Raw genomic sequence first — 53,204 nt, 5'->3', positions numbered from 1 at the left:
TAAATATGAATATATATTAGTTTTAATATTATCAAATTTTAGTATGATAGTTGATTATAAAGATGTGGTTACAATAATTTTCATTAATAGAAAATCTAAAATTTAAATTTGAATCAGAAATAAATAAAAATATGAATTAAAGAAGATATAACTTCACCAAAAGTGAGAATGACTCTAATGTAAATATCAAATTTTAGCAGGGGCAAAATAGTTATTTTCAAGTGAGGAGTTTTTTGACAAAATTATTAAGGCGTCCTTGAACATGTGTATTGAATTTGAGCCAATGGTTTTACTCGATGAATACGGAATTAATATTGGCATTTAAATTAAGATAATTATATTTTTTAAAATATGGAATTTTGGCAATATATTAATTATTGGATTTTGATGAAAATTGAGATGAAATTACGGTGTTGGGATATTTTTATTATTATTTTAAATATTCAATATTATATAAATATTAAAAAGAGTGTGAAGAATTTTCTTCATATTTCCCATACAAGAAATGTCCCATGCATGGAGAATGAAAAAAAATCTCCACTAAAAACCTTTGATTTTTAAGTAAATTTCTAAGTGAAATCAAGTGGCTAGCAACGTCAAAAGCTTAGTTTTCATGAGTAAATGGATGGAGGTGAGAGAAAGTTAAGAAAATAATAAAATTTTTGGTAAAAGTGTCATGGAGGTTTCTGTACTAAGAGTCAGATTGCATTTTGGCCCCTCTACTCAAAAAATAGGTAAATTAGTCCCTTTATGTTAGATCAAAGAGCAAACTGATCATTCGGTTAAAATCTTCATCTATCTCTACTATTAAAAATTGATCCATGTGCGTCAACATGAAGTACACGTGGCACGTCATATGCCATTGTCTGATTATTCTGTCAGTCACACTAATTTTTACCAATACAAAGGGATGAATTTTTTAACAAAAATGACTAATTTGCTTTTTGATCTAACATACTAATTTACCATTTTTTAGTAGAAGGGGTAAAATGTAATCTAACTCGTAGTACAAAAACCTTTATGATACTTTTACCGATTCTTTTTCACTTTAGTGCAATGCAAGGATTTAATTATATTTAATAATTAAAATATATTAAATTACTTCACATAATTTTTTTAATTTAAAAGGATTTGCAAATGATATAAGTAAAAAATTTTAAAAATATATTAAATAACTTTATAATATATACACACAAATACATACACAAATCAAAATTTTGGTCAAGCTTCTTCAAGTCGTCAAACAACTTGGATTTATCTCCTAGGCTAACAAGATTCATTCTGTATCATTTGGTATAAAATTTGGGTGTTTTTAGTTGTTTTTCTTTATGCTAAAAATGTTATATGGGTGAAATTTTGTGCCGAAACTTTCTATATATGTTTTTTATAATATTAGAAGGCTCCAAACTAAATTTGGTGATTTTAGTACATCGAGAGCACCTTGAAGAAAAAATTCAAGTTGTTTTTAAAATTGTTTCGGTTTCTTCCAGGTAGTTTATTTTTATTGACCCTAGTCATATGTTTTTCATTTGTTTTAGCTTATTTTTGTCATATTACGCATTCTAACACATTCTTGTTTCTTGTGTTAGTTGGTGCGAAAAGAGTTGCCTTTCCTTCCTCCGTGCAACTCAGTTTCTATTAGAGTCGAGCTTTTCTTTGGCTTCTTAGACGAATTCTATAAGAATACTAAGTTTGATTACTCTTTAAAATTTACAAGCGAGGTTATCTTATTTTATTCTTTGCCTCATAGAATTTTTTATTGCGAGTGCTAACGGCGAGGTTTGTTTTTACTTAAAATAGTTTTTTATTTAGTTTTTGTGATTTCATATTCTCATAACGATACACACATAGTATTGAAGAAGAGAATGATAAAACAACACTTACCTTTGAGACTCTTGCGAGAATGAATCACTAAAGTTCAAAGAGATGTTAGTGAGTGGAACTACAAGTTGAAAAATGATGTTGATGGTGATTATGAGCCAAGACAATCATCTGATCGTAGTAAACAAGGTTCTCGTTCTCGAATTGAGAATTCAATTTCAATGGCAAAGTAAAAATGTCAAATTTGCTCCAAACTTGCATGAACATGTTTTCAATGTAGCTTAACCTATTATTGTTTATGGAGATGTCAAGAAAGACATGGGTAAAATAGTCATAGCAAGTTCTAGGAGCTTGAATGACTTCTAGCGGAGCAAAGAGAACATCAAACAAAGTGCATGTTTTGTGATGCAAGGGATCACAAAGACACTACATGTCAAACAGTCTCAAAGATCTCTCGTTGGTTTTGAAATGCCATTAGTGTGGTTCAAAAGATCACAAGGGTTACCAATGTCCAATTCATTACCCACCCAACAATGAAAGTTGTGATGAAGAACATACGTATGACATTGAGCTTTTGAAGAGACTTTTTCTAATGCTTTCGTTGAAGATGCAGTAGATATGTGTAAACAAGAGACTTCTAGTGCAACAATTTGTGAAGACAGTTTGTGTGACCCTATGCCTATTGTTGAGACTTCTTCCTTTACTATTGATATTTTTGAAGAAGAAAGTTGTGATAGTAACCTTAACAACTGAGAAGACATTGATAATGAGGAAAGTTCACATTTAACCATGCCTTTGGAAGAGCTTGCCACGTTGAATCGTACCACAAGTTTGTCCCCTAACACATGCTATATTTAAGGGCTAGTTTATACCTTCTTCAATGACACACAAGATTTGAGGATGAATCCTTTTGAGGAAAGAGGGGGTAAGATACGAGTCTAGGGCCTAAATTCCAACCCAAGAACATGTTTGACTTAACTTTTTACAAGGCCCATTTTAGAAGCCTAAAAGATCATGAAAATTGAAGCCCAATTTTGGATGTGATAAATGCGTGGATGGAGTAAATTTTATTAACTTAAATTCACCAAAGTTGTTGTTTTTCAAGCCCAAAAGATTAATTGATTTGCAAAGAGTTTTTGGATGGGATCCAGATATTTTTGGGTTGAAATGTCTTCATATAGATCAAAGAGCTATCTATTAGCTTCAAAATGCACTTCGAATAACTCGATTTAGAGTCCGAAAGCTCAAGTTATGACCGTTTCAGTGAAGATTGAGCGAGCAGGATTTCTAGACGAGATTATTACGGATAGGGCTGTAAATGAACTGAGCTTGAATGAATGGACCTCTATTCGTGTTTGTTCGTTTATTATTAAGCTTGTTCGTGTCTGGTGTATGTTCACTAAGAATTTCAAAATTTTTGTTCATGTTTGCTTATTTAAAATTATGTGTGTTCAAATTCGTTTGATTAAGTTAAACGAACATGCTCGTCAAACATGTTCATAAACATATAATTGAACATGTGAACATGTTCACATACAATATTCATGAATAATAATAAACAAACAAGCAATAAATAAACATATATAATTTTTTAGATGTAAAATAATAATATTAATAATTATGTTATAATTACTAAAAAAATAAGCACACAACCCACAATAAATTTATTAATTTATACCAATGGAACAATAAACGAGCTTTAAATGATTTATTAAACGAGTTTGCTCATGAACATAAAAGAGTTCGCGTTCAGTTTGTTTAATAAACGAGCCTCAAAATCTTGTTCATATTCATTTATTTAGCTTTAATAAACGAACATAAACAAACAAAACTAAACTATTCATTAATCGTTCATCGGACACTCTATTCATTTACACCCCTAATTATGGGGAATTACAAGTTCTGAACATTAATTCAAGTTTAAATTATACTTGGTTTGTTTTTAAGCCTTAATTTTGACTATACATGAGCTTAGGCTTTATATTTTGGTTGATTTTTTTATTCCGAATTTTAGGATATTTTTTTAGCATTTCCAATTGTGTAGAACTTCTATATTTCTTAGTCAACAATAAAGTTTAGTTCCACTAGAACTACTTGTTGTTTAGATTAATTAGAGTTTCACCATGCTTAGGAGATTTATTTTGATTAATGAACTAACATATATAAATACGATGTATTTCTTGTGATATTTTTTTTAAAACTTGTTTTCTTCTTGGTTTCTTCAAGAATCTTCACCTTCCAATTTACTAGGGTTGGTTAGAACTACTTGTGAAGCTTGTCGAAGATTTGTCTTCAAAGATTTCATAGGGAATCACGTTTTTAACATAATTTCTTATTTTCTATTCTTTTATTTAATTTAATTGGTTTATTTTATTACTTCATTCGTTTTCACTCTAATTTAATTCGTTAATATAAAAAAATTTGGTCAAACTTTTTTTATTCTCGAAACAACTTGGATTCATCTTCTGGTCAAGCTCTTAAAAAAATTCGTTCTCGCATTTGGCATTTTAGTATTTATTTGTCTTCCTAAAATTCCATGTATAATAAAAAACTATTACAATATTAAATCCACTTAATTAACTAATTAATTGCAAATCTAAGTTCTAATAGAAAAATTATTTTAAATCCACTTAGATTTTGATTTAATAATAAAGTTAATACACTGAGTTGTTTTTTTTTTTTTGATTTCTCAAGCATCCGATGTGAGCCCGATAATTAATCCTCTGCATTTTATAGATCTATTAAGAGGGTAGATGTGTTAGGAGAAACTCTTGTCATTACCGAGAATTTTGATGTTCCAAGTTCAAGTTGTAAATTTGGGAGGTTCTTATTTTTATTTTTATGAATAATTAATTTGGTAGTTGCTTGGAAATTCCTTATTTAGTTGTTTGGTGATTTGTGGTTGAGTTAATAAATTCCTTTAAAGAAAAATAGTGGAAGACTTGAATAATGAAGAATAGACTCGAACTTCTTTGTATCTTCCCATTAAAGAGGTATAGGAAGTTTTGTTTGTAGAAATTCAGAGACTGGAAAAAGGAGACTATTGGTTCATGGAATTGAAAATCATCTTATGACTTTGTTGCTCTTAGATGGAAAATGTCATTACTTTTCTCCAAATGATTTAATTTTCTTATGTAATAATGAAAAAACTTGTTTTTGATTAAAATGTTATTAATTATATATTATATAATAAAATATATATTTATATATTACAATATTATCAATAGCTACATACATATTACTAATAATATCATGTTATTTTGCTTATAACGAAATACATGATATAACCACATATTTTAATCATATGGTAGATTATAATGAACAATATTAATAATTGTATAATATTTATTATATATTATTATATATTATGTTTATTAAAATTTAATTATGGCTAAGTTTAGTTAAATTATTAATGACTCATATTATATTATATTAATTATGTCTATAACATTAATTTTGGTATCATTAATAATAAGCAATACATATATTATATAATTTTCATCAGCTATATATTATAATGAGATCCACTATATAATATCTTAGTTATCAAGAAAACTCTTCTAATCCATCTATAAATTCTTACTAGACAGATTCAATGTCAAGCTCCTTGTTTTCAAGAAGATTCTACTTCAATCTCAATTCACAAAGCATGGACTTTACTTCTCTGCTCATCTTGAATGTCTTCGTAATCCTATCGGCTTGCTCCTTCCAATATGCAACCAACTTTTCCAATCGAGCCACTTCTTTTGAGTTAATGTCTCCATTACCCGTGATCAGTTCACAACTCAAAAAGTGAAGTTACGTTTGAGGCTGGAGTTTTTATCCTTTTGGTTCAATCTACTTGTATTTTGAATTTTTATATTATGTTTTACATTTATTTCGGTTTTATTTGTATAGTTTCGTTATATTTTAAACTTATTTATTTATTTATTTATGCAGGTTTACACAAGTCTTGAGCACAAAATTATTCACGACGCATCCATAGTTCTTTACTATGAATTTAAATTTTATTTTAGACATTTTAGTGGATTCGGCACTCATCCGTAAATCTTGAAATAGACAATTTTGTGAAGGGAGAGATTTTGGTTTGCTTGTCTCTTGTTTTTTTCGCATCTTAGAGGAGATTCTTTGACGTCACATTTATTATTTATAGCGAAGGATTATTACATGGTGAAAATCAACGGCAAGTGTTGATAAGTATACAATAATCATGGAGTTGAGTACCGTATATGAGACAGAAAGTAGGAACACAGAAGTTGGGTTTGAAGACAAATCCAGCGCGTCAACCTTATTCTTCAACATTTGAGCGTAACAAGTTACGCTTGCTTTTCCAAAACACTAATGGTGAAACCGTCGGCAAATCCCAGAGTGGGTGCACGAACCACATCTCCCCCCTTCATCTTTTTCCACCTAACCCAAATTTACATACTCTTTTATTCTCAATTTTATCATCTATATATGTACATATAGTTTCTTGCATAACATATTAATCAATATACCTGTACTTGGTTACCAAAACGTGTAAAAATATAGCCATCAGGACCTTGCTGAACTCTGCTCCCGCACATGTTCTATTGCCTCCTCCAAATGCCATGAAATTCTTTGCCGTCGCATTGCTTCCAATGTTCTTAAAAAAAGTAGAGGTTAATTGCTTATCAAACTCTTTTTTTATTTACATATAGTTACACATGTTGTTCCAATAGGGTCGGAAGCGTGTAAATTATTGTACTAAAAAATCACACAAAGTTCAATTCCCAGGGAAGAGAGGTGGATCACAAGGATCTCTTAAATACCAAGTCTTTCCTTAGTCAGAATATTCCTTCTAACGTAATTTAATAGCACAATTAAATACTACTATTATACCCTCAAACATTGAAAGAAAAATAGGACAAAAAGAACATAAGAGTTTTAACGAGGTTCGGTAAATTATACCTACGTCCTCGGGCACTAACACCAGATGATAACTTTACTATCTCCAAAATATTACAAACAAATAGAATTCCTTAAGAATTCTCAAATGGGAGAAGAGAGAAAACTAAGAGAGAAAGATTGGTTGGGATAGTGTAAATGAGAAATGGTTAGGCCTATTTATAGTTGAGGTTCAGGGACTAACTTGCAAATGGCCTAAAAAATTAGGGACCAAAATTGCAATTATCCCATTCAACTTTAAACAACTTGCCTACCATTTTTTTCTTTCGGTGCCACTTGCACCTCCCATTTTTTTGACTTTTCAACACCCCTTTTAATTTGTCTTTTCAACAATCTCCACCTTGAAGATTTGATTAGGATAATCACATCTTCACATACCTCCTTCAACTCCCCAAATTCGATAAAGCTATCTTTTGTAGTGCCTCCAAATGCGCTCTCGAGCGCCATACACCTAAAGGTGCTCAAATTCTCAGGATGTTAATCAAGTTCAAACAATGATTAAACTTGATTGTTGTTACCACCTTGGTCATCATATCTGCGGGATTATCTGTTGTCGGAATCTTCTGAAGTAGAATTTTTCCTTTTTCAAAGACTTCCCGCACAAAGTGATATCTTACGTCGATATGCTTGGTTCTTGAATGATAGACTTGATTTTTCGCTAAATGAATAGCGCTCTGCCTGTCACAATATAAACTTATGTGACTTTGAACAACTCCTAAGTCTTTCAACAATCCATTAAGCCAAATAGCCTCCTTAACAGCTTCTGTAACTGCCATATATTCTGCCTCTGTAGTAGACACAGCTACTGTAGACTGTAAGGTAGACTTCCAACTCACTGGGGCTTTCGCAAGAGTAAACAGATACCCCGTAGTTGAACGACGTTTATCTAAATCACCAGCAAAGTCGGAATCAACATATCCAACTACAAACTGACCAAGTGCTTCATCCTGCTCAAAAATTAAACCAACATCTACGGTTTTTCGAAGATACCGTAGAATCCATTTCACAGCTTGCCAATGTCCTTTTCCAGGATCATGCATATACCTGCTCACAACTCCAACAGCTTGTGAAATGTCAGGCCTCGTACACACCATCGCATACATCAAACTCCCAACTGCATTAGCATATGGGACTTTTTCCATATATTCTCTTTCTTCTTCAGTTTTCGGAGATAATTGAGCATTAAGTTTCAAATGAGAAGCAAGTGGGGTACTTACATGTTTTGTGTTTTCATTTACACCAAAACATTGTAATACCTTTTTCAGTTATTGCTTCTGATTCAAACAAAGCTTGCCTCTCTGTCTATCTCTACTTATCTCCATGCCGAGAATCTTCTTGGCCTCACCTAGATCTTTCATCTCGAACTCTTGATTCAACTGAGCCTTCAGCTTATCTATCTCATTTTGGCTCTTCGAAGCGATTAACATATCATCAACATACAAGAGTAGATAAATGAAAGATCCGTCATGCAGCTTCTGCAAATATACACAATTGTCATATTTGCTTCTTGTGTACTTCTGCCTTCTCATAAAGCTATCAAATCGCTTATACCACTGCCTCGGGGATTGCTTCAATCCATATAGCGATTTGTTCAACTTACAAACCCAATTTCTACCACCAGCATCTGTGTATCCTTCGGGCTGAGTCATATAGATCTCCTCTTCTAACTCACCATGCAAGAAAGCCGTCTTAACATCAAGTTGAGCTAGCTCCAAATTCAACTGTGCTACCAAGGCCAACAAAATTCTAATGGAGGAATGCTTCACAACAGGGGAAAATACATCATTGTAGTCAATTCCCTCCATATGAGCGTAGCATTTAGCTACCAATCTTGCCTTGTAGCGAATATCCTTCTTGCTAGGAGATCCATCTTTCTTTGCGAATACCCACTTGCATCCGATTGCCCTTTTACCTTTCGATAATTGCGCCAATTCCCAAGTATTGTTCTTCAGGAGAGACTACATTTCTTCATCCATGGCGCTTTTCTATTTATCACTTTCTAAGCTTTGCATTGCTTCTTGATAAGTGATAGGAATATCATCAACAACGGGAAGGGCGTAGGCCACCATATCAGTAAATCGAGCAGGTTTACGAATTTCTCTCCGTGGCCTTGCAACTGCAACTGGTTCTGGTGTACTTAATGGTTCTTGGGTCAGAACCTCTTCAACCTCTAATTCCTCCATTGTGGCTGGAGAATTAGACTTATTAACTGGGTAAATCCCCATCTGCTCAAACTCCACCTGTTTTGGAGTACACTTCACCTGTTGTGGAGTATTGCTCGTCTGAATATCTTTATCTGCTACCTTTTTCAATGTGGCAGATTCATCAAAGGTAACATCTCTGCTACAGATCATTTTCTTTGTGCTTAAGCACCAAAGACGAAATCCCTTCACTCCAGAAGTGATTCCCATAAAGAGAGCTTTCTTTGCCCTCGGATCTAACTTTGACTCATTCACATGGTAATATGCAGTGGATCCAAACACATGTAAGGAATCATAATCTGTAGCCGGTTTTCCAGACCATACCTCCATAGGAGTTTTTCTTTCGAATGCAGATGATGGCAAACGATTAACAAGATGGCCAGCGTATGTCACAGCCTCAGCCCAAAATTGCTTGCCCAACCCAGCATTGGACAACATACATCGAACTTTCTCCAGCAATGTTCGATTCATACGCTCTGCCAATCCATTCTGCTGTGGTGTATCCCTAACTGTGAAGTGTCGAACAATACCATACTCTTGGCACACATCGAAGAACGGATCACTTTTATATTCCCCTCCATTGTCCGTCCTAAGCCGCTTGATTTTCTTGCCAGTCTGGTTTTCGATCATAGTTTTCCATTTAAGAAAAACTCTAAGCACTTCATCCTTAGTTCTCATGGTATACACCCAAACTCTTCTGGAAAAGTCATCAACAAAAGTAACAAAGTAGTGTTTTCCTCCCAATGAAGGTGTCTTGGAAGGCCCCCACACATCTGAGTGAACATATTCCAAAATACCTTTTGTATTATGGATAGCAGTACCGAATTTCACTCTCTTTTGCTTTCCCAGAACACAATGCTCGCAAAATTTTAATTTGTAAGCCATTGCACCTTTCAACAATCCTTGCTTTGCCAGAATTTGCAAGGATTTTTCGCTGGCATGTCCCAACTTCATATGCCACAACTGTATTGAGTCCAATTCTTTGTTGCCGGAAGCTGCAGCGACTGCTCCAATAACTGTACTACCTTGGTAGTAATACAAGTTATTTTTCCTGATGCCCTTCAATATCACAAGTGCGCCAGATGTCACTTTCAAAACCCCATCTCTCATAGTAACAACTGAACCATTGGATTCCAAGGCTCCCAATGAGATGAGATTTTTCTTCAAACTGGGCACGTACCGAACATCAGTCAGAACTCTGGTTGATCCATCTTGATTCTTTAATTGGATTGAACCTATCCCAACAGTTTTACAGGCATTGTCATTGCCCATATAAACAACTCCTCCATTTAGTTCTACTAAATCAGAGAACCACTCCCGGTTAGGGGACATATGAAAGGTACAACCCGAAATCAATATCCACTCATCTGAATGGAACGACGATGATGATGCAACCAGTGATAGTTCAGAGTCACTAGTATCATGCTTTGCAACACAAGCATCTACAGCAGCTTTTCCCTTATTCTTCAGCTTTGGACAATTTTTCTTCCAGTGGCCTTTCTCATGACAAAAAGCACATTCATCTTTCCCGAGTCTGGACTTTGACTTTGATCTCCCCTTTTGAGTTTTCTTCCGAGTGTATGAACGACCTCGGACTACTAAAGCTTCTGTATCTCTGATTGAGTTTTTCTGTTTGTCCTTCTTTCTCTGTTCATAACTGTATAAGGCCGCACAGACTTCGCTCAGAGATATATCACTCTTGCCATGAAGTAAAGTAGTTTCTAGGAACTCAAACTCCTCAGGAAGTGACCCCAACAGCATCAAAGCCAAATCTTCATCTTTGAATGTCTCATCCATATTCAGCAAATCAGTGACTAACTGATTAAATTTGGTGATGTGATCATTCATTGTGGTACTTGGGACGTATGTGAAGCGAAACAGTCTTTTCTTCAAGTGGAGCTTATTTTGACTGTTTTTCTTCAAAAAATTTTCTTCAAGTGCCACCCACAACTTATTTGCAGAAGTCTCCTTTGAAAAAGCATACCTCTGCTCTCGAGAAAGGCATGTCGAATTGTGCCACATGCCAACCGATTGATCGCCTTCCAATCTTTCTCCTGTACATCATCTGGTTTCTCTTCATCAATGGCAATGTCTAGACCCTGCTGAAAAAGGGCATCTAGAACCTCACTTTGCCACATACCAAAATGGCCCGTGCCATCAAAGATCTCTACGGCCAATCTTGCATTTGCAATTGTCGGTCTTGTCCACATGGACGATGTTGAAGCTCCTACACCGACCGTTTTCTCCATAATCTTTCAATATACCTAAGGAAATCTTTTCTGATGTGGAAGATCAGTTTAAACTGCAACCACAGAGCATACTACGATTAACCTTCGGCTCTGATACCACTTGTTGTTCCAATAGGGTCGGAAGCGTATAAATTATTGTACTAAAAAATCACACAAAGTTCAATTCCCAGGGAAGAGAGGTGGATCACAAGGATCTCTTAAATACCAAGTCTTTCCTTAGTCAGAATATTCCTTCTAACGTAATTTAATAGCACAATTAAATACTACTATTATACCCTCAAATATTGAAAGAAAAATAGGACAAAAAGAACATAAGAGTTTTAACGAGGTTCGGTAAATTATACCTACGTCCTCGAGCACTAACACCAGATGATAACTTTACTATCTCCAAAATATTACAAACAAATAGAATTCCTTAAGAATTCTCAAATGGGAGAAGAGAGAAAACTAAGAGAGAAAGATTGGTTGGGATAGTGTAAATGAGAAATGGTTAGGCCTATTTATAGTTGAGGTTCAGGGACTAACTTGCAAATGGCCTAAAAAATTAGGGACCAAAATTGCAATTATCCCATTCAACTTTAAACAACTTGCCTACCATTTTTTTCTTTCGGTGCCACTTGCACCTCCCATTTTTTTGACTTTTCAACACCCCTTTTAATTTGTCTTTTCAACAACACAAGTAATTAAATACCTTCCATCTTGAAGGGTTGAAGGTAAGAGGATCTTCGAAAGCCTCAGGATTAAGCTGTAGGGCTGCAGGCACAACCATGATAGCCCAACCTTGTGGTATTATGTACCCTGACAAATTAAGAAAAGTTAAATATGCACACACATATAGAGAGAGAGAGATTTAATTAAACAATGTATATATGGTTAGTAGTGTGTGTTAAAGAGATGATTACCATTGACATGAATGTCTTTTATAACCCTTCTTAAGATCCCAGGAGCAACATTTGCTAATCTAAGCGACTCATTGATGACCTTATAAGCACAAAATTACATGAATTAATTATTAAACCTCACGCTTGATTCTTGATAAAACCTAAATAAAGGGAACAGATTAAAATTAATTAAAGAATATATGTATACAAGAGAGATTCACTTTCGTATCTTTTTGTACAATTAATATTTTAAGTATTCAATTGTTGAATTTAATATTTCATTAATATAAATAATACATGTCAAATTTGATGCAAATTTAAAATTTATAACCATTTGTTTTATGAAAGAAATTCCAACGGTTGAATATATATTTTAGATCGGTACAATAGAGACATTGGATCAATTAAAAAATTTATATGCATGATATATATAATTATATCGATAGATTTAACGGTGGAATCATTATTTTTACACTAGTGTAAATGGATTCTCCTCGGCTGTATATAAAGGGAGAGAGAGATGACATATATGACTAACGTTACGAGTAAAATGCATGGATTTGTAATCCTCCCATTCAAGTCCATCTTCAAGTCCAGGATTACAATCTCTTCTTTTCTTATTAAGAATCTGCTCATGCTCCTCCTTGTCAAGAGTTAAAAAAATATATATAAATTTACAGATAATGAATTATACAAGTATATAAATATATATAAGAAAAAAGAAAGAAAATATTAAATAATTATATATCTTGATTACTTACGTACCGTAAGTTGTTGTAGTAAAGAAGGATGGTCGGATAAATACTTGATGGCTAAGGCAATAGTGGAAGAAACAGTCTCAAAGCTAGCGAGGAGGATTCCAAAGAGAACATGAGTGGCAAATTCCTTTGTCAAGAATGATTCTGTCCTCATGTCTTCCACAATTTGGTCGAGAAAATCTGTTTTGCTAATTCGTCCACCTTCTCCCGAATTCATTCTCTCTTCCACTAATTTACTTATAACTTGTATTACTTTTTGCTGCCTCTGCAATGTTTATATATAGATATTTTAATTCCGTTTTAGGAATACTAGTTTTCTTGAATGGCTTACCTTTTTACATCTGTAGAAAGCAGTACCGGGGACGCGGAAAGGAAATGCCATCAGTCCCTCCAAGAAGTTGGATAAGTTTAGGGCTATAGTATCTGACGATTTTTCTGGTTCGTAACTAAGCATGTGCTTCGCAGTAAATTCAAATATCATCTGCAAATAATTGTTTATTAGAAAACTAGTGATTCAATGAAGAGAAAAATTAGTAAATATATTGAAAGAGACTTACTGCAGCAGTTTGGTCTTTGAGTTGTACCTCCGGCTGCTTAGCCCACTCCTGCAATCTTTGATTTATGGCACATTCTAGTTGAGGCAGCAGCCTGTGTTTAAGAGTCTCAACACCAAAGTGATTCAAAACAAGGTGCCTCAGATATTTGTGTACATAGCCACTTGCTGCTGTAGTATCTTGGCGAAGCAATTTTGCGAAGGAATCCATGTACCACATCTCAACAAGTTTACCTTCTTGTTGAAACAAGAAACTATTGAAATCGGGATCCGCCGATATCACAATTGATCGACCTGCTACACTTGTTTTGAACAGTGGACCATACCTACTCATTCTTTCCTTAAAAAAAGGATGGATGTCTATGGACCTGGCTGTGACAAGTAAACTGAGGGTGTCTCCCAGGAGTGGGAGTCCCATCGAACCTGGAGGCAGTGTTCCTTTACATTTAGGGTTCCTCCACCTATAAATCCACCTAATACTTATTACAAGCAAAGGAAACAAGACAAGCCAAACAGACCTCACCATCATCTCCATCAAACTCAACTCAAGTAGCTAAAAATATTTAAGAGGAAAACTAAGATCCAAGAGTGCAGATTAGCAGCCACATTGGGTTATTCTATTTATATGCTTCAATGTTCTGAGCTTAGTCCTAATTTATGTAGACTAACTCCATTCTTATTATGCTGAATGGTGGACATCTTCATTTCCACACATTCTTCTCAAACTTAAAATATATATTTTATAAAGAGAAGAGAATATATGCAACTATGATTTCACTTCATTCCTTTCTAATGAGGAGAATGACAAATCAAATTTTTCCTTCTCAATTATAAATACATAAATAAGAGAATAAATTTGGAGATTATAAAAATTAAGTGGAAATCTATTTATGGAAATATTTACAATAATATTTTAGTTATTATAATTTTAAAATAATTGATAGTTTTTAAGAATAAATATCCATTTCTAAAAAAAACTTGAAGCTTTTGAAAATTTTTTTTTACACTAAACCAAGACTTTTTCCTACTAATATCTAAAATGATTTTTATAATTAAAATTTGACGATTAAATTGATAAATTCATTAAACTAAAACCTTTTATTTTTTGTAATGTAAAAATATAATTTGATGTAAAATAAAAAGTTTCAACTTATGATTTTTTTTTCGATACAAGAGTTTTAATCACGGCTTCATTTAAGTTTCAACTTATGTAACGTCTCTATCTTCTTGACAAAAATTATTTAAAATTACATTTTAAAGTTTTGATGTATTTTCAATTTGATATTTAATAAGTTAATTAAGAAAAAAATGTTTAGCAATTTTATTTCAATAAAAGAATTAGTCATGATTTATAAATAAAAATGGAAAAATCAATTATATAGATTTTAAAAAAGGTTAATATGTTTACAATTGTAATGTTTAAACTTTATTGTTAATATTTCGCATATATATTTCGTTAATACATTAAAAATATCTTATACAACAATAAAAAAATATTATATTTTTAGTTCTCCCTCGAATTTAAGATCCCTTTTCCATCTCTTTTTTTTTTGTTATGAGATTTTTGATAGTCTTTATTTATATTTATACACATTTTCACTACATTGCGATGCATGGATTTAATTTATATTTAATAATTAATATATATGCATATGCTCAAATACAACTAGGTATATGGCGAAATTATTTTATGAACCCTTCCCAGCATATCATTCATGGTCTTTTTCTAATTATTTAATGACATTTCAATAATTTTTTTCATATCATTAAAACATAATTTTGGTAATTATTTTATCATTGAACCCCAAATCTAGAATCATGAACCCTAACCCTAAACTCGAATTCCAAAGCTTGAACCTTGAATCCTAAACTGATTCGGGATTTGGGTTTAGGATTCAATGTAAAAATGACCAAAATTATGTATCAATTACATGGAAAAAATTGTTGAAATATTATTAAATAATTGAAAAGAGACCATGGATGATGTAGTGAGAAGAGTCCATAAAATAATTTCTCAGTATAAATATAATTATGAAAATAAGGAAAAACAAAAAAACAAAGCTAAACAGGGAAAATTTCCTGGTTATATAGTTATATATACATTTTTTTCTTCTTCTAGTTTTAATTTAATGAAAAGTGGTAAAGTGGCTTTGCATGCTTGCCTACTGAAATTTAATTTAATTAAGTGCTTTAATGAAAGTTGCTACTAAAATTTGGATGTAGTCATTAATTTGGTAGTTGCTTGGAAACTCCTTATTTAGCTGTTTGGTGACTTGTAGTTGAATCAACAAATTCCTTAGAAAAACAAAATAGTGGATGACTTTTGAATAATGAAGAATAGACTCCAACTTCTTCATGTATAGGAAGTTTTGTTTGTAGAAATTGAGAGACTGGAAAAAAGGAGAAAATGCAAAGGAAGAAAGAAGGTTGGTTCATGAAATGGAGGGAGTGGAAAAGCTTTCCAAAATCATCTTATGACTTTCTTACTCTTACATGCCAAATCTCATTACTTTTCTCCTAATAATTTAATTTTCATATGTAATAATGAAAAAAAATTGGTTTACCAAAAATTATTTTTGATTAATTATATATTATAACTAGCTTTTTTATCCGTGTGATGTATGGGAAAATCGTTGTTTTAAAATCTTTGAATTTTATATAATTGTAAATATTAATTTGCAATAGATTGTAAAGTTTAAAACATGTATTGTATAAGCTGATTGAGTCTTACCTCAGTTGGCATCGGTATTATTGCCAATGTAAGAGAATGTTGGTTCGAGTGTGTTGAGACGCATTATCCTTCCTATTTAAGGGTTGAGACAAAATTGAAATGAGGTAAATTGCTAAAGGGTTTATAAAGGTAATAATCCATTTTAATCCTAAGCTACCTATTATATAAAACTATCAAATATCATATAATAATAATTAAACATTTTAAATAATAATGAAAATCATACTCTTTTTCTGTGATGGAAAGTGATAATAACTATTACATTATTAATAAATAAATAAATTCATACATTATAGATTAGGTTACCAATATAGTGATATAATCTTTTTTATATATGCATATATATTATTAATCTCACACATTTATTTTTTATTAATTATAAAAACCAAATCTTATTTATATATAAAATATATATTTATTTAATTAAAAAACTTAGATTTTTATTATTTTTAATTTTTCCAATTATATTATTTATAACTTTATAAATTAGAAATTATTAATATATTATGTTATATTTAAGTAGTTATTTTAAAAGATATGAAGAAATTAATTAACTGTCAGTATTAATTAATATTACTTTTATTATTATCACATAATAATACTAATAAATTATTATTTTAATATCAATTTAGTAATATAATTAATCATTCTCGTCAATTCAAAAAAAGTTAAATTCGTGTTTTTATATATAAATATATAGATGATACTCGACTCCAAAATGATTTCTTTCCCAACCCACCCCGAAATTTTAAGTAGTGTTTTATAGTATATTAAATTTTAAAAAACTAAACCAAATATGTATTATAAAATATTAAAAAATTATGAAACTGTAATTAGATATGTAAAAAAAGAAAAGTATAAAATTAAAAAGATTAAATAAAAAAATTGAAAAAAAGAGAGCAATTTTAATAAATATGTCACAGACACAATTTTACCCAACTTCGAAAATTGAAACCTGATGGTTCAATTTTCTTTACAAGGGCTTCTTTTTCTACTGAACATCAATGCGAAACATGCATACAGTGTTAACAAAAATGAAGAATCCAGAGACCCAACATAATCATTTTTGGAAGAAGTAAGGCAGAACTGCACGTTAAATATGATTTGGACCAAAGTCATATGGCATGGCAGCAAGATATTGTTTTAGCTGCGCTAAAAATGAGTTAAAAGGGCTTGTTTTTTAAACAAGTTACTATAGAAGTGTCATCAAATTCAAGGTAGCTTTTCTTTTTCCCATAAACAATACCAACACAACTGCATTCATAAATCAGTAAGCACAAAAGCATAAATTCCCCAGTAGATCACCTGAGTTCCACGCGTTTTCCGCACCATCCACCGTACGATATCGGACCCATGATTTTAGGTTAGCTGCAGAAAAGCAACAAAACTTTAGACAATGGCCGGCAAGAAACCGAGATCAATGAACAGCTCATAGTGACAACAGCTACAATACCAAGAGGCTTATAAGTGACAACAGCTGCAAAACGTGCTCCTGAAAACCCGGACTTGGCATTTTCCGGTACCAAAAGGAAAATATTCCTTAAACACTAGCACGATCCACTTCACTATCACAGGTAGATAGCGACAATATATCAACAATTCAAACCGAATCACTATACTGAAATGAATAAAACAACCTAAGCTAGGAAAAAGATGAATGCATATTAGCTGGTCTTAGAACATGCCCTTGTTAAAATGCACTATAGTGGTCTTTCAGAAAAGTTTGCATGGATGAGAATGAACAATTCAAGATTCTCGTCGTTCGTTCGAGGTTTTAAGTAAAATCATGCTTAGACGGTGTTTGAATCTGCAAAATCCTATTGCATACGATCAAAAGGAAGTCTAGAATGCAATGCAAAAATGAAACTTTAACAAAAATGCAAGTGCTTAGGATGCAAAAATGACAAAAATAAGGGTAAATTGCACTAGTAGTCACTCAACTATTAGTAAATTACTTTTTTGATCACCTAACTATAAAAAGTTACAAAATAATCACCTAACTACTAGTAAAATGTCTTTTTTGGTCACCCAACTATGAAAAGTTACAAAATGATATCTAACTATTTAATTTTGTCTTTTTTTGTTACCAGCTGTTAATAGTTGTAGCTTTTAAAGTTGGCATAATAGCAATTTTAACTCTCAACATTTATATATTATGTCAATTTAGTCTTGATTCTAAAAAATCTAACCCTCAACATTTACACAAAAATAATAATTTGGCCTTTTTTTGCAATTTTTCTTTTCTTTGACCCTTTCACATAACTAAAAAAACAAAATTATCGGCTAAAAAAATGAAAACACCAAAAAATCTAGGATAATAATTTTCATCCTTTCTCATTCTTTTAAAATTAACATTAAATGTCACAAAGAAAAGCAAAATTGTAATAAAAATAAAAACAAAAAAAATCAAATTACACAATGTGTAAATGTTGAGGGTTAATTTTTTTAAAATCAATACCAAATTGACATAATTTATAAATGTTTATTATGCCAATTTTAGAAGCTGATACCATTAGCTAGCAGATAACCAAAAAAGACAATTGTATAGTTTGGTGACCATTTTGTAACTTTTCATAGTTGTGTGATAAAAAAAAGGGTTTATTAATAGTTAAGTGATCATTTTATGACTTTTCATAGTTGAGTAACTAAAAACGAAATTTATTAATAGTTGAGTGACTACTAGTATAGTTTATCTTAAAAATAAACCAAACCAATGAGATCATTAACTAGACATCCTGGTTGCTACATGGATAAGGGGAAAGATTATATGTTTACTTCAAAGGAAGCAACTATGTTACTCGAAGTCGGGTGTAAACTTTGGGCATGAATATGTGTTTTATATGAGTTTGGCCACACTCAAGCAAAATGCAGAGTCGAGCCAAACACAAGTGACGATTCGGAACAAACGGAATGGGAAAATAACCGGATAAGGAACCAACCAGCAATTCAAGGACTACATGCATACCAGCCCATTTTCATTAGGAACTAAATGACTAAAAATGGAAAATATGATGCTAGTTCCAAGCCATAACACAACATTCAATAGTGACACATGACATGCCACATGCATCTTATATTGATATACAGAGACCAGTTTTTACAAGTAGAATTAAGTAAAACTTTTAACAGACAAACTAGCTTACTCTTCAATCTAATGTACAGGGACTACTTAGCCCATTTTTTAGTCGAGGAGGCAAAATGCAATCCGATTCCTAATACAGTACCTCCATGGTTCATTACCATCACTACATAACTATCATATCACTTAAAGGCTAAGTTCAATAAGGTGGGAAAAAAATGCAGTTTTAGACTTAAATCTAGCAAATTCAATCAATAAAAATGGAACCTTCATACCATAACCATCAAACAAAATGCAAAGATGGCATTAAACCAGTACTTGGAATGGGGAAATGGTTTAGAAAAGACTAAAAGGGAACCAGCTCCTTTGACTAAAGTTCAAAGCATTGGTATCTAATTCAACACTATTCAAGCAAAATGTTCCTTATCCTACAATATTGCAAGAGTTTAAGAAAAATAACACAATTTTGAATGGAATCAATGGCTAAAAAAGGAAAGCAAAACTTTAATCAATAAACAAACCCAGAAATTGAAAATTCTTAAAGATGATAATAGAAACAATATGACAAAGAGTTCAAGGGGAAAAAAAACTAAATTTTGAGTGGAACCAATGACTAAAAGGGCAAAAACAACCAAAATTTTAATTAAAAAAATAAACCCAGAAATTGAAAGGTTAAAATATGCTATTAGTCCCTGTATTTTGATAAAAATTGAAATGTAGTCCAAATTAAGCTTCTACTTTACTTTTTATTTTACAAGTCTCAATCCAATCATATACTTGTTAATATTTTTTTGTTAAAATTTGTTAACTTGACGTATTAGTTATACTGCTTTATAATTATACATCGTGTTAAATTAACAAATTTTTTATTAAAATGATGATAATAATTGGATTAAAATTTTTAAATTGAAAAAAAGTAAGAGGATTGAAATTTTAATAAGTGACTAAGTAAACTATAGGACTAACAACATATTTTACCAAATTGAAAATTCTCAAAATTAAGGAAAAAAAGAACATACCCTTGACCGTCAAGATTCTCTTGACCACCGGTAACTCCACTTCCATACGAGCCATCATCATTTCCCGCCGTCTGCCAAACACTCTGCCAAGCCTGAGAAGGTGGCTGACCGTAAATACCTCCGGTGGGATCGACGGCAGGCCGGCCAATCATCATCCCACCAGGACCACCAGCAGCAGGTTGACCCATAGGGGGATAAAAGTAAGGTACCCCACTGGCGGTAGCCCCAACCATCGGAGTCAAACCAGTTTCATCCTTGATCTCATCCCTAGGCACAATATCTACCAAGAAATCGAAAATGTCGGTCCTCGTAATAGCCGCAGCGATGTCGTTTTTCTGAAGTGTCCGTCGCTTGTTTTCCTCGGCGTGAAGCCAAGAACGGATAGTGAGTTCCAAAATGAAAAGCTCACAAGCTTTGGCGAAGAGAATGGGAGCCTCGGCGGAGATCATACGGACGTCTTCGTCGGCTTTCATTATCTTCTTAATGCGAGCTAATGGGAGTTGGTGGTTCTTAAAATCGTTAACTTGCTCGATTTCTTGGCGTTGGTATGACCAAAACATTTGGAGCTGTTGCTGTTGTTGTTGAAGGAGGTGGTGGAAAGGAGGCGCGGTTGCTGTGGCGGATGAAGGAGGGGTAATGGCGGATGTGGGAGGCTGAGGTGGGTATGGGGTGGATTGAGTTTGCTGGTTACTGTCCATTGGCTGGTGAACAAATGGAGGGAGATGGGGATGTGGCGGTGGTGATCGTGGTGGTGGTGGCGGCGGTGGATATTTTTAAGGGTCAGATATGGATGGGATAAGGTACAGCGGCCATTGCATTTTGCGCTGGCTTTGTTTATTATTATTATTTTCCAAAATAAAAATAAAAATATTATTTATGAATTATTACTTATCTGTATAAAAAAATCTTATTTATCTAAATTTGGTACCACCATCAACCCAACAACAGTCGATAATTCTTTAAAAAATATATTTTGAAATAAATTTAGTAAAAACTAAAACAAAATTCAATTTAGTCAATATTATTTTGGGTGGAATTTTAATGAATTAATTAATAGTTTGAAGAAGTTGGTCCAACTTATTTCTCGTGCGCTTTAACTCATCTTATTAATCATTTTAATACGAATTAAGATTTAAATAAAAAAATTCACAATTCATTTTATTAATAAAAATTACTATGTAACTCTAAAATTTATTTACCAAATCTTTAATAATTAAATATCCCTAATTAATTAATTATATATCATTGTCAACTTTATAGATTTGCTTTTTGACTCATAATGCCATGTAAGTATTAGGATTCTTATTAATTGCTCAATGCCACCTCATCATCAATTAACCTCATTTTAGACCCTTTCCTTCCTTAAACCATGAATTTAATCTTTATATTTTAATTTGATTAATTTTAATTTAGGCATTAATTTTCAATTTTTATTTAACTACTAATGAAATGATTACTACTGTTTACTACTGTTTCATGCCTAAAGTTATAGATTTAATCCATATTTTTCAATTAGATTATTTATTAGTCCCTTTTAAAATTTTAATCTTAACGTAAACGAACAATCTTTAAATTCGTAGCTGTCTCTCTTTTTTTAATAATATATAAAAATAACAAGTTAATATGGTGCTATATATATGATACACTTATAATATGTTCGTCAGATCAGATTTTAAAAATTAAAAACTTTACAAATTCAACTGTTATTATCTGGTCAGTTTTAAAATTCATAAAATACAAAGATTAAAAATGACCAAATTAAAATATATAAACTAAATCTATAATTTATGCATAGTACAAGGACTAATGGCAGAAATTAACCTTTTTTAATGAGAGGCAACAGCATAATGATAACAAAAAGAAAAGAGTTAATTCCATAAAACATCATCAAACTCTTATCAAATTTTAAATTGGTCACGTTTCAATTCAACTGAAAATTCCAATACTAAAAGCCATAATGAGATTCAATTCAAGTTTTAAACTTTTCCAAGAAAAGCAAACATTTTGAAGGAAATTTTGTGGTTTTTAACTTTAGAACAAAGAAAAGGCAGCTCCTGGATGAAATTTCATCACCAGGTGTTGCAAAAAAATTAGTCCTTTCAAATAAAAAAAAAAAAGCTGTTATGATCTTTAGGACGTTTTCTTCAGATTGGTATAGATATATATATATACCTGAGTTGAACTCGGTTTTTTGAAGAAGACCCTATTAGCTTTGAACTGAGTTTCATTGTCCACTCATTTCCAGCTTCCTCAATTTCCATTGTGTATGTATATAAGACTATGAACATTGTGACTTTCTTGGACTTTCAATATCCTTCGATTTAACGAATCCGTATTCGCCAGTATCTTCTTCCCAAGGATTCGGACATAAAATTGTTGAATCCTTGTAAATTTCCACTTCGATAAATTTCTCTATTCATTCAAAATTGTTTCCTACGTTTCCCGTTTTCTTCGTTGTCGTCTACCATAAACAAGCATTTGGGGTTTCTTATTTTTGTTTTCTTCGATGAAGGCTTGTCCAGCAGATTCTACTTTCGTTTCCTGAACTGTTTCGGTCATCACCTCCATTTCTTTCACTTGAGCTTCGGTTAATACCTTAAGAAGTTCCAATGGAGTAGCTGCGGGATCGAGCTCCAAGCAACCCTTTGGAGTATTTAGAGCTTCTTGGCCGGTGAGCAAATATGAAGGGACCTGATGAGAAAACCGAAACAACTCTTCTCTTGGAATCATCCGTGTTTTACTTTGTTCAAAATGCTTCTTAAACACTGTCTTGAACCCAGGCACCTTAACAAGTGGTACAACAGCAACACCCTTTTGTTCATTGTAATCTTCGAGAACCTCAACCATGTCGTATCTGTGTATCACTTCATCAGGTGTAAGTTCATTCCAATCAGCAGACCAGTTCCTATAAAGAGCCCAAACATCTCCCTTCCTTGGATATATTTGGATTGCTCCTTTCCGGCCTTTCGACCACTTCACTTTGTGCGAAAACGAGTTAAGAGACTTATTAACTTCATATTTGCCTATCCAGAAATCCCCACTAGTTTTGTAAAAGCCCGAACCAATCCAGTTTAACGGAGCCAGTTCTGCATTGCTTTTAGAATTAAGCCAACTCATCCGTATTTTGAACGGTTTTAATGATATCACACCATGAATCATTGCATAATAACGAGGCATCCCATCATCATCATCATAAGCAGCCCAAACCTGGTTCTCACCGAATGACTTTTCAGTACGATCCTGATCAAAATCATGAAAATCGGGATCTGGAACATTCATGGACATTGGATCAGGTTCCTCTGTAGCAGGATCAAGATCGGTATCAACAGAGCAAGACATTTTGGGCTGAACACTAGACTTGATATCAACAAACTCCACGAATTTGTGTGCATCGGGTTTCATAGTCAAAGCACCTGTTTCATTTCCTTCATTGTTACCACTAAAGCCCTCGTCGAATGCCTTTGGTTTATCCGAAGCAGCTGATTGAGAAGTCAGCTTCCATGAATTTAGTTTCTTGTTGATTTCTTTCTTAGCCAATTCCATCAAAATATTCCGTATTTCCAGTGGCGAAGGCTGCTTTATGCTATTAGTTCTAGAGATTCCGGCATTATTTTCGAAACTGCTAACCCCTTCATTTCCCATGGCCGAGTGATTTCCCATCTTGGTTTCATCTATGCGCCTCTTCTTGGGTCTATGTTTCTTTCCTGCAAAACTAGAAACCGAAGCTGAAGATCCCATACCTAAACCTGCATCAGTTTTCTGGGAAGGGTGACATTTCATGTGCAAGCTTTCCTTTATCGTGATATTGGCCTTTGTTTCTTTGTGTCCACGCTTTAATGTTTCGCTAGCTGCATTAGCAACACCAGTAGCTTGAGTGGTCGAAGTCAGTTGAGACACATTTATGTTACTTCCCGAACTAGGGAACTGGCCTTTCCGGGAAATTTTTGTAGATGAACCAGAAAATCTTGCTTGTCCCTTATTATGAACCTGGCGAAACTTCATGAAGTCGGAAAATGAAGTATATTTGCTACTGCTGTTTATAGCTGGGGCTGGTGTTTCAACAGCAAAAAAGGGTGTACGACAGTTGATACAAGGAAGATTTAAGTTGATGTAAACCCGAGAGTACTCGAAATGCATCTTACAAGAGTTGCAGGTTGTCCAAAAGGTATCGATTCTCGCTGAGCGAGGAGTAGGCTTAGAATAAGTAGCACCATTCCTACCACTGGTGTTCGAAATATTCTCATTGGTGAAATTTTGGGAAAAACCGTTACGACCAGTTGTCGTTGATGACGATGGTTTCACATGTGAAACATTAGTATAACTGCCCCTTAAGTTCCGTTTCTGGTCATAAGCAATTCTCTTCACTTTATCAGACAACAAATTCCAAGCTTCAGATAGAATTTTGAAAGCCCCATCTGCACCAACGGATTTATTTTTGTCGGGATGAAGAACGAGAGCTAACTTCCTGTAATGTTTCCGAATGGTATCCTCATCAGCAAATGGTTGAACAGCAAGCACCCGGTACCAGTCAACTTCTCCATTGATCTTTTTATCTGCAGATATGTACACGTCGAGAGTTGCAAGCAACTGAGAAAGACCATCAAGCTCAGGATACAAGTTTTGAGCCTTCAAAGCAAATCTTTTGGCCCCAACAACGTCCATCTCCGCAAGTTTTTTCTCGGCAAGCTCTTTAGCTCTAATGGCCTCATCTTTGTTACATTCCATCTCTGCCAATAGCTAACGGTTGCTGTGTCCTTCTTCAGTTCATTAACTGATTTGTCATTGAACACGATATTAGAACAGATTCTAACATTAAAAGATATAATCTAAATCCTCCAATGCATTACAAGACCAAAAATGGAAAATAATGAAACCAAGATTAGGCAGTTTGCAACTCAAGGATACACAAAGCAATAACAATGAAAGCTTCTCGAGATTAATCAAACTCCATATACTCCAAAAACCCGAAAATGAGACAATAGTGACTGAAATAATAAAAATACCTGAGAAAGTGAATCCATTCAAACTCAACTCGGGCTTTACAGATTCGAAAACAACACATTGCAAGTAACAGATACAAACAAAAAGCTATACCGATATCAATCAAATTCCAGAAACTCTTTATCAGGGAATCTATTTGCTAAAGTACACGGGAAAGTAACTCATTTAAGAGTCAATGAAATCGAATATTGAACTTCCAAAAGAAGCACACAACAGATTTGGAAACAAATGTGTCTCAGAAAATGCTTTTCATCCAAGAAACTACTGAAAAAGGAAAAAAACAAGTGCGGGAAGGCAATTCATCGATAAGTCAATGAACTTCAGTACCGAATTCTTGAAATAACTAAAACAGATTCTGAAACAACGAACTGCATAACCGAAATAACAAACAAAGCACACGAAGGTCATTCACTAAAACTAAAGATACTAGAGTACTGAAATTTCAAATAAACTAATCATTTATTAGTTTTTTCGGTACTCTCCATGTCTGTTTTAGTTCCATGTTCGGGGTTTATGAAAAATGAATTGCTAAAAATGTCCTTAATCCGAGGATTCATCAACTGAACTAAGAAAAACATGAGCTGGAGGTCATTTGTTTTACATCGTAACATACTAGGAGTACTGAAACTAAGAAACAATCATAAATGCTTTCAAAAAGAACACATTGCAGAGAATGTGATCACAAATGCTATACTGTTAATACTTACTGAAAATAATCTATCAAGTTACAGATTCTAATGGATATTTGCAAATTCCTCAGAAAATTCTTCCATAAACCAAACGCCATTAAACCCAATCCACATTGAATGAACGAATACAATCTAAATACAAAATTCAACAAAAGAAATTTAAAAAAAAAAAAAAAGAATGAAGTTCATCGGTTAACTTGATTTCTGCCAAAAAAGGAAAAACAAAGAAACCGATAATTCCAATACAGTGATTGAGATTAGTTAACACATTTTGCCTTAATTCAGTAATTAATTTATTCTGATTAAAACCCAAAAAAAATTCTTTATCAGAAGTAAACAATTCAATCAATGGCTTTAATAAGAATTCGTAAAAGAGTATACTAAAAAACAAGCAAAAAAGTGGGAAATAAATTACCCATTTAACAGGGAAAATTCAATCTGAGAGACGCCATTGAAGAATCCCCAGTTTCAATTTTGATTTTCTTTGCCTACTTTTTACCTGAAAGATTAAAATACATTTAAATAAATAAAAATCCCCAAAACCTGAATTTTGAGAATTTTCTTAATAATACAAAAAAAATTTATTTAATGGGGAATTTTTAAAAAAATGATATTTTCTATTTATTTATATAGGCATAAACCTAACCTTTTTATATATGGTAAAACCCTAACTATGGTTGATTTTTAACTCTGGTTAATAGACACATTGCCAGTTAGCTAAAATGAGCAAGTAAAATTTTAATTAGTAGATATCCTCATTTATTTTTTTAATGTGGTATTTAATTATGTTATGAAAAATTATTAACTCGAATTTATCCATGAATAATTTATGATTATTTGATATATATTAAAATATTTAACTATAAAAATATAAAATAAATAAATTCTTTAATCATTTCAATGTATGTATTCAAAAAATGAAAAAAATTATTTCTTAGATTACAAGTAATGTTGTTTTTAGGGTCCATTAGCATCATTTACATGTATTTACAAACTTTCCTTGTAGGACAAATTTCTTTGGATTTTGTTCTAAAATGAAGAATCCAACTGTTATATTAGGTTAGCACTTTGTTTCCAAGTGTTAGACACATGTTTTCATCATAATTTTATTTATCTTCGTTATTTTTGGTGAAAATGTGAAATTAATCTTTTATTTGAACAACACAATTTATTTAAGTATTGTTTTTTTACTCAGATTTATGAGGCATTAATCTATTATTGCTTGAAGTAAGAAACTGACATTCTACTATGATCTCTGCAACATATTTGCTCAAGTTGACAAGGATCGGCAATGTTCTTAAATAGTCTACAATGGCTCCTCCTTGCAACTTAATTTTGGGACTTTATATAAAGTTGGCGCGTACATGCTTTTAGTCCGATAATCAATGATTAAGTTTAACGGCATCGCGATGATACAAAGTATCGGTTTCAATGTTCAAGTGTGGGAGTATCAATGAAACAAGAATCATCATCTTAGAGAGGAATAGTGAGCATTGGTTTAAAAATCGACCATCGAAGGTCAGCGTGTTTCTTGACATAATAGTCATATATATATATATACACACACATAGAACCAGGAGGGCTTGATAGGGGTGAGTAAATTATACAAAGCACCAAATGAAATAATTTAGATAATTCAGAAGTTAAAGTCGGCACAATATTTCAATGTGCAACATATCTGAATCTAGTTAACATGATGTTCACATATCTATCAGCAATATCACTGAGGAAATTAAAAACACCGACAAACTATACGATTATGCTTGTATCATTTAGTTTTTATATATATATATATTTGAAGGATTTAATGGATATCAATATGTGACAATTTGCTAAATAATTGAATATAAACAATAATTTTAAAGAAACAGTTAAATGTTGGTAACGGATAGTCTAAATTAGTTTAAATTAGCTCATTATCTTTGGCTTGGTTTTATTAACATCTTACAAAGTTAATTAAAGAATCATTATATTAGACCCCATAGATCAGAGGACAAACATTTTTAATGTTGTTTTATGATAATAATAAAAAACGGCCTCTTCGATTCCTCTCAATTTTGATATTTGGTAAATTAATCTCTCTCAAAAAAAAAAATTGGAGCAATTTAATTCATTTCTATTTCAAATGTGAGTAACTTAAGGGCAATTAATTACGACGATTATGTTTTTATATCAATTATACATTATTTTGATTGGTAAAATAACAAATTTAAATCTCAATGTTCATATATTTTGTCTAACTGTTCACAGAATGTGTAAATGTTGCTGACTAAATTTGTTAAACCAATACTAAATTGACAAAATGTGTAAATATTAAGACTAAATTTGTTATTATATCAAAATAAATTATGAACAATTGAGGAAATTTATTAACAACCTAGTGATTAATTGTTCTTAGTTACTTACTTTCGAAATTGGTGTTTTTTATAGAGATTAATTTGCTCAATATCGAAATTAAAAGAGGAGAGAGATCCTTTCACCTTGTATTTTCCTATACATTATAACGGTTAAGTAAAATAATTTCAAGCAGATAGGCAACACTTGTCGATATGTCCGAGTGGTTAAGGAGACAGACTTGAAATCTGTTGGGCTCTGCCCGCGCAGGTTCGAACCCTGCTGTCGACGTCCTTTTTTATTTTTTACAAATTTTGAGCCCCAAAAATGGCTTCAAATTTGACGTTTAGGGCTCTAACCCAGATATATTTTTCATTCATGCACTTGGGGAAATCCTCCATTTTATATTTTATCGGCTCCAAACAGAAAATCAATAGCAAAGTCAGAAACCCTTGGTTGATAAAATGGAAGAAAATCCCACAGTAAGTCCTACAACAACACCAACAAACAGCGGCAACAAAACGACGCAGGAACTTGCATCAGAGGGTCTAAAACATCTAGAAGAAACCATTGAAGCTGCTTTTCAAATCCTCTCTTCCATGAACGACGAGCTTTGCAACCCTGCCTTATGGTCCACCAATCCTACTACTAATAACACTACTACTAATACTGCTGGACCTAACGGTTCTTCTCTCTCCAACGGCGCCGTTTTAGGAAACGGTGATTCGTCGTCCGACGGTGGACATCACTTGGAGATGGGTGGAATTGGAGGTAGTGGCAATGGTGCGCTCGATGAAGCTCGCCTTAGGTATAAGAACTCCGTCGCTGCTCTTCGCACTGTGCTCACCGCCATTCCCAATTCTCAGAAGGTATTGAAAGAAAATTTTAGGGTTTTTTTGGTTAAAATTTCTGTATTTTGCGCAAGTTCTGAATTTAGTCCTTATACTTTTGTTTAATAATTTTACTCCTTATACTTTTTAAATTGGTCAATCTTAATCGAATTTTAAAATTTTAGTCTGATCTAAATAGTAATAATTAAATTCATTTATTTAAGTTCAATTACTAGAGCGTACGGATATAGATTTAGTCTATATTCTCTAATTTAATCTTTCCATGTTTATATACTTTTCAAATTTTGAAATAATTTTTTAGTGAGTAATATGTTTGCCACATCAATTTTGGAAATAGGAAAATTTAGGATTGAAATTTTAAAATTTAAAAAGTACAGGGACTAAAAATAATTAAATTAAAGTACAGCACTAAAATTCACAACTTTCGCAAAGTACGGGGACTAATAGGTAGAATTTAACCCTTAATTTTAGCTCTAATTAAGACTTGTAATTGTTATGTAGGAATCATGGGTTTGTTAAAATTTCAAATTTTTGTTATTTGAATATGAATTTGATTCTGCGGTTTTTTTAATTGGTATTTAAATAGGCAAAAGCATTTGAAACGGGTTCAACGGCGACTAGTCCTGCAGATGAAGCTGATATTGAAAAGCTGGAAGAAGAAGCCTCGAATCTCAGGAAGGTAATTTTGCAGTGAAATTTTCATAATTTTATAGTCTTTTTTAAGTTATGCATTTCATAATTTAGGGCTGTAATCGAGCTGAATTCAGCTTGAATGGTGATAAGTGATAACCTCAAACTTGTAGCTTGAGCTTGATTGGGTATTGTTTTCTAAGCTAGAGCTTGGCTTGAGATATAATTTAACTACTCAAGCTCAACTTGATTAAGCTCATTTACTTGATTACCATACTTGAGCTTGAGCTTGAGCTCGAATTAAGCTCTTGATTTTGAATATTTAAATATATATTTATTAAAAGTAAAAAATTCAATTAGGCTCATGAGTGGTTCGAATCAAGTATCAAGATGCTTGAATTTTACTCTTTCAATAGCTGAAGCTCGATTTGAAGCTGGTGGTTTGATATTAGGCTTGAGCTCGAATGAGTATCAGTTTCTAAGCTAGAGCTTGGCTTGAGATATAATCTAACTACTCAAGCTCGACTTGATTAAGCTCTCATTTACTTGATTACCATAGCTCAAATTAAGCTTTTGCGTATTTGAGTTTGAATATTTAAATACATATTAAAAGTAAAGAATTTGATTAGGTTCATGAGCAGTTCGAATTGGGTATCAAGTTGCTTGAATTCTACTCGTTTGATAGCTAGAGTTGCTTGAGTTTGACTCAATAATTATCGAATTGAATTCAATTTTTTTTCGAGTTGAACTCAAGTAGCTTGTGATCAAAAGTCTCTTGTTTATACCCTTTGAAGAATTGTGGTAATACCATTCGCTCCTTAAAATGGGCCTGGATTTGGGTTTCTGTGATGCATACTCTTATGTCACCCAGACTCGGATGAGTATCGAATATGGTTTTCCCTTTTTTATTTTTTTGCATATATCTCTCTAGAACTCGAACGCCTATTTCTTGTATCCGTCATCTGCTTACTCCGGTAAACATTGTCCAAAACATGTCAAACACTAGTATTTCAAGGAAAATGCAGGTTAACGCCCCATATTTAATGCCTGTAAAAATGCAACTAATCCGGTATCTGTTTTCTTGTAGGAGCTTGCAAACAAGAATCTATACATAAAGCGTCTAATAGATCAACTACGGGAGCTTATTACGGATGTATCGACTTGGCAAAGTCCTTGTTCCATGTAAAGTTTGGACGATAAAACTGACTTATCTCAGTTGCCGAAAAGAGTGCCCTAGGAGGTAAATATGAAACCAGATATCTACATTGAATGATGATGATATGGTTTACTTGGAGGAAAATTACCTGTGATAGGTGCTATTTGTGTTATTTGATGATAGTGCTTAAGAGTTTGAATGAGACATGACACATATACTCACAAGTTACTTAAGTTTGACTACAAAAAAGATCGAGTTCAGCTCGATCATTATCAAGTTGGGCTTGAGATTGCTTTGTGGAACTAATCAAATTCGAGTATCCTAATGCTTTATTCAACCAGCTTCTTTTGATTGTTTTGTTTTCTTATTTTGTATTAGAACTTGAGCTCGAAGTCGAGTCCGATCATTGGGTATCGGCTTTCAACTTGTGCTTGAGCTTTTTATAGCTTGAACTCAATTTATTTATTTTTCTTTTAGTTTCTTGTAATTGAATTTGTGTATATGCTTCAACCGAATCTGTAATGAATCCAAAAATTACCCAATTTCTCAGAAACTGAATAGGACAATATAATACATGATTCAAACACACTTATTTCACTAAAATACTATTGTTTTATTGCATATTACTTTGACAAATTTTAATTGAGAACATCCATTTTTTTTTTTCTAAAACCTGTAAGAAAATTTAGAGGGTTGATAGATAAAATACAGAAGAGGACCGAGGTTTTCGAGTTCAACCAGTTACGGATTCGAAGATCTCGTTGTAAGCGATGATCGCATATCTACAATGGCAGATTCGGCAGCTCCCAACTTGAGGGCCTCTTTACTTGCTCGTATGAACCGGGAAACGGCCCCTTTGGTGTACTCATGAGCTTCTTTCACCGTCATTTTCTTGCTCATCTCATCGGGAAAACTGCTCAAGAAATGGTCACCGTTAAGAACAGCAGCTAGTTGAACAACCTCACTTTGAAACTCAGACAGAGCAGCATCTTCTTTTGCTTCAGTTGTCCTCAAAGGTACAACATCTGGCAATGTTTCTGCAATAGATTCAGATGAAACAGCTTACATACATGGTCTTATTATTACATATTCTCTTAGGAATTTTTAAGGTTTTTCTAGGTAAAAGAATCATGAGGCCTCTGTATTAAGTTAGATTGCATTTTGTTCCGTTTACTCAAAAAAGTTGACAAATTAATCTCTCTATATTAGATTAAAGAGCAAATTGGTCATTTTTATTGAAAATTGATGCGACGGACGAAAAATTAAGTAGTGACATATGACTTACTATGTGTATTTCATATTGATGTGCACGGATCAGTTTTTAACAGCAGAATTGAATGAAATTTTTAAAAGACTGATCAGTTTGCTTTTTAATCTAATATACAAAGATTAATTTGTTTATTTTTGAATAGAGGGGTCAAATACCTGGACAATCAGTTCTTGGGGAAGTTAAGTGGGAAACAACATCTTCAAAAGTGCCGGCCCAAGCATCTCTGTGAGTTAAGAAATTGGAAGAAAGGTTGAAGATTTTCTTTATTGTTGCAGGGATTGATGAGTGCTCAAATTCTGAGTTTGGTGTTGGTCCTTTTGGACCACTTATCACTACAACAAAAACATAAAACAAAGCAATGAGTTTATTTATTACGAATTCAAGAATATCGAACTTACGGAATGTCAACGTGACAACATGAATTGACTGATTACATTTTTTTTTCTACGAAATAAGGAAAGAGTTGTAGGTGAGGAGATTCAATTTCAAGACCTATTCTTAAGAGTAAGAGTATAAACCCATTTCTTTTCTTAATTCAAAGAAGCCTCGATTTTGGAATAGGAGAAAAAGTTGCAAGCAATCATAACGTATATTGCAGTTTTAAGAAATGAATTTAGATTTAAATCCTGGAGTTACCATGAACCCTGAAGAAATTAGTCTTTATGGGTCGTAAAATAAGAACCAATTAAATATTAACATGTTCTTTTTATTTTGAAAGAAGTAATATTAACACGTCACGTTAGCTTATTGTTACACCATTAACAACAATTAACGATTTAATGATTAAAATGTTACAATATAATAACGTATATGACTAAAACGTAATATTTTAAACATAAATGACTAAAATACAACTTAACAAAAGTATAATTTACCCCAAGTAAAATTACAAACAGTTTAAAAATGTCATATGAACCGACCAAACTAAGCTCTATATCCAAAGTAACATGTTTCTAATAACATACAAAAAAAAAGCGCAGAACTAATGGTCAAAATCGGTGGAGTCATACAAATAAAGACTGTTTTGCAAGAAAATCAACCAAATCGCAATTTGTCAAAATCAAACCATGCATGAAAAACACAGAATCTATCTTTGAAATCTTAATGTTGTCATATGACAAAAGAAAGTCAGCAACAAGTGGTTCAATTGCACTTTTAACCCCTCTTAAACGTAAACAATTCAAACATAAAAAAAACTGCAATTTTGACCCTTTGAAAATTAAATAATTCAAAACTTACCAGTGCCTTTCTTGATCCAAGGAGAGACCATAATAGTAGGAACACGAACACCAAGTCTATCAAACTTGAAGAAAGAAGGAGCAGGACCAGTGTTCCCATCAGGGTTTGGAACATTAACAAATGGTGTCTTAACATGATCATAAAACCCACCATGTTCATCATAAGTAATCACCAACAATGTTTCGTTCCATTGAGGGCTTGCCCTCAATGTCTCATACACTTCTTTGACCAACTTTTGACCATTAGCCACATCATGTGATGGATGATCATCATTAGCAGGTAACCCTTTAAGATCAAAATACCTTGGTTCAATCACACTCAAGCTAGGTAACTTGCCATTCAAGGCATCTTTTTTAAACTTCAAATCAAATTGATGGAACTTAAACACATATTTGAGTTTCCTAAGGTTTCTATAAAACAAAGTTGTGGGTATATTTTGGAAATAAACCCCAAAATCTTTACCATTTTCATGAAGTGAATCAAAGATTGTTTTTTGAGGGTACCCTTGCGCTAATTGTTTTTTGACATGGCTAGTTGAACCATGGGAAGTAGCTGAATAAACAAAGAGTCTATTAGGTTGTGTTGGACCAGGGATTGATGAAAACCAACGATCAAACACAGCAAATTCTTTAACTAATGATGCATAAATAGGGACAGCTTCTGGTCTGAAACCTTTCATGACTGTTTCAGACATGTTTGGGGAGATTGAGAAGGCTTGTTCTACAAAACCAGACATGGAAGGGAATGAGGAGGGAGTTGAACCAAATACCTGTTGTTCAACAGCTTCAAAAGAATGACCTGGATCTGGATCTACGAACTGAGCATCATTAGTGAAACAAATGGATTTTGGGTTTGGGGTTTTGGTTGAAATGGGGTTACATTCATTACCAGTTACACCATTGATGGTTGGGTTTATGCCTTGTTTCATCCAACCAACCATGTGATCAAAGGATCTGTTTTCCATTACCAAAACCACTATTGTCTTAATGGGTGACTCTTGGGATACTACAAATGGTAAGATAAACAGCAAGAAAATGAAGGAAAATGAGCGCTCCATTGAAGAAAAAGATTGGGTTTTTTCTTTTCCCTTTTTGGGTCTTTATATAGTGGATTTTCTAGGAATCCAAACACCTTGAAAACTCTTATCCTATAATGGAAAACAAAGTGAATGATATTTTTTTTTTTAAACGAAATCTTGATTGAGAATTCAATATATTATTAGATAAAGACAGCAACTTTAGTTGGATTATTTTCAGAGTAAAGAAGGAATGCAAGAAATTTAAAATAATTTAGATACAAAATGACACACACCCACAGGAGGAAAAAGAAGGTTCTGGGGGTTTTTTTTTTGGTGTTCTTTATATAATGATGAATGCTTTTTTAAAGAATAAAAAATTAAATAAAAAAACAACAAAAACGGAAAAATAATAAAGTGGCGGAGCCAGAGAAAGTAACATATGGAATTAAATATGGAATCGGTTTTTTTTTTACTAAATTTTATTAGTATTTTTTTTCAACAATTTGATATTTTTAATGCGCTTCAGCGTACTCGAACTAAATCCTCTTACATTGACAACAGTACTCATGTCAATTGAGTTAAGAGTCAATCGGAAATTTTATTAGTACAGATATCATTTTATTATTGGTTAAAATATGTTGTTAGTCCTACTTGTATAGAGTTTGAAATTTAGTTTTTGTATTTATAAAGCTAAAAATTTAATCAGATACATTTTTAATTTAAAAAACCTAATCCAATCATTATGTCATTAATAGTTTTTATCAAAATTTGTCAATTTATCATATTTATTTTTGGTTAGTGATATGAGAGTAGCTTAACTAAGTTTTCAAATTGACAAATTTTAATAGAAAATAGTTACGATTTAAATGGTTGAGTTAAATTTTTAAAATAAAAAAAGGTAGAATTTTTTTTTACTTTTTAAATATAGGGATTAAATCTTAAATTTAGTCAAAGTACAATGACTAATAATATATTTTAAATTTTATTATTTTTTAAGCTACAAGAATTTGATTAATAATTACCATTTAAATTAATTATTATAGACACTAAATAAATAATTTAACAATTTAAGCCAAATCAAACTAAGGTGTTGTTTGATAAATTGAAACATTAAATGCTAAAAGATATTTTTTGAAAAATCAAGTACTAAATTTAAGTTATAAAATTTGTTATTGTATTACTTAAAATTAAGTACAAAATATAATTAGACTGTTTGATAAATGTAAAGTTTAAATTTTAAATTATGAAAATTGTTTATATTACATTGAAAATACATTTCATATTATTTTAAAAAATCAAATTTTAGAACTGAAGTTTTTAAACGATAATAGTAATGTTAAAAGAGATAAAATAAAATAATTAAAAATATTATACATTAAGTTTATCATTTGGTTTTATTATAAAAATATTTTAAAAATTAAATTATTTTTTAGAGTTAAAATAAAAAAAAATTAAATTATTAAATATGGTAATTTTCAGTTAATATTAATTTTGGGTTCAACGAGTTTTTTCTTAAAAATGAATTTATCGTTTTTAATTGTTGTATTATAAATTATTAAAGTTATAAAGAAATGTTAAAACTTTTGTCTAATGTGAAAAAAACAAAGAATATCAAATGTAATTTATTTATTTATCAAATGTAATTGTGCTGGCAGTGCCAAGATTTTCTATTTTTAAACTTAAAAATAAATATCTCTAATTACAATTTGCTCATATAACTATAATAAAAATAAATCAATAAACTATTTCCCAAAAACATTATAAATTTAAAATATTCTTAATTAGAAAAAACAACAACATAATTTCTGTACTTTTTTCCTTTTATAGAAATAATTATAAATAAAAATCCTTTTATTTTTTAATCTTAAAATCTAAAAATTTTGAAATTTCATTTATATGAAAAACAAATATTATTAACAAAAACCCATGATGAAAAAGTTGAAAAAATTAGAGTGGTGTATTGCGATGGCAATTTGGAGTAAAAGTAGTACAGAGTTCCTTATGTCGTGAGTTAGATTATATTTTATTTTTTATTAAAAGTAGATAAATTAATTTTTATATATTAGTATGAGATATACATGGCACCTCACGTGTTATTATTTAATTATTTTGTGAACCACTTCAGTCTTTAGCAGTACAAATAGATGAATATTGCAGAGTTAGAGTGAGTACGGATAAATATTTGGATTTAAATTTCAAATTAAAAAAAAAAAAGTGATAAAGAATATGGTTTGCCACTACTTTGCATTTGCAAAAAGAAATGTTCAATCAACCGGATTTATTGCACTATTAACATGTGAACTATACCTAATCTAATCATTACTTAATAAATAATTTAAAGATCAAACTGCGTGCAAGGTTTTTGTATTTTGTATTTTGGTAGATTTAGTCCTTTTTGTTTTCTAAAGTCAAATATTTAAGGAATTTGAGGTGGCTCACTTTTTAAAAATTTACAATTTTGTATAATTAGATATATATATATATCATATATTTTTCTTCTTTTTTTCCTTTCTAAATGTGTAAAAAGAATATATATATATATAAAAACATTAATCACATCAAATTATTTGACAAAATTAATAATGATTTTTAAATTGAAAAACATAATTCGAAAAATAAAAAGATGGAAAATGATTAAATTATAAGGAAAGAAATGATAAAATACAAGATTTTGATGAAAAGTTATAATAATCCAAAGGTTTGAAGTAAGAAAAAGAGCATATAATATGAAAGTAGATGTTGTAGACAATTGGATACAGATAAGTTGAAAAAGGCAGCGTGTTTGGTCCTAAATGGATCTAGTCTTCATCAAGATAAGCATGCTTTTAAGTGGTGAAATTACTATGGAGGTCCCTTTGTTAAAGTTAGATTGCATTTTGTTTCTTCTACTCAAAAAATGACCAAAATCAGTCTTTCTACATTACATCAAAGAGTAATCTGATCCTTTTGTTAAAAGTTTCATCTGTTTTTATTATTAAAAACTGCTCATGAAGTACATGTGGCGCGCCATGTGTATCTGTCTATTATGTCGTCTGTCACACCAATTTTTAGCATACAAATGGATAAAATTTTTAGTAGAAATGACTAGTTTGCTCTTTAATATGATGTACAATGATTGATTTACCCATTTAAGTAAAAATGGTAAAATACAATCTAACTCTTAATACAATGGCCTCAATGATACTTTTACCACAGCTCATCAATACTAATTAATTGCAATTTTTAAAATTCTCATAGCTTCAATCTTATTAAATGAAAGATTTATGGCTTAGATTCACATTAAATAGATAGTATTTCTTTTATAAATCACAAGTGTTTTCATCCGTTTTATGGTTAGAGTACAGTCCTATTTGAACCGAGGGTGGTATTCAAGTACCGATGAGTATTTTATTTTATTGTATATTTATAATTTTTTATGTATATAATAAATATGTGAATATACTATATATTAAATATTTGTCTAAGTTGATGTCATAAGTCAATTGGGTACCATTTTAATTGGGTAATGATGAAAATACTCTTAATTTATAAAATAAATTATATTATTTTAAGTGTATTTTTATCATTTTATATCTACACATAATAAAATTTTAACTAGCCTTTGTAGTTTTCAATGTTTAAACTTCACCATTCAAATTTATTATTTTTATCAACTTTTTATAAATATATTTGTAACGTACCCACAACATAAATGTGTCATAATCTAATTATATATTATAATTTTATAATATTAAATTGAGTGTTTCATAATTAAAATGAATCAGCATAAAACATTGCGTATATTTTTTTTTATATAGGGATAATATAAATTTTGGCTCTTGAATTTGGTAATTAGATCCATTTTGGTCATTCAATTTGGCAATTAAATTCATTTTTGGCCATTGAACTTAAATTCTATCAAGATTTGATGATGTGACCAATTGTGATAGCCCGAAATAGGGCCTAATCAGAACAGTGGTTTCGTAACCACAAATCCGAAGTGAAATAATTTAATTTTATAAATTTTTATTAATTACCGATTGATTGAAATATTGTGTGAAAATATGGATAGGAAATTTTAATGATTTAGTGCCTAATTGAATTTTTAGGGCTAAATTGAGAAAAAAAAATGCAAAGTGTGTCTAATTGGTGATTAAATGACTTAATTGAATTATTGCATGAAATTGGAAGTGTTTATGTGGCAAATAGACCATAAATTAGTGTTATGGACACATATGGGTAATTCTAGAAAAAATATCTAAGTAAAGCATTTTTGTCAAAATTGAATAAAAGACAAAATAAGATGAAAATAAGTGTTCATCTTCTTCAAAATCGGAGCTTGCTGCCAAAAATTCCATGTTACCATAGCTAGGGTTCTTAATTTTTCTAAGCTCAATTGTAAGTGATTTCTTGCCCCGTTTTTAATTATTTTCGAATTTTTATGCTTATTGAGGCTTGAATTTCATGTTTCTACCATTTATTTTAAATGGAATTAAAGTTTAAAAATTGACCCATTCATGATATAGTTGTAATTTGACGAGTGATGTTAGATAATGAATGTTTGATGTGTTAATTATGAGTTTTACTAGATAAATTTTGATAAAAATGTTGAAAAAGGACTAAATTGTGAAAGATAGTAAAGTGTGCATAAAGTTGTGATTTTGTGAAATTGAGGGCTGATATGAGCATGAAATATGATTTAGTGAGGTTTGAAATTTAAGAAATTTAGTTAATTTTTTTTACGAGCTTTGGGATGAAAGTGTAATTTTTGAAAAGTTATGGGAAAAATGTAAATTTGCCAAAATATTGTGTATGAATTGTATTTGAATGGAATGTTGATAAAATATATTAAATTGTGTTAATATAGATCAAGAAAGAAGAAATAGTGGAAGTGATAGGGGAAAAGAGAAGGTTATCGACTAAAGAAATAGTGGAAGTGATAGGGGAAAAGAGAAGGTTATCGACTAATTTACGAAAATAGTCGTTTTGCATCCGAGGTAAGTTGCGTGTAAATAATAGCAATAAATTTTTATAAATTGTGAATTATATTTGATATGTGAATTAATATTGAATGTGGAAGGAAAATTGTTCATGAATTATTCAAGTGATAAAGTGTTTAAAATAAAGTGTTAAGTGTAAATTCCCAGTTGAACTTAGGAATAGAAGTGGATACAAGTGACATGTCACTAGAGACCAGTGTTACAGTGTTACAGTGAGTCCCGGGTGCTGGGTGATCTAGCATGTGTTGCAGACACCTGACAGCTTGTATGAGCAGGCCCATGGACATTTCCAGTGTTATTGATCAGTGGTAGCTTCGGCTACAATTCAGTGGTAGCTACGGCTACAATTCAGTGGTAGCTACGGCTGCATATCAGTGGTAGCTTCGGCTACATATCAGTGTGGCACTTATGTGCTAATTCTCTACGTATCCATGTATATTCTGAGTGTAGTTTCAGAAGATATATGAGTCTAGTTTTAGGGAAAATTTACAGATTTAAATTTCGAGTTTCGTAACTCGAGTTATAATTAAATTAGTGACAGTCGCGCAGGTGGACAATTTTGTTGTGAATAGTGAAATTAATTCTAAAAGCAAATTTTTATGCTCCGAACTAGTAAGTTAAGTTAGATAACGCCTCATGCTCGACTCTGGCAACGGTCTCGGGTAAGGGGTGTTACACCAATGCTATTGGAACATGGTTGAATCGGACAAATTGAGAACTGATTGATATAATGACCTAAACAAAAGGGTTGAACTGGTTGACTCAACGACTTGAAATTAGTAAAAATTGACAGTTGAATAGGGTGAACCTGTTTAATGTTTTTATTTTTATTTTTTAAGTATTTATATGAATTTTGTAGTTATTTATTTAATTATTGTTGGTCTGACAATCAAATCAATTGAATTGGGAATCGGTGGTCTTACCTGTTCAACTAATGATCCGATTATTAAAATGTTGTATGTGACACTATGAGATTGTGCCACATCATCACCTAAATATTTATATAAAATTTTTAATTTTCAAGTGATGATGATGTGGAATAATGTCAGAGGGCCACATTATCAAAATTTTATATTTTTCAAGTTCATAGATCAAAATAGATCTATTTGTTAAGTTCAAGTGACAAAGTGGATAAAAAAATGTATAAGTACAAGAATGAATCTAATTACTAAGATTAGGGGGTGAAAATTATATTATCCCTTTTATATATACATTGTCATCCCTATGACACAAATCATAAAAGGTAAACTACACAAATAGTCACTCAACTATGCTTGCGTTTTTGTTTTGGTCACCAAACTTTAAAATTTTTCAATATAGGTATTGATGTTTGAATTCATTCCTGTTTTGGTCTCCTGATAACGAAAAGCCTTTTCTCTAACCCGTATAATAACACATTTAGTCCTGAATACTTACATATTTTATCAATTTGATCCTGATTCTAAATAATTCAATAATCTTAACTCTTCACACTTACAAATTCTATCAATTTGATCCTTATACTTCTTAATCAAAGCTTTCAAAATTAAAAAAAAATGCATTTCACATCTATAAATTTGTAAAACCCAAAAAAGAAAAAAATTTGTCTCAACTAATAAGCCATTTTCCGAGCCAATTTTTAATACCAATAAGTTTATCTTGAAACTTTATTTCCTTTGCTTTTTTTTTCATTAATTTCTTCTAAATATAATATTTTATAACCCTTCGTTTGATAAAATTTTGGCTAAAGAAAATAGAAAAGCCTTTAAAAAAATACTTTAGATTTATCTTCTTGTTAACAGTATGATATTTCCTTCAAGGTACATAAAAATAGTTATCGAAGTTGGTTCTTGAAATTGGAAATTAAATCTAGAGTTAAAAAAATATAACTTTGAAAAATTCAATTGTTCAATCAATTTTTATATAATAAAAAAATTATGAACATTTAATTTTTCATGAGAAAAAAACGTGAAAGAAATAACTGAATTTCCTTTTATTACATTGATAATAACTTTTCTAATTTATAAATTGATTAAGAGATTATTATGTGTACTAATTATTTTTAATTATTTGTTTTCAATTTAAATCAACAATAAGCAATATGTATTACTAATAATCTGATTTAGTGCCAAATCATTTACCAAATTAATTAAAAACTAGAATTATACTAGTCAGAGTGAAAATTATTTTTAAAAATATTAAATTATTGATATAATTTTATTATATAATATACTTTTAAATTTATATTTTCTATTATTTTTAATGGTGCTTAGTTAATTTCTAACACTAACTTCTAAAAGAAAAGGGTTATGTACCGAATAAAACAATTAATAAGAGTGGAATGCCTCTGTTTTAAATATTGAAATCTTTGATTAGGAAGTTTGAAGATCAAATTGATAGAATTTGTAAATGTGAAGGGCTAAATTTATTGAATTATTTAGAATTAGAACCAATTTGATAGAACAAGTAAGAATTGAGGACTAAATATGTTATTATGCGAGTTAGACAAAGACTTTCTGTTATCAATGTAATGGCGGGTGACCAAAATAGGAACGAATTCAAACGTTAGTGCCTAAATTAAAAATTTTAAAATTGGTGACTAAAACAGGAATGTGACCATAATTGGGCTACTATTTGTACAATTTACCCAAAAAATTACAAGAAAGAACAAAAAAATCACAGAACTTATACATTTCATCATCTAGGTGCTTTGGAGCTTAGGGACCAAGGAAATTGTTCTTTTCGTTTTATTTTAATTAAAATGTAGCACATAGACCCAAGAACAGGGTGAGAGTGTGACCCACAAACCGACAGTTTTTGGAACTTTAAGCCATTTTTGAAGCCTCTACACTTCCAAGTTTCAACTCTTTCAACCCCATATCCCAAACTTCTTTCCTTTCCTTTTCCTTTTTTGAATTATTATTTGTGTCACAAAGTCTTCCATTCATACCTTAATTTCATCTCAATTTTTAACATTTTTATTAAATTTCTAGCACATCAATTTTACACTAATTAAATTCTCTTGTTAATCGAGTTGAGTTTAATATATGAATCAAATTTTAAATATATATATACACACAACTTAAATTCAATTTACTGATAAAATTACTGTTATACCCTTATCAATTTACAAATATTCTAAACAATCCTATATACAAAACAGCCGTAGGTGATTCTCTAATAAGCCTTACGTAACCCATAAACAGCCCGTTATGCACTCTCATTGGACTACCAAAGCAAAACCAACTCGTAAATATTGCTTGGTTCACAAATTTGTGTTTGTTGTTGGCATTGTGAAGGTGAAAATGAACCCACACTTCGAAATTGTTTCTTTCCTAAAGTCTGATTTTCGGTTCAATTAATTTATCTGATTTAATTGAATAAATTATTAAAAAATATAAAAATATATTTTAAAAGTAACAGAAAAAATCAATTCAATCGGTTTACAAGCCAACCAATCTAATCTCTTATTTTAGATCATTACCCTTATCAATTTTTAATCCAACCGGTATTTGATCTGTGTCACCTTTATAATAGAGGGAATCCAAACATTGAAATCTGAAACAAACGACTGCTATCATATATAAATTATATTTTATACATTGTAATTTCACCCTTCATTAAAGGGGGGAGACAGCCACACAGCTCAACCTTGTAAACTAAGCAACAAGCATTCCCCCCCGCTAAAAATAAATTGATATCTTAATTTGTATAGACCCCCAAAAATTAAGGAAAATAAAATCAAACATAAAAGGAATTTGGGCATTCAATCCTAAAGAAATTCATTGCATTGTTCTTCATATATATATATTGGAAGTTTTTTAAGAATGCTAATTACCGGCTTTCCTCAAGTATGCTAATAAGCTCAGCCCAGCAACAACGGCTGCCCCTGCGGCAACGGTGTTGCATGCCGTATTCCATGCATCGGAGTTCGCATAATCCATGCATCCTGAACCCGAGCCCCTTCGACGATGATCTTTCGTTCCCGAATAATCTAAATGTAATCTTAAACCCTGCACAAAGCATTGATAAGATGTCTTCTAAACTTAATCGAACTATAAAAAAACCAATGAAGTTTTTTATTACTATCATATCAGGTTTAAGTTCAAAACAATATGTGATATATAATGGTTAAAGTACCTGGAAAGTCCCTGTTTTATAGGGACTGGATCAATTTAGTCCCTGTATTATTAAAAGAATCAAACAAATCCAAATTCTAACAGAGTTAACATTACTGCATAGAAATGTCTTGACAATTATTTTTCTCAATTGCAGTTCAATTCTAAACAAAAAATTTCATTTGCAAAATCATAAAAACTTTTAAAATGTTAACTCCGTTAAACAATAAATGATATTTTTTAAACAATAAATGTAAACTCTATTCCAATTTAGCTTTATTTGATTCATTTTAATAGTATAAGGACTAAATTGATCTATTTAGTAATAGACTAATTTGATCAAGTCCCTACAATAAAGGGACCTCTTAGGTACATTCACCTATATATAATAATAGCAGCAAAAGAACAGTTTCCTGTGCTTCTAGACATGCTAAGCTGCAGATTTTCATGTATTGGATCGAATCTGTAAAAGATAGGTTCAGTAAACGGAAATTCACTGAAAATCAGTCTTTGTGAGATAGTCAATATTGTACCAAATAGTACTGAATTTCAAACATTGTAATGTAAGGGTTCTTGTCACGACCCATCAACCGTTAAAGTACTCTCATTCTTTGGATCGTGAATATATAAGCCGGCGTTGTTCCCTCTGGGCACCCCATAGATCCTTCAAGGCTTTGTTACCATTGTTACAAAGTGAAATCCTATATGGGCAGGGCTTGAGTTTGAGAACTTAGAGAGGCACACCTTCGGGTGACAAAACTTTTTAGGACAAGTGGGTGCCCAAATGAGACAATATCGGCTTATGGCAGAATACACGGTTACATGACCCAAGAAGATCAGAGTACCTAATCAGTTGGCGGGTCCTGACAAGTTCTACTATTGGCTTTGCCCTATAAACGAAAGATCAAGTAACCCATGAATCCAACAATTTGGTTTATAATAATTCATGAAGTAAATTATCATATTTTTTCCCAATCCAAATAAGAAGAAGAAAAAGAAAAAACAGAAAAAACTAAAATGTGAAAATATCCAAATACACTAATGCCTGATGCCACCAATATCGGTTGCAGCTTGACCTGTATTCAACATGGATTTCTATCGGAAAACTACTATTGTTTTGAAACTTATCAAGTTTTTTTACACTAGAGGGTTATATGTTTGAACTTTGAGGCTTACATGATATGAACCAACTTGTGACCAGGCAATAAGCAAATATCTTCAAAAATTTCACGTGCCAACTAGATCAATCACGCAATCACAAATTAGGAAAATCCAAGAAGTGGTCATGCTTCAAAGGAAAGATTATATCGCTCCAATTGAAGAATCTCGTGTTAGATACTTTCAGAACTTGTACCACTGAATCAATGTTTCGCTCCAGCGTGATCTTTTCTGATTTTTACATTACATAGGCATGCTCCACCAAACTAGTATTTTCGCCCCAGCAAAGTCCTTCTTGATTTTGTGTTATTCAAGCATGCTCCGACAGGGTTCTAAGTCAATGGAGGAGTACCATAAGGAGATGGAGGTAGCCTTCATACGGGCTAATGTAGAGAAGGACATGAGGCAACCATGACTTGATTCTCATGTGGGTTAAACCAAGAGATAGGTAACATTGTGGAGTTGCAGCATTATGTCGAACTCGAAGATATGATGATATGACAATGAAGGTGGAGAGGCAACTCAAAAGGGACCAAACCACTAAACTTGAAGCCACAGTTCTGGTTCAAGATGGCACCAAGTTGGGGTAAATCTGATGATGACAAGCCTACTTCAAGGCCCAAAGGAAATACAGATCAAGGCAGAGGCAATATCAACAATAACAATCAAGGTACCGATTCTTTCAAAACTAATTGACTTCAATATTTTACATGTTTTCGGTGCTTGGGAACAAGACATATAGCATCCCAATGTCTGAATAAAAAGGGAATGATCTTGAGGAATGATGAGAAAATTGAAACCAATGAGGATAGTGGAAGTGACTCTGCACCCTTGTCCAGAGAAGGAAAGGACGTTGAGTGTGCTGTTGTTGGAGACAATTGATGGTTGAGCGAGCTTTGAGTCTCTAAGCGAAGAAAAAAGACAAAGGGGAGCAGCACAATAATCTCCTTCATACTCGGTGTCATTTCAAAGATATGATATTATATGATAATTGATGGTGGTAGTTGTATCAATATTGCCAGTACTACCTTGGTTGAGAAACTAGGATTGAATTATCTTCGTTGAGTATGCTAATTTTGTTCTTTGCGTTATTCAAGCACACTCTAGCGGATCAGTCTTTGCTCTAGCAGCACCAACATTGTAATTGATCAGTGGAGCAAAATAAGATCTCCACTCCCACAATCGACATTTCAGTTATCTTGTTTTTTTCAATTAAACATTTAATTGGACTTACGTTATTATTAAGTTACGCTTAAAGGCTTTTGAGAAGAAACCCTAGTTTTATTTTAAATAAGAATGAATCAAATTTGAATACTAAATTAAAAATAGAAGTTTCTCATCTTCATCTTAGGTGAACTCCTGCAATTCCAATGGGGAAACCTTGTGAATTTCAATCTCTTGGCTATAAGGAAAGGATCAATAATCCGAAATCTTTCAAACCTATTTTTGGACGATCCAAGGATTGATTTCCAATTATTGTTATCGGGTTTCATGACAAATGTTCGAGGTTCATATCATTTCCCCTATAATTAAGAGTCATATAACGCTAGCCATTTCTAAAGTAAATTCCACTGTTAAATGTTCTATCAGGTATACATATAGATAATCAGAGTTCAATCATACTTCAAACCAACTGATTTTGCATGCTCCACGGCCACTTGAAGATCATTGTCCGATGCCAATACAACTTTGTCATGGTCTTCATCTTCATACTGCATAATAAACCCACCAATTAGTATAAATTTCAGGGAGAACATATTTGAAACCCATGTAATCATAAAAAAAACTAATAATAATTCTAAAGTTATACCAGGATTTGAGGCACACTATCTCTATCTCTGTCATCCCCTAACCTCTGAAGGACTGCAGTTATTAGATCCGTCAAACTACGTGTATCTGTATCCAACAATAATGAGCAAAAAGCCTATTAAATGCAATTTGTAGACAAAATAATAGGTATAAATGCATGGTATACTACACTCAACTTGAGGATTTAATATACTACACTCAACTTGAGGATTTAGGTTCCTGAATTTTAATTTGACATAATTCAGCCCTCCCACTATTATTAATATTATGCTTTAATCCAAATCACTAACCCCATTAAAAATTTCATTAGTTGACTGATGCATAAGTAAAAAAAAAAACCAAAAATTCCTTATCCATTTAAAATGTGAAATTATGGTTATCAAAATATTTACTTTTTACTAATTGTCATTTAAAAAATTCTAACTCAATCTCATGATTTGGATTTTTAAAGAAAACTTCATAACCGAATAATGGAATCTTTTAAGAGTGTTAGTGGTTTGGAAAAAAGACAAAACATTAATAATAGTAGGATAATCAAATTATGCCAAATTAAAGTATAAAGAACTAAATTTACAAGTTAATATTTGTACAGAGACAAAAACCATAACTTGAAAAAAAGAAAAACGAACGATCAATTATTTCATGAAGTTAGTGTCATTAACAAATTAACTTGCCAAGAAATGTTTTGTTTAGGTTGCATATTTGACGGGTGAAAAGACAAGCAACACTTGCATAAGAACTCATGCAAAAGAAAAGACCATATATTCATGGAGGTGCCTAGCTTATGAGTAGAAATAGTAACATACCAGATGTAAATCTATGCATTCGGCCATTCTATCTTGTATTTTGAACCAAATGTAAATGGAAATTGGATGAAGGATAGGGAAGTGATCTCTCTGTCTCTGCTGCTTCAGAAGCTAACTTCAATGAACTATAACTGAAACATTGCTGTCAATAAGTTAGTAAAACAGTAATGGAACAAAGCACAACTATATAAACAGAGCAACATCAACATAAAAAACCTTCTTGTCTCATCCTCATCTTCAATGGGAGCTAAGGCCATTGCAGAATCCCAAATTTCTGCACCATTGTTGAGGCAGCCTCATTATTGACTCCAAAATTTTCCCAACCTAGTGATTGTAGAAATTTATAAGATCATAAGAAAAACATATTGATTCCCTAACGAAATAGGAAAAGAAAATAATAATCTTAGAATTCACAAAAACAAGTTTGTTACGTGCTTGGGAGTAACAAGTTTTCTCCAAACTGTGTTGCACGTGTATTACTTACAACATAATGTTATATACTTATATCTAAGAAAATAATGAATTTGAAAATCATAATCTACAATTACTTAACATTTAAAGCGCAAGGAAGCTTTATTTATGCAAGTAAAAAAGATGGATTTCTATTACATTTCGTTATTGTTTTGCTATTCTTCATTCTTGTTTATCAGGAACATTTCCTTTTAATAAAAGAATTTAAGGTAAATACGCAAATAGATACACAAAAATTAGTCAATATTTGATTTAAAAAGAAAACTATCAAGCAACAAAAATATACTGTATTAATCAAGGAGTTCAATATTTTATTTAATAGCAACATAAATAAAAATTAGTCAAGATTTTAATTTATAAGAAATCATAAATTAATCAAAAAGATTAATTTAAAATTTTCCAAAGATATGCCTTTCACTATTTGCAGTTTTGGAATTCATCCTTTTAGATATAGTATAAAGAGATAGATTGTTTGTACACTACAAGATTATTTACTTTAAGAACACTTAACCTTAGACTGATACTCACTTGACTTACTGTAGCAACAGCGGCATGAGTAACTTCGATCACATCAACATAGAAACTAGTTCTCCATCTGCATCTAACCACAGAAACTTATTGAGGACCGGTATGATGCACATAGAAAACTATATTCTTGCAAGGTAGCAACTCATATCACCTCTATCTAGCACAGGTAGGTGTAAAAAGTTGCCATCATGCATGGTATGCAAAGCAGAAACATTGGTGTGTCGAGTGTTGCACATTCTGGGTTAGGAGTCATAACCTATACATCAATCAACAGCAAAATGACTAGAACTCAAGAATGTGCTTATCATAGAGGTCAAATATGATAAACTGCTACTGGTATATAAGGTTAAGCTTAAGAACAAAACTTTGCTGACATAAAAAGGGGGGGGAGAATCCAAGAGGCAAAACCTGTTCCACTGAAGTGGTCTCTGGAGGCAGATTTTGTGCTATTACCCGCATTAATATATCCTTTGATCTGTCAGAAATTCAGAATAATAAGTCAGAGTATACATCAATGGAGATTGTAACAAGTAAAATAATAAAAGCTGAAGTGACAATGCTCTTCCTTCACTCCCTCAACTACACATGGAAAATTGTTGAATTGCAATTTGATTCAAAAGACTCAGTTAGAATCCCCGGGGTTTATTTTCAACAAGCACAACTGCAGAGTTTATACGACATTCTTGCATCTTTTTGTAGTCGTTAAAACTGTGTCATCTGGTGAAACTATTACAATCCTGACAGAAAGGCATCATATTAAGCGAAGTTACTCAAAAATACCATAAAGGACAAATAAATCTACATTAAAAAGAAAAAAGAAAAGTATTACCTACTTTGGATTGTCTGCAATTATTGTTGACAGTGAGGGCCTGAACATTTGCTCTCGAAGTGTCTCAATGAATGTATTCTGACCTGCATATCACCTCAAAAGGCAGCATAGACTTAGAAATGTTAAAATGGTCAGCTGATAGCTAAACTATAAAACAAAAACGATTAATACAAGGACCAACAATAAGCAGAAAAGGCACAAAAAGACAACTATTGAAGATAAAAGATAAAACTATCTACCAACCAGAGAAAGATGTTCCCCAGTTCTTTTCTACACCTTCAACAGCAGCAGCAATAGCTTTTCCCTTTTCAGCTGCCCTTTCCATTCGAGCAATAGCATCATACAGACACTAGCTATATCAAGCAAAGCAATGACTCCCATTCTGTACAACAGGCAAGTGTCTAAATTTCCTGTTTAGAAGATATCAAAACAATATTAGAGGGTAAGAAAAAGTAATTATATACATAAAGGGTGGTTGCAACCAAAAACCACTTGCACATCTGAGTGCTCCACAGCAAGATATAGAAGAAAAATACGGTTTTTGTCATACTTAAAATGGTGTTTCCTATTAAGAGCAACTGACATTCTGCAGGAATGAAAAAATACAATCAGCAATAAATGCCTGAGAGAGCAAGGTGGAAGATATCATATCAGAGTAAAGAAACTAGTTCATGTAGTTATCTCCACTTGTTTTGAGATTGAAATAAAGGGAATTTGTTATAGTCTGGAAGGATTTAAGCCATACCTTGTCCGTGAGAATCCCGCAAAGCAATGCATTAGAATCAGTAAGCAATAAAGCATCAACCTTACGAGCAGCCATCCTCCGGCAGGCCTCATAAATGGTGGTACTTTCTGGTACCGTTAAGGCCTTTGAGAGCCTCAACTTCTTCACAGTACGCTCTCCAGCAAGTCCCCTTTCCACAAGCAAGTTGAAACAAAAAAATTCATTGCTATTTTTTACTTTTTCAAGATGAAATATTACAATGATTAGCATATTTAAACATTTTTCATCACTAATTTCACAGAATGTATACATTTCAGAACATGAATTTTCACAAAATATTACCGTCTGAAACTATCAATCCATTAAAATTAAAATTCAATCATTCATTATAACTTTAACGCTTCTTCATCCAAAATTATTAGAAATTCAAATCAAAACAGTATTTCTTAAAAATTGTGAAAAAAAAAAACGAAATGAAATGAAAAACTTACGTAGGACGAGGAGATGGTAAGAGTTTCCGTACAGAATCGGAACGTCCATTCTCCAATGCTTTTCTCCTCGCTGATGAAAAGCTTGACCTTGAAATATTCCGCCTCGGCGAACCGCTGTAACTTGTCATCTTCAAACCTTTTACACGCATTGAATTTCCAACTTTTCTCATGTGAAAAAACGGGAATTAAAAAAAAACATACTAATTAAATTACATTAAAAACTAACCAGAATGAGAAGCTTATTTGATTTTCAATTCCAATCGAACCTTTAAAATTTCAGGTTGATTTATTGATTAAACGAAAATGAGATGAGGTGAAGCGGCAAAATCAAAAGATTCAGGAAGAAAAAATAGAAAAAAAAATGAGGACTCTCGGGTTCAAAAAAAGCGCGGGAAGTGTTTAGAATTAAAAGAAAGGAAAATCGTCGTCGGTCGGGAAAATTGGATTTCTCCCGGAAACTGCACCGGGCGGAAAAAAGAAAGAAAAACGAATTGGACGATGATTATAAGAATGAGAAAGGTAGGAAGGGAAACCAATGAGACTTTGCCACGTGGGAATTATTTTTAACTGAAATTCCTCCCTTTTACGGGAATATTGTGAGGTTTTCCAATTTTCGCAAAAGGAGGGAATTGAATTTTCAATTTTATAATCGGAATAATAACAATAATAGAATATAGTTAATTTTACGTTGCAAGATATCTATATACCTCCCTCTTGATTCTGAAGATAATATGGTGGGGTACATGCCAACCCCCTTGGCTCTACTACTATCTAAAGTTAGAGCTAAGGTTTTTAGAATTGAATTGGTGATTTAACCAATTAGATAATTGGTTATCGATCTAATTAGTTTTGTTCGATTCAATTAAATAAATTATTAAAAATAGAGAAATCAGTTCAAATGTTAGTTTGTATTGGTTTATGGATCAATCGATTCAACCCCTTATCCTAAACTGATACCCTAATTGATTATCGATCAACCAATTTGACTGACCAGTCCGTTTTGAAAACAGTGGCTAGGATTGATTTAAATAAATTGAATTAACTTCCACAATCGGTGCCTTAATAAATTTAGCCGAATCCAAAGAGTATATAAGTTGAACGACTTAAGGACCTGGGAGTTCAAACAAAGCCACGAATGAACTTACATTATCAGTCACGAGAGCCGATATCAAACAATGGATCTTGTTGATAAATAAGAGCAATAAAAATGCTACCACTTTGTGTCTTTGCGATGATGTCCTTGCATTTGACTGAATAGAATATTGAAGAAGAAAAAGAAACAAAATGATCCAAAATTTGAAAATAGTCAATTCAATTCCTTGAAAACAAAACATATCCACTTCATTCATTCAACCTAATTTTAAGTCTAACAACTTAAAAAAAAAAGTTTGGATTTGCTTCAACAATGGAACAAAAAACGAATTAATTGTTGTTGACACCATTTTTTTGATAAAACGGGGTCGACTTGGATTTTGAAAATGAAAACGAAAATGGGAGTCGCCACTAATCCTTTTTGATAAGGTGTGATCGGGTCACCTTGAAAAGTGGTTGTTTTTAGTAAACAATTTGATTTTATTAAAACAACAATTTTGGTCCACGAAATTTAGAAAAAACAGGTTCGGGAGTCGGTTACGCACGAGGAAGGATTAGCACCCTCGATACGCCCAGAATTGATACCTAGTTGATTAGTTAAAGTCTTAATGTCGAAAATCGAAAATTTTGAATAGATTTGAAATACGGTCCTTTATTTTAAAAAAACTTATATAAAACAAGTTATTTGTTAAGACCCTCTCATTTTGGAAAGAGAAAATATCATACCTAATGAGTTAGGACATGATATTTCACTCCCTTGAAAATGAGCTTGTCCAAAAAAACTCGTGTAATAAAATTTAAAAGGATATTCAATTGTTTAAGTCAAATGAAGAAATCGCAACCCAATATGTTAGGGCACAATTTCTCAAAATTCTAAACATTGAATATTACCTTTATTATTTATTTATTTTTTAGAAAAATCCTCATATCGAGAAAACAACGTGTCATATCCAATACGTTAAGACACAACGTATTGAATTCCCGATAATGAGCTTTTATTTACATTATTTTTTATTTAAAGAGCACTCTCGATTATTTAGATTCAACGAAGAAAATTGGAACCCAATACGTTAGGGCTCAATTCTCTCGAAAATCTCAAATACCGAGTATTGCTTTTAATTTTGAAATTTTCCTTTTTGACGAATCCGAGTAAAAAATAGATGTAATGTAATTACAATGATGATAATGTAAATAAAATAATACAAGCTAGGGCTATAAAATAAAATAAATAAAAAGACAAACTAATATAAGTACACCATAGCAAACATACAAACAATAAAATTAAAGCATTCATTCCAAATAATGTGAATACAAATAAAGAAATAGACGAAGAAAATGAATAAGATTATGTAAATGTAAAAAAGATACATACATATATATACATTTAAAATTATTATATATAAAAATGTAAATAAGCAAATGCATACATATATGCGTATATATAATATTATAAAAGGTGTACAAAAGTATGTTTTTATATACATGTATTTATAAAAATAAGCATGCGTATATCGATATATATAAATGTGCAAATATATGTATATAAAAATTATAGAATATAAAAAAATATATGTATGTATATATTCATGAAAAAAAATATGCATATAGATATATATATATATATGTATGTAAAATATAAAAAATATATATATGAGCATGTATGTTATATATAAGGTTTTTAAAAAATAATATGTGTACACATGTATTATGAAAATGTATATATACTAGATTTGAAATAAAATGGTATGAATGAATAAATAATTATAATAATAATGAGGTAAGTAATAACAATAAATAAAAATAGTAATAAT

The 53,204-nt window shown here is 31.6% G+C and overlaps 5 protein-coding genes, 1 long non-coding RNA gene, 1 other non-coding gene and 1 pseudogene across 12 annotated transcripts; 2 read left to right on the top strand and 6 right to left on the bottom strand.

Moving 5' to 3' along the window:
• Positions 1 to 12,422: 12,422 nt before the first annotated feature.
• On the bottom strand, positions 12,423 to 14,107 carry LOC107897928 (cucurbitadienol 11-hydroxylase). The gene is made up of 4 exons (XM_041097242.1): positions 13,397 to 14,107; positions 13,171 to 13,320; positions 12,847 to 13,104; positions 12,423 to 12,724 (listed from the first exon to the last, which is right to left on the bottom strand). The coding sequence occupies exons 1-4, from the start codon at positions 13,925 to 13,927 to the stop codon at positions 12,551 to 12,553; spliced, it is 1,113 nt and encodes a 370-aa protein (XP_040953176.1). The 5' UTR covers positions 13,928 to 14,107; the 3' UTR covers positions 12,423 to 12,550.
• A 3,092-nt stretch (positions 14,108 to 17,199) lies between these two features.
• LOC121219317 (nuclear transcription factor Y subunit C-1) lies at positions 17,200 to 21,972 on the bottom strand. Of its 3 annotated transcripts, none has more exons than XR_005915979.1 (3): positions 20,222 to 21,972; positions 17,577 to 17,688; positions 17,200 to 17,491 (listed from the first exon to the last, which is right to left on the bottom strand). XR_005915979.1 is itself a non-coding variant. In XM_041097241.1 (2 exons), the coding sequence occupies exons 1-2, from the start codon at positions 20,917 to 20,919 to the stop codon at positions 17,488 to 17,490; spliced, it is 702 nt and encodes a 233-aa protein (XP_040953175.1). In that variant the 5' UTR covers positions 20,920 to 21,972; the 3' UTR covers positions 17,200 to 17,487. The 3 variants fall into 3 exon arrangements, 1 of the variants encoding a protein (XP_040953175.1); XR_005915980.1 differs by having other exon boundaries at positions 17,577 to 17,683; XM_041097241.1 differs by lacking the exon at positions 17,577 to 17,688.
• Positions 21,972 to 26,535, bottom strand: LOC121219315 (uncharacterized). The gene is made up of 2 exons (XM_041097240.1): positions 26,327 to 26,535; positions 21,972 to 24,992 (listed from the first exon to the last, which is right to left on the bottom strand). The coding sequence occupies exon 2, from the start codon at positions 24,944 to 24,946 to the stop codon at positions 22,655 to 22,657; it is 2,292 nt and encodes a 763-aa protein (XP_040953174.1). The 5' UTR covers positions 24,947 to 24,992; positions 26,327 to 26,535; the 3' UTR covers positions 21,972 to 22,654.
• Positions 26,536 to 28,454: 1,919 nt separating this feature from the next.
• Positions 28,455 to 28,536, top strand: TRNAS-UGA (transfer RNA serine (anticodon UGA)). Its single transcript has one exon. It is a non-coding gene; the product is annotated as a tRNA-Ser (tRNA).
• On the top strand, positions 28,489 to 32,538 carry LOC121219314 (mediator of RNA polymerase II transcription subunit 30). Of its 3 annotated transcripts, XR_005915978.1 has the most exons (5): positions 28,525 to 29,114; positions 29,683 to 29,775; positions 30,814 to 30,966; positions 31,563 to 31,898; positions 32,295 to 32,538. XR_005915978.1 is itself a non-coding variant. In XM_041097239.1 (3 exons), exons 1-3 carry the CDS (start codon positions 28,710 to 28,712, stop codon positions 30,910 to 30,912), a joined length of 597 nt encoding a protein of 198 aa, XP_040953173.1. In that variant the 5' UTR covers positions 28,489 to 28,709; the 3' UTR covers positions 30,913 to 31,424. The 3 variants fall into 3 exon arrangements, 1 of the variants encoding a protein (XP_040953173.1); XR_005915977.1 differs by having other exon boundaries at positions 31,563 to 32,538; XM_041097239.1 differs by lacking the exons at positions 31,563 to 31,898; positions 32,295 to 32,538 and having other exon boundaries at positions 28,489 to 29,114; positions 30,814 to 31,424.
• LOC121219313 (non-specific phospholipase C6) lies at positions 31,475 to 34,761 on the bottom strand. Its single transcript, XM_041097238.1, has 3 exons — positions 33,392 to 34,761; positions 32,308 to 32,484; positions 31,475 to 31,919 (listed from the first exon to the last, which is right to left on the bottom strand). Exons 1-3 carry the CDS (start codon positions 34,446 to 34,448, stop codon positions 31,624 to 31,626), a joined length of 1,530 nt encoding a protein of 509 aa, XP_040953172.1. The 5' UTR covers positions 34,449 to 34,761; the 3' UTR covers positions 31,475 to 31,623.
• Positions 34,762 to 42,926: 8,165 nt separating this feature from the next.
• LOC121219312 (uncharacterized) lies at positions 42,927 to 44,285 on the bottom strand. 2 transcript variants are annotated; one of them, XR_005915975.1, is made up of 2 exons: positions 43,865 to 44,285; positions 42,927 to 43,380 (listed from the first exon to the last, which is right to left on the bottom strand). It is a non-coding gene; the product is annotated as an uncharacterized lncRNA (long non-coding RNA). The 2 variants fall into 2 exon arrangements; XR_005915976.1 differs by lacking the exon at positions 43,865 to 44,285 and adding an exon at positions 43,508 to 43,560.
• A 1,906-nt stretch (positions 44,286 to 46,191) lies between these two features.
• Positions 46,192 to 50,686, bottom strand: LOC121219311 (CBS domain-containing protein CBSCBSPB1-like; annotated as a pseudogene).
• Between the last annotated feature and the right edge of the window lie 2,518 nt (positions 50,687 to 53,204).

The sequence above is a fragment of the Gossypium hirsutum genome, chromosome D07, assembly GCF_007990345.1.
Source record: "Gossypium hirsutum isolate 1008001.06 chromosome D07, Gossypium_hirsutum_v2.1, whole genome shotgun sequence".
Lineage (NCBI taxonomy): Eukaryota > Viridiplantae > Streptophyta > Magnoliopsida > Malvales > Malvaceae > Gossypium > Gossypium hirsutum.
The sequence above is the reverse complement of the archived record's forward strand: the minus strand, read 5'-3'. Positions and strand labels throughout refer to the sequence as shown.

Coding starts and splice junctions, on each gene's coding strand:
- LOC121219317 (XM_041097241.1), bottom strand. CDS start 20,919: ATGGACAGTAACCAGCAAACTCAATCCACCCCATACCCACCTCAGCCT.
- LOC121219315 (XM_041097240.1), bottom strand. CDS start 24,946: ATGGAATGTAACAAAGATGAGGCCATTAGAGCTAAAGAGCTTGCCGAG.
- LOC121219314 (XM_041097239.1), top strand. CDS start 28,710: ATGGAAGAAAATCCCACAGTAAGTCCTACAACAACACCAACAAACAGC. Junction 29,115..29,682: donor CCATTCCCAATTCTCAGAAG/GTATTGAAAGAA, acceptor GTATTTAAATAG/GCAAAAGCATTTGAAACGGG. Junction 29,776..30,813: donor AAGCCTCGAATCTCAGGAAG/GTAATTTTGCAG, acceptor GTTTTCTTGTAG/GAGCTTGCAAACAAGAATCT.
- LOC121219313 (XM_041097238.1), bottom strand. CDS start 34,448: ATGGAGCGCTCATTTTCCTTCATTTTCTTGCTGTTTATCTTACCATTT. Junction 32,485..33,391: donor TTGGATCAAGAAAGGCACTG/GTAAGTTTTGAA, acceptor TTTTTGTTGTAG/TGATAAGTGGTCCAAAAGGA. Junction 31,920..32,307: donor CCCAAGAACTGATTGTCCAG/GTATTTGACCCC, acceptor AATCTATTGCAG/AAACATTGCCAGATGTTGTA.
- LOC107897928 (XM_041097242.1), bottom strand. CDS start 13,927: ATGGAGATGATGGTGAGGTCTGTTTGGCTTGTCTTGTTTCCTTTGCTT. Junction 13,321..13,396: donor TCAAAGACCAAACTGCTGCA/GTAAGTCTCTTT, acceptor AATTATTTGCAG/ATGATATTTGAATTTACTGC. Junction 13,105..13,170: donor CTTTCTACAGATGTAAAAAG/GTAAGCCATTCA, acceptor TAAACATTGCAG/AGGCAGCAAAAAGTAATACA.